This window comes from Taudactylus pleione, unplaced genomic scaffold (genome assembly GCF_031769625.1).
Source record: "Taudactylus pleione unplaced genomic scaffold, aTauple2 ptg000644l, whole genome shotgun sequence".
NCBI classification, from domain to species: domain Eukaryota; kingdom Metazoa; phylum Chordata; class Amphibia; order Anura; family Myobatrachidae; genus Taudactylus; species Taudactylus pleione.
This window is the reverse complement of record NW_028285046.1, coordinates 1,033,746-1,105,003: the sequence shown is the minus strand read 5'-3', so window position 1 is coordinate 1,105,003 and position 71,258 is coordinate 1,033,746. Positions and strand designations below refer to the sequence as shown.

At 43.8% G+C, this 71,258-nt stretch overlaps 7 protein-coding genes across 7 annotated transcripts in view; 3 read left to right on the top strand and 4 right to left on the bottom strand.

Annotated features, from left to right (window-relative positions):
- The window catches only part of LOC148478924 (uncharacterized), a 16,176-nt gene extending 735 nt beyond the window's left edge, over window positions 1-15,441 (bottom strand). Inside the window, exons 1-8 of the mRNA XM_088455144.1 lie at window positions 15,427-15,441; window positions 15,257-15,294; window positions 10,985-11,050; window positions 7,357-7,511; window positions 6,896-6,976; window positions 6,415-6,492; window positions 1,684-1,740; window positions 1-1,306 (exon numbers count right to left, since the gene is read on the bottom strand). The exon at window positions 1-1,306 is cut by the window's left edge and continues 735 nt beyond it. Coding sequence (XP_088311270.1) covers window positions 777-1,306; window positions 1,684-1,740; window positions 6,415-6,492; window positions 6,896-6,902 — 672 coding nt within the window. The 5' untranslated portion in view covers window positions 6,903-6,976; window positions 7,357-7,511; window positions 10,985-11,050; window positions 15,257-15,294; window positions 15,427-15,441 and the 3' untranslated portion in view covers window positions 1-776. The remainder of the gene's footprint in view (window positions 1,307-1,683; window positions 1,741-6,414; window positions 6,493-6,895; window positions 6,977-7,356; window positions 7,512-10,984; window positions 11,051-15,256; window positions 15,295-15,426) is intronic.
- Window positions 15,442-23,057: 7,616 nt separating this feature from the next.
- Window positions 23,058-23,468, top strand: LOC148478923 (histone H3-like). The gene has a single exon (XM_088455204.1). The coding sequence runs from the start codon at window positions 23,058-23,060 to the stop codon at window positions 23,466-23,468; it is 411 nt and encodes a 136-aa protein (XP_088311330.1).
- A 629-nt stretch (window positions 23,469-24,097) lies between these two features.
- Window positions 24,098-24,490, bottom strand: LOC148478922 (histone H2A type 1-like). The gene has a single exon (XM_088455202.1). The coding sequence runs from the start codon at window positions 24,488-24,490 to the stop codon at window positions 24,098-24,100; it is 393 nt and encodes a 130-aa protein (XP_088311328.1).
- Window positions 24,491-24,845: 355 nt separating this feature from the next.
- LOC148478921 (histone H2B 1.1-like) lies at window positions 24,846-25,226 on the top strand. The gene has a single exon (XM_088455217.1). The coding sequence runs from the start codon at window positions 24,846-24,848 to the stop codon at window positions 25,224-25,226; it is 381 nt and encodes a 126-aa protein (XP_088311343.1).
- A 1,314-nt stretch (window positions 25,227-26,540) lies between these two features.
- LOC148478920 (histone H1.2-like) lies at window positions 26,541-27,267 on the bottom strand. Its single transcript, XM_088455199.1, has one exon. The coding sequence runs from the start codon at window positions 27,254-27,256 to the stop codon at window positions 26,600-26,602; it is 657 nt and encodes a 218-aa protein (XP_088311325.1). The 5' UTR covers window positions 27,257-27,267; the 3' UTR covers window positions 26,541-26,599.
- Window positions 27,268-29,385: 2,118 nt separating this feature from the next.
- On the top strand, window positions 29,386-29,697 carry LOC148478919 (histone H4-like). Its single transcript, XM_088455201.1, has one exon. It carries the CDS (start codon window positions 29,386-29,388, stop codon window positions 29,695-29,697), a length of 312 nt encoding a protein of 103 aa, XP_088311327.1.
- Window positions 29,698-31,963: 2,266 nt separating this feature from the next.
- Window positions 31,964-46,316, bottom strand: LOC148478918 (lysozyme C-1-like). The gene is made up of 4 exons (XM_088455143.1): window positions 46,178-46,316; window positions 40,923-41,081; window positions 39,627-39,705; window positions 31,964-32,024 (listed from the first exon to the last, which is right to left on the bottom strand). The coding sequence occupies exons 1-4, from the start codon at window positions 46,314-46,316 to the stop codon at window positions 31,964-31,966; spliced, it is 438 nt and encodes a 145-aa protein (XP_088311269.1).
- Between the last annotated feature and the right edge of the window lie 24,942 nt (window positions 46,317-71,258).

The following is a 71,258-nucleotide window of genomic DNA, read 5'->3' as shown; positions in this document are numbered from 1 at the left end:
GCTATTTCACAGTGATGTAAATAGAAATCATTAGTCTTGGTTAGATGAGTAATGATTTGAATAGCTCCAAGATCGATCTTCCCACGCAAATTACCAAAGCATAGAGAAGAAACATGGCCAATGTAAGGATTTTTTAGGACCCATTTCAATTATTTTGCCTTAAAAGTATTTTCTAAATAAAATGAATGGAATTTGTCTACAGCTGATAAATTTGTCAATGTTAAGGGGTGTCAATAAACAGTACGCTGGCAGAGCTGCGTTAAGCATCAAATCCCTCCAAAAAAGTTCTAGAGGCACCCATCCTAAAAATTTGGTTTCCCTACTGTATCTGCTAAATTTTTACAAAATTCCATTAACACCTCACTGGAAATGCAAGTGGAAATGTAGCTCTTCCATCGGAATAAGCAGTACATGGAAAATAAATCTGAAAATATTACTTAGTTTTTTTAATGAAAGTATTCTTTTCCTTTATATTTTGGAAGTTTGTTACATAACGGCTTCAAGAACAGAAATTTGGTTTCAATTATTTAGAAATTTAAAGTTAGTAACCCTTTACAACACGGAGGAACACTAACAAAATAGAGTATGAAATTTCTACATATAATCTTTATTTTTGGTTTACTATTTATTTTTGTAAATTTAGATATTTCAACCTTAAATGCCTAAATGTTGGCTAAACGTCAAAATTAGTAAACATTTTCAAAATTTTAAATTAGCTCTTATTGTTAAGGACGACCTCCAAACACTCCCTTGTGTTGCTATTACAAATGTCTATGTTAATTTGAACTGTCATAAAGAGACTGATGGTTAGTAGTCGTCTTGCCTTGGTCAACATCACTTTTCACTTCACTACTTTTGGGAATCATTACATTATTCTGATGTACAGTTAAAGGATTAAAAGTATTTTGCTCATGGAAAGATATTCCACGATATCTATCTGTTTTAAATTCTGTGGAAATACATTCGAGACTTTTAGAGATGGATAATGTTGCTGCTGCATTTTGTTGCTGTATTTTACTAATATTATCCAAGGTCCTTGAAATGCTTAGTATATAAGTATTCATAGCATTTAACTGGGCAATTAGAGATTGGTTTATGCTGTCCTGCATTGTGGCACGCATAACTTTGTTATCATGCTCTTTTTCAAAAACATGAAACATTTTTTTAAGAATTTCCCCAATTATTGAAAAACTTTTCTCAATCTCTCGTCGGTGAAGTTCTTGTCTGTCATCAATTCTGCTTGCAAAAGTCGTAATATCGTCAAAAGGGTTAGCAGCATGAACCTGTTGGCATTGACTTGTGATCCCTAAATGATGATAATTCCCAATTAAATTTGGAAAAGATTCTCTTAAAAGTAAAAAATGAAAATGGCTCCCTAAAATCAAAATTTTGAAACATAAATTTTAAACTTGTTACAAAAGTCCTTACATTACTTTACAAATTAAGAATGCAAAATTTAAATAAGCATATTTCAACTTTTTAAAAATGTAAAACTGAATAAAAATTTTCTTTTTTAACAAAAAAATCTAAAACTTTACAAATTATAAAAAAAAAAAATTACATTATAAACATTATTAATTAAAAAAAATGGCAAAAAAGAATCCTAACCACTAGCAAATATAAAAATGTAGTTTAATGAGAAAAAAAAATGATTCCATCTGATTACAAAACATTAAAAATTACCTTGTGTTAAATCTATATTCACAAGATTCTCAATATTCCGTCCGTTTGCAGGGATTTCTAAGGATTGAGATTGCAATTAAAATAATTACAGTATTGATTTAATAAATGCATATTTTTTTTGAAAAAAAAAACAAAAAAACAAACAAACACTTATTACACTAGTATCACAAACTTTAAAACAAAGCCAAACTGTCGTCAAAAGTCACAGATTAAGGCGGGCCTTAATGCAAAAATAAAAATTTTTAGTACTACTAAAGGTGACCACTGTAGACTGGTTAGTAACACCCAGCAAAAACTGTATGGCCAATTTACATTTGACTTTCACACACCCACACAGGTCGCCATCCTTAAAGTTAATACTCTGTGACACAGTCAGATTAGGGGGTCCCTCTCCTGGGTAGGGGACTCCTTCCTTCCACACACAGCAGCCAGGAAACAGTACGCCAGACTGGATTCGAGTACAAGCTGGTCGGCGCCAGTCTTTATTGTGCAAAACAGAAACAACAAAAGAAACCATAAACATAAATCCTAGCCCTGGCCGGGCTCTAACTTTACAGGTGGTTCCCTCACTACCAGAACCTGGCAGGGCCTAATGCCCTCGCCAGCAACAAAGGCACAGCACAGCACTTACAAATAGGTTTTCAAGTGTCTCTGATCAAACTCCCTGCCTGCTCTCCCAGGTGAGACACTCAGCCCTACACACACTAGGCTATATTGGCCACTCTCAGGTGGAAACCCTAACAAGTCTGTAACCAGGCTGCGAGAACCAAAACCTGGAGTGGCCGTGGGTGGAGCCCTCCCTCTCCTCTCACCCACAACCCCCAGGTCCCAAACCGGCTTTTCAAAAAGCCGAGACTCAAGCCTGCTACACTGCAGACTTTCTCCTGGGGATTTAAAACACATAAGACAGGAATCTGGGATAAATGTCCCTGTCACAGACCACTTTACAAGTGATCCTATCACATATCCCCCCCCTTTGTTTCGACCTATGGGGCGGAACAACTGAAGCCCCCAAACAATGAACGCGTGACAACGCGTCTGCTTTAGACAACAGGCCCCCTGGCCTGTGTTCCACTTAAAATTTAAAAGTTTGTAACGCCAAGAACCATCTCGTAATTCTCGTATTACTGTCCTTATTTTCGGACATCCACTTCAAAGGGGCATGGTCAGTGATCAATTTGAACTTTCTTCCATCCAAGTAGTACCTGAGAGCCTCTAACGCCCACTTTATGGCCAACGCCTCCTTCTCCACTGTGGCATCGGGTAGGCATCGAATTTTGAAACACTGTTCAACTTTCGGAAGTCATTGCAGAAACGCACACTCCCGTCGGGCTTTGGAATCAACACAATGGGACTTGACCATTCACTATGTGATACTTCAATAACCCCTAACTCTAGCATATTTTTAATTTCTTTCGACACCGATTCTCTTGGTGCTTCTGGTAACCTATAGGGCTTTAGATTAACTTTAACCCCTGGGTCAGTGATGATGTCATGTTTAACGACCGAGGTTTTCCCAGGTACGTCAGAGAACAGCACCCTATTTCTGACCAGAAACTCCTTGACCTCTCGTTGTTGAATTGCCGACAGGGTTTTTGCCACTGTCACTTCGGGAACTAAGGGCCCTAGTTTTACTGGAGGGGCTCGGACGGCCGACAGTACCGGTCTATCTTTCCAGGGCTTTAACAGATTTATATGGTATATCTGTTCCGGCTTTCTTTTCCCCGGCTGGTAAACTTTGTAATTGACCTGTCCCACACTTTCTAAGATTTCAAAGGGCCCTTGCCATTTAGCCAAAAGTTTATTTTCCACAGTGGGAACCAACACTAACACTCTGTCCCCAGGAGCAAAGCTGCGTAACCGAGTATTGTGGTTGTATACCCTCTGCTGTGCCTGTTGAGCCTGTTCCACAACATCTTCCCCCTTCTTAGTCACCTGATATAACAAATCCTGACACATTGCCATGTGGGGATAGGACAAAGGACTATCAGGGTCTACGGGTTTACCATCAACTACTTTTACATTCTCCCTGGCTTTTACCAAAGTAGGGTCATTCAACTGCTCCACGGCAAAGACCTCTCTCCTGACCTCTAAATCAGGCAGACGATCAACTAGCCCAACAACACTTCCCACCTCAATGGGAGGCACATCAGTTGGCGGGCCACCGTCACGCTCCGCATTCTCTAGTTCGCCAATCATAGTAGAAAAAGGGAGTACCTCTGACTCAGAAGAAACTCCCTCCTCCACTACATCGACAACCTTCTCAAATGGATCGGGGTTGTTCACTTCTGGAACAAAACGGCTTTCCCACAACTTCCAGAAGTGAGCAAAGTCTTTCCCCAATATTGCATCGTACATCAGACAATGCACCAAACCCACAGAAACTATAGCCGAACCACATGGTGTCCCGATGTTCACCTCGGCAGTAACATAATATCGAGTATCCCCATGTATGCAGGTCACACCAACAGTTTTCCCCTTATGCCTCAAGGGGTTCACCAGCTCAGCTTTCATCAGTGTCACCAAGCTACAGAGTCTAACAGTGCCTCTACTCGGTTGCCATCTACAGTGAGTACACACATGTGCTTATCAGTCTCAGCCTGCCGGTCAGCCGTACTGGCTGTCTGTGCAAAGAAAGACGCCCTGCGGTAGACATGAGCAGTATCACATTGCATAGGTTCAGTTGTAAGTGAACAATTAGCGGCAATATGGCCGAAGTCACCACACCGGAAACACTGAATCATATTAATGTCTAGTCGTTTACGGGGCAAGAACCTTCCTTGCCTGGCAGGCCTGTCTCCAGGTTCTACACCCTCAGTCTTAAGTACATTCCACCGCCCAGCACCCTTCTCCCCTGGAACAGTCTTACCAGTGTCTGTGGGAGTTCGCTGGTGCGCCATCGGGGCTCGGTGGGGCATACTCATCAGCTCCTCAGCCGCCACGTACCTCTCCACCAGCTCGACCAACTGGTCCGTGGACTTAGGGTCTGCATGGCTCACCCACTTGCGCAGAGTCACAGGTAATGATCGCAGGTACCGATCCATCACAACCCTTTCCACGATCTGTGGTCCCGTCAGCGTCTCGGGCTGTAGCCATTTTGAGGACAGATGGACGAGGTCATGCATCTGTGAACGTGGAGGCTTGTCCATATGGAACTCCCAGTGGTGGACCCGTTGGGCACGAACAAAGGTGGTGACTCCCAAGCGAGTTAGGATCTCCTGTTTTAGTTTTTTATAGTCCTTGGCATCAGCCAGGCATAAGTCGAAATAGGCCTTTTGTGGCTCCCCAGACAAAAAAGGTGCCACCAGACTTGCCCACTGCTCCTTGGGCCAACTCTCCCTTTCGGCCGTTCTTTCAAATGCGGTGAGATAGGCCTCCACATCATCGCCTGAAGTAATCTTTTGGAGGAAGTGACTGGCTCGTACGGAGTGAGTGGTGGTGGGAGGACCAGTATTAACATCTCTGGGCCGGGCGACCAGCTGCTGTACCACCTCTTTTATGGCCTGGCTGTTTTCCGCTAAGGCCTGGCGGGTTTCCTCGATGGCGACCTGTTGTTGCCTCTGGGCTGTCTCCAAGGCCAACAGTTGCACCCTGGTGGATTCCTGCTGAGCCCTGGTAGATTCCTGCTGAAGTTGGTTAGTCTCCTGCTGAAGTTTGTTCGTCTCCTGCTGAGCTCCTGTAGCTTGGAGCAAGGCCTTAATAATTTCCTCCATTTTGTCCTGGGGTGTAGGTTGGAAGCTGAACCTTGCCTCTCTGAGCATTGGCTGACGCCTCCTCTATGGGACTCCAAGGACACAGTGTTATTTCCACACTCACAAATTGGGTGTCTGTCCCTTTAATTTTTAAATGGAAAGTTTTCCTCTTGCTGCAACTTCAGTGTGTGTGGGTGCCCGCATTCTCCACCATATTGTGACACAGTCAGATTAGGGGGTCCCTCTCCTGGGTAGGGGACTCCTTCCTTCCACACACAGCAGCCAGGAAACAGTACGCCAGACTGGATTCGAGTACAAGCTGGTTGGCGCCAGTCTTTATTGTGCAAAACAGAAACAACAAAAGAAACCATAAACATAAATCCTAGCCCTGGCCGGGCTCTAACTTTACAGGTGGTTCCCTCACTACCAGAACCTGGCAGGGCCTAATGCCCTCGCCAGCAACAAAGGCACAGCACAGCACTTACAAATAGGTTTTCAAGTGTCTCTGAGCAAACTCCCTGCCTGCTCTCCCAGGTGAGACACTCAGCCCTACACACACTAGGCTAATATTGGCCACTCTCAGGTGGAAACCCTAACAAGCCTGTAACCAGGCTGCGAGAACCAAAACCTGGAGTGCCGTGGGTGGAGCCCTCCCTCTCCTCTCACCCACAACCCCCAGGTCCCAAACCGGCTTTTCAAAAAGCCGAGACTCAAGCCTGCTACACTGCAGACTTTCTCCTGGGGATTTAAAACACATAAGACAGGAATCTGGGATAAATGTCCCTGTCACAGACAACTTTACCAGTGATCCTATCACAACTCGCACATGTCTGCTGCTGCCATTTCCAAAATAATGAAGAGATATGTTATTCACCAACTGAAACAAGAATTGAATTGCTTTGTTCATATACCTTTTGGAAATTGATACATTTGCAAAACCCACTTAACAATTGTAAAAAACAAAGCTAAATTCAATTTCTGATTATGGATAAAATAAAAAAAAATAAAATAAAAAAAAATAAAAAAATAAAAAACTTACCTTCTTCCGTTTCGTGATCTGTATTTTGCAACTCTCCTGCTGCAGGACCTACTTCATGAATCTTGGTTTGAGGCATTTCTGTGAAATTATGTTATTTTTATGAAAAAAATTTTTTTTTTAAATTTAACTATGAAAATTTAAAAAAAAAACCTTAAAATCAAACTATTACAATATATATGTTTTAGATTATTTTTTCAATGACGATGCTCCCAAAACCCCATATCATTTGTTTAAACCAAATGATGTATTCCGTGTTTACTTTTACATATATTTACTCAGTTAACAGGATTTTTGTTAACAATTTTTACTTCAAAGAAATGTCAAGGGAATAAATAACCATCTAAAATTGTCATCAATGCTATTATGACACTTTTTATTGCTAATTACTTTTTCATGCCAGGGGAACACAGTGCCCTGAGTTGCCTCAGTTCACAGTCTGCTTAAGTAGATCTTTTTTTTTAGTTAGAAATTAAAAACTTACCTGTCATGGAAATATTTGTCAAAACAATATATTCTGAATCATTTAAAGTTGGCTCTTCAAATAAATCTGGAAAATTTAAATCTAAAAAAAAATGTAAAAAAATTTTTTTCCTAAAGTCAGTTTTCTGTTATACATTTACTTAAAAAAAGCTGATTTGATTAAAAAAAAATGAAAATAACAGACCAATGATGTTTTTAATAAGCTATAATAAATTTAAAAAAATATAAAGTGACAACATGTAAAAGATAAATTAGTACAGGCCAAAAAAAATAAATAAATAAATAAAAAATTTTGATTTTCAGAAGACAATATTTTGAAAAAAAAAGGCAAAAACAAAGGACTTCATTTGATTCAATTAAGCATTTGACAACTTGTGCATGCATAACATTAAAATGATTTTAGTTTGCGGTAAACGATCACAGTATTTAAGAAAAAAAAATTACTAGGTGTTTGCCATTTACCTGTAATGTTATGTGCTATATTTGTTTCAGCTTCTGTAGACAGTAGATGGTTAACAGCCTCTTTATCTAATATATTGGTATCCCTTGGACATCGATTTCCAATTGGTATGAAATGTGCATTTTGAATGGGTGATCTTTGTTGGACATTATTTCACCTAAAATGATGAAATTACCCAAAAAAATATTAAAATTTATGTAAAATAAACAACGTCAAAAGAGTGCACAAATATTCACAATAAACATTTTTTTTTTTAGTTTTAAAACTATTAGAAATAAGAATATTCTCCAGCAGCATCATTAATTACATTTTGAAGAGACGAAAATCCTTTAATGAAAAAAATGTGAAACATTTTTTTTAAGAGTGAAACATTTTTCACGCAAACAAAAAAACCCCAATATTTTAAAACCATTCAAAATTAAAAACACCTTTTCACAACAATTTAATACTTCGGACAAAAATAACAAATATTAAAGAACTACCCATACTTCTCACTGTGCCCTCTGATCAATTTGACTACAAACTAAACCAGCAAAATTTAAAAAAAGGACCCAGGAAAATGCTCAACCAAACTATACAATTATGTGGGGTGTTTATTCAAAGAGGTCCTTCTTCAATAAAAAAAAAAAAAAAAAATAGTGTAAGGCGCATAAACAGCCTTTGCCAGACCTAACTTCATTGTGCAAATTTTTTTGGACTATATCCAAAATCTGAAAAACGCTGTTGTGTATTGGCACCTCAAATTTTGCAAATTACATGGTGTAACGATCAAATAACAGTACATTTGCCTATTTGTGATGTATGGGTGCCAATAAGAAACTAACCTAAATGCAGTTCACAATTTAAAAAAAAAAAAAACCCAAACAACTTCAAACTCACTTAAATTAGGACTCCAACTAATACCTACAGCGCTATGAGGACTAGTGGTGCCATTGGTAAATGCTACCCCTATAAAAATAAGGTATACAAATGGAAAATTAATTGTGGATATAGTCTCTGGGACTCTCTGGGTAGCATTTACCAATGGCTCATATGTTATGTATGACATTTTTTACAATTATTAAATAATGAATTTTATTAATTTTTTTGATTGCACTTCACTTGGTTAATTAACCACTAGTCCTCATAGCGCTGTATTTATTTATCTTTTGCATTTCATATTGAGTGTGACTATACTCATTTATTACAGCTGCTGTTGAAAAAACTGCCTAATTAAGTGCCTGTTGTGAAGTTTATCTTCACACGTTTCTTTGATCTACTCCAACTAATACCGTTTGAAAAGATTTATAACCAATTCATTGATTTAATTAAAAATTAAAAAAAAATACCTGAATTTACATCAGCAACAAGTCGTGGTGTTTTGGTTGTCAAAGACAAAGATGTTACTGCATGTCTTAGATTTGTTTTCTTATTCAGTTTACAAGATATTTCTCCATTTTTCATTACAGTATTTTGGCCCTTGGTCATTATTTGTTGAGATATTGTTTTTTTGGGGGGCGAATACATTTTTAATAAAAAAAAATTAAAAAAAATTACAAACAAATTACCTTATACATAAAAATAATAAAAAAAAACCTATATAAAATAGAAACAAAAAAAGGATAAGAAAAAGGACAAAATACAAAATTAAAAACAAAAACAAAAAGAGCCCGCCAGAGTTATTCAAATCTGTCTCCTATCGTGCACCAACAGCTGTAAGCGCAACAATTCAAATTTGTTGCCCAAAGGGGTTTGAGAGCAGGAGTGTGCTAAAAATTAACTGTTTGGCCGCCCAAACATCACTTTTAACATTCTCAATCCAGCACTATGATTGGGATCACAGCAGCTTAACCACTTAACTGACAAATTCTTTTTCCAAAAACCGCTCCAAAATTGTTGGTTTCTTTTATGATTGAATTAGGTCACGAACATAATTTTAAAGCTTATCCATCACTATTTTATTTGAAAAAAATATTTTTTTAAAAACACAGTATACCATAAAATTAGCAATTTTTATATTAAACTGTAGTGATGGCCATTGACGGCTGTACCATGAGATGGTTCAACCATCGTTAGAAGCCATCAATTGTTTTGCGATTGGTCGAGGAGATTTGTGTACACGACAACTGCAGATGTTTCCTAAACATCGATTGAGGGTTGCCATCGATGGTGCAACATTGATGGCCACCAGCAATGGCAAACCACTTGTTTTCAGTCAGACCATCGATGGTTTGCAAACCATCGATGGTCAGTCGCCATCCCTAATCAGAGGCTCTGCGATATCCATCAATTGATATATATATATATATATCGAACATTATATATATATATATATATATATACACACACACATATACATATATATACATATATATTTACACATACATATATATATATATAGATATATACATACGTATATATACATGTCAATATCATTGTTCTATTATTTATTGCCCGATCACTGTGGCCAGCAGTGATCGGGCACATGGAGACGGGGAGGCGGAGCTGAGGCCGGGGAAAATAGCAGCCGCGGCTACCAGAGCCACCGCTGCTGCTGCTCCTACATGTAGAGCCGGAGCCGCAGCGGGAGCGTCTCCCGCTGGCGGCCCGGATACAGAGCAGCGGCGGCGGCTACCAGAGCCGCCGCCACTGCTCCTTCACAGTGATCACTATGTGATCACTGTAGTTCCGGCGCAGCAGCGGGAGGGTCTCCCGCTGGCGGCCCGGATAGATAGCAGCAGCGGCGGCTACCAGAGCTGCCACTACTGCTGTTCACTGAAGGGGGTGGAGATGACTGCCAGATCACTGCTGGCCGCAGTGATCGGGTGACAGCAGCAGCACTGCTGCTTCTATGGGAGGGGGGCTGCCGACGGTGCCCGATCACTGTGGCCACAGTGATCGGGACACACTGGAGAGGTGGCCGCGCTTGCAGAGGGACCAGAAGGTCCCTCTGATGTAGGCGGCTGCGGGAAGATTAGCTTCCCACAGCCGCCTAGTGGGCATTTCTGACTGGTCGTATCAGATCCGACAATGTCAGGGAAAGCCCAGCCTGGTGCGGTCATATCTGATACGACCGTGCCAGGCAAGTGGTTAAAACGCCTAAACCACACCTCTAAAGGAGTGATCAGTGCAATTACAGCCAAAAATTTAATAGCGGCCCGTCTTCTCCTGTCACTTTAGACAGGAGATGCGGCCCACTAAAACAATTCAATTGCCCCGTATACTTTGAAAATATAACAAACAAAACAATATTGGAACAGAAAATAATTGCCTAAAAAATCATCTTCCACAAAGCTCTCTCAGAAATATAACATATTTAAAAAAAATAAATAAATACACACACAACACACAAATAAACACACAATTAATAAAAAAAATTACCTGGAATTAAAAATCCACAACTACCAAGTTTCATAACACTTGTTCCTTCTCCAGCTCCATTGTCCAATGTATTCAGTACATTTTTATTATAAAAACAAAAAATTATAAAAAAAAAAAAAAACAATAACTAAATACTATTCATACTAAAAAAAAAAAAACAACAGTAACTATGTCAATTCTTCTGTGTCAACACATACAACTATGACAACATAGCAAAGTTTTAACACAATCACTACAAATTTTTTAAATTATTTTTTAAAGAAAAATCACCATGTTGATTGACACTTTTCTTCATTATTTTTGTCTTGGGCGGAATTGACATGTTCTTGTCTGTTTCTTTAAATAAAATAAAAATATAAAAAGTTAACAAAACAAAAAAAAAACAATAATTTTCACAAATTTGCATTACACACATACATTTTTTTTTTTGTATTACATTTACTAATAAGGTCATATATGGGCGGAATACAATTGATTAAAGTCCCAAACGCGCCCAACGGAGCTATTGAAATTTTGCCCCTGTCGGGCACAATCAGCTGCAAGCGCAACATTTCACCTCCCAGGCCCAATGGTGGTAGAGAGCCAAATTGCTGGAAAAAAGAGACATGTTTGGGGGGAGGCAATCGGGAAGCCGACTGCCTAAATACCAGCAGCCGGCTTCCCGACTGTCTTATCCCAGCAAGGGTGAAATGCCGGGCATCTAGATGTAGACGCCCGCATTTCCCCGACGCCGGGAGACCGGCGCCCGGCATCCCGATCGCAGTGATGCCGGGCGCTGCAAGCGGACAGCCGCGGGGGGGAGGGTTAGGTTTAGGGCTCCCAGTGGGGTTAGGCTAGGGGGAGGGAGGGTTAGGGTTAGGCCCCCCCAGGGGGGACTTAGGGTTAGGCACCCCCCCGGGGGACTTAGGTTTAGGCAGCGGGGAAGGGGGTGATTAGGGTTAGGCACTTAGAGAGGGGATTAGGGTTAGACATTTAGAGGGGGGAAGTTAGGGTTAGGCACCCCTAAGGAGGGTTAGGGTTAGGGGGGTTAGGTTAGTAAATACTCAACAATCCACGATCGGGATTTCCAGCGCTGTCGGACTTGCGCTGCTTCAAACTCCTGCCACTGACGGGAATCACCGTGCGGCCGGCGGTATTTCATACCAATTCCTGTTTGGGTGCCCAAACATCAATTTTTACAATGATGGCCAGCACTTTGGTCGAGGAAAGCTAATTTACGCGACTAAAACAGACCACTTGGAGGGCGATCAACAAGAAAATCTGGGACAATTGCGTAGCGGCCCGCGATCTCCTGTCACTTTACAGAGATCTTGCGGGATGCAAAAATCAATTGAATACCGCCAAACTTAAAATTAGGGATGTGCAGGCTCGGATAGGTTCGAGTTTGCACGTGGAGTTCGGATTTTTCCCTCCAAAAAAAACGGAACTCAGAACGAGGCAAAACGTCATCTTACATGGACGAACATCATCATTCCTGGACAAAAGACCAGGAATGATGATGTTCGTCCATGTAAGATGACGTTTTGCCTCGTTCTGAGTTCCGTTTTTTTGGAGGGAAAAATCCGAACTCCACGTGCAAACTCGAACCTATCCGAGCCTGCACATCCCTACTTAAAATCAGAATAATATTTGTTAAAAAACATAAAAGAATTAACAATACTTCGATTGCATAAAGTATCGTCCAAAGTGTCTACACCACCTGCAAGACCCTCAACGAGTGTTGGGTTTATAAATTGTCTCAAAATCTCTTCCCAGGCATTAAATTTGATCATCAAAGGAGAACCACCGCCAGTTCCTTTCTGATGTCTGGCTAGTTTGGCCATTTTTTTCTTCGTAAAACGCTTGCAATCGCAAAATCTTTTTTTGCAGTTATCAATGGAGCGAGGTTGAGGTGCCACCGAATTGATTGCATCGACAATAGTCTTCCAAGTAGCGGTTTTTCTTTTAAGAGGAATTTGATGGCTTAGACGCCCAATTAAGTAATCATAATTTGCAATATTTTTTCAACAAGAATTTCATTTTCCTCAGTAGTAAAACGTATAGCTCTCGCACTACCGCTTGCATCTTCATCGGAATCAATCTCATCCATTTGAGTACAATTAGGTTGATTTTTTTTTACGCTTACTGGGTGGAGCAGTTACAGACTGATCTCCATTATCATCATCACTTTCCATAATATTGAAAAATCTACAAATGTCAAAAAAAAAAAACATCAAACACAAATTTGCACTTAAACGCCTGTGTACATTGCAGTAATTGCTCCTTCTAATGGCATAGATGTATGTTCGTGGTTTTTACAATGGCACAAAAACACTTACTGTTTTGCCTCTAAAACTATCCGAAAGCAGGAAACAATACCAATGACATGTACAAACATCTCTAACAGAGACAGGGGTAGTGTTTATTCCACCCTACAGCGCTACCCACTATAGACCACAACGCATCAGTCCTGAACTGATACGCTGTATGACAGTCCAGCCAAAGGAGAAACTTAGCATTCGTGGTATTTCAGAAGTAAGGCAGAAATCACGCAACCAGCCCTAGATCCAACAAGCAAATGCAGAAAAGACAGCAATGTCCCTGATGTGGGGATAGGGCAAAGCCTTGCTGTACTGCTCAAAAACAACAGATACAGTGCCCAAAGGGACTGGTGAGTTAAGCCTTCAGACATGGCCCCGCCTAACGCCTCTAAAAGCTTGTACATTTCTGCGCTAAAAAACAACCAGGGGTGCATATCACCTCTAAGATTAAACACCAAAAACCTACTGAAAAAAAAAACCCGCTGTAAATGCTTCTAACCTACTAAAAATTACACAAAATTTCACAAATTAAGAAGTATCAACAAAAAAAGGGGTAAAAAGTCCAACAGACAACTTTATACCATTTTTCAAAAAAATGAGAAATTTTAAAAAATTACTTATGCAGACCAACATCATACATCAATTAAAACAAATCCCTAAGTAATTGTTATAGTCTCAACTAAAAAAAAAAAATATTAAAAAAAAAAAAAACAAATGCTAAAAAAAACCATGGAGAATAAAAAAAAAAAAAAAAAAAAAAATTGCAGTACAAAGGCCCATAACTACCCATTGCCCTGGATGCCACTCGCCTTCGCCACTACTCAAAGGGGACCACCTTCCAGCAGCCAAGGGATAAATTAGGACTAGCAACTACACACCCATTGCCTTAAACCTGCAGACACCGCTTGTCCCATGGGCCCCACAAGTGTACGGCAGACCTCAGTGAGAGACAGCAGCCATAAATACATTACAAACATACAGGCGCCAGATTTTTGGTAGAGATTGGGAAAAAAAAAAAGTGAGACATCGCATCGGGGATGAAAGACAACCAGATTTATTGGCTAAGGAATCAACCACATAAGGTAGCAGACTCTGGAGCTCACTCTGGAGATCTGTTTTTCCCAGATTACGTCTCTCCCAACCCTTGTTGTGCAGAGCAAGAGTGGCCCTGGAGCAATGGCCAGCAGGATCACAGATCAGGCAAGATTTTAATTATGTGTGACTGAAAACCATGGCAGGGGAGAGGGTGCACAGAATACATGGTGGCACGCTACTGGGTACACTTTTTTTATGGGGTGGGGCGCTACAGGGGATACTGTAGAGGGGGGACTACTCCTGCGGGCACTGTATAGGAGGGCCTCTTCTGGGGCCACTTTGTGGGGGTATATGGCCTATACTGGGTACACTACTGCTGGGGGAACTGCAGCATAGGGGAGAATAATACTAGGAGTACTGATTAGTAAATGGGGCCAAATACTGGGGACACTGCATAGGAGGGCCTACTACTAGGGACATTGTATAGTGTGGAATAATACTGGGGGCACTACTAATGGAGACTCAGCATTCGGGTGAAAAAAAAAATGGGGACAATGCCTGAAATTATAAGGGGAGTGTGGGTGCCACTACATATACTTCCACAGCAAATAAGATAGACCTATATACACCCCTGACAGTAAGCAACCTTGCACTCACAAAAACACATGCCTCTTATCTATAAACCTTTCTTCCCGTTACTCGACACCTTTTTCGACTGACTTTAAATTCAAATTAAAATATTATGCCACGTTGTAATGAGCATTTCCCTGCACAACATTTGCCCAGTAAAAAGATTGGTTTGCTGCAAATTAGGGGTGAGCGGGTTCGGTTTTACTCGGTTCTTATCGCCACTTTACCGCAAATTCAGCTCGATTTTATTCGCTATCCAAAACACATGTTCGGCGATAGCCAATAAAAAGATCCGAGTAAAACCGAACCCACTCACCCCTACTGCAAATGCGTAAATTGTAATCGAATGATTCTTTTTAAAAAAAAAAAAAAACAACTCCATACTATTCCATGAATATACACAATCGTTTGAAAAAAATAAATGCTGCAAATCATACAATCCAAAATAATTGAATTATCATTCCAAAATCCACCCCCCCTCCCCACCCCCAGATCATAAAACCTTTAATCCCCCTCAGAATATTCGTTTTCCCATACAATCCAAAGCCACAAGAAACTAAAATAACATGATTCTTACCCTCAGATTCTGTTTCCTAACACCCACAGCTCCTCTGCCTAAAAAACAAAAAAAAAATGTAAACACGCTTTTCATTATAGCGTTTTCAAACAGCCCAAAGGAACTATTCACTCGTCCAGGCTCAACATCCACTCAAAAAGGCCGCATTCCATTAAAAAAAAAAAACTCACCGCTGTAGCTGGACGTCCAGGGAAAGAACCCTGCATACCAGGCTCCGATGCAGGCCACTCGGTTAATGGCGCAGAATGAAATTGGTGCAAAACCACGCTCTCTATCTTCGCGAACGCCCCCTCTGGACGCGCCTATCAAGGTTAAGCGCTAAATTAATTGCATAGGTCTACAAATAAGGCACTCTAAGCGCAAAACTTTTGCCAGCCGTAAGTATAACGACCAATAACAGACAATTGAATTCCGCCCTCTGAGTTATAACGATGAACGAAAATCGTTCATGCGCGTTCCCGTTTGTAGTTTGTAGTTCAGCGTCCATTCTGACTGACCAACTTAACAATTTTCATTAAGGGAAGTTACAAAAATCGTTTGTAGTTAAAAAAAAAAAATTAGTAAATGAACGATTTTCGTTCATTTTTCCCTTTAAAAAGTGAACGAAAATCGTTCATTTACAAAATCGATACGTCTGTATGCAGCTTTAGTAGTAAGTGAGCAACTGAGATGTGTATGTTTGTGAATTGCTGGTAGATGTGCGTGTGATCATCTCTGGCCATGCACAGTTGTTTAACAATCGATAAACCCTTACTGTACCTGTGCAATTCTCAGTTAGGCCTGATGTGTTTATATTCTATAATCACACTAATCATAACACTTGTCCTTGATATAGATCTTATGAGGTGGAAACAGCTCAGAAAATAAATGTACACAAATTAGTGTATTTCCCAAACACTATCTATAAGTAAATGTTTTAGAGTAGACCTCAGTATACTGAGTATAGCTGTGACCCCCTTCATTATGTTCTCAGAGCCTGATTCATTATGGATTTACTATTGCGATTGCACCTGAGATGATGCACGCTGCGGAAATATGCTAATAACTGCAATCGCAAAGCTATTATAGAGACGCCAAAAACCAGCATAGAGACGCCCACCAACGCTTTCGCACATCCGTAATACATTGCAATCCCGCGTATACATCAGGAACATCGAGTAACAACGGCCCCTCGCGCACAGTTACAACAGGTCTGACCTTTCTTAGAAATTGTTAACCTCGTTGCATGCAGTGAGTACTCAAGTTGCATATGCCGTCACAGTGGTTAATGTATACTGGCCCAAGTAACAGCGTTCAAACGGACAGGCACCCCTGCGTTTCTCCTACCACTCCCCCGTCACCACCCCCAAACGCTGATCTCCCGTCCCTACATCTGCAATAGCTTTGTAGCTGCGTAGGTGAACGCAGAGTGATCGCAATGCTAACTCACGCACACGCACTGCAATGCATACACAGTACGCAACAATCGGCCTTCTGCGTACGCTATCGCAATAGCGATCCATACTGAATCAAGCCCTCAGTTCATAATAGGTAAAAGGGAAATCTCATTCTACAAGGCCACAAACAGAGGCCCTGATTCAGACCCGCTCGCTGCCGAAGGCAGCTTGCAGGTCTGAAGGGTTTTTTTGTCTGGCCTTCTGGCCGCTCGCTAAGCTGTGGGTGATCACCCACAACTTTTGTGAATGGGCAGGTGATGGTCGCGACCATCTGTCTTGCGACGAGACCCTTGTGGTAGGGTCTCATCTGCTGCAAGCCCCAGTGAGCTTCCGGCTCTAATAGAGCAGGAAGCTCACTACTGACATCACTGGTGATGTCAGTATTGCCGCCCCCAAACATCAGGCGATCCTTCGGGAACGCCTCCGTTTGACAAGCCACCCCCCCCGACCCACCTAAAAAACAGGGTGAGCTGTCGATCAACATCGGCAGCTGCCCCGTTTGTAGCGAGCCCTGGAGCGAGAGAATTTCTCACTCGTTCCAGGGCTTGCGCGTGCGCACTGCCCGGCCATCAACCCGCTCGCGAGCGGGTCTGAATCAGGCCCAAAGTATAGACACTAATAAGCTAATTTGACATATAGTAAATATATATATATATATATTACTTATCTGTTGCCCAGAAATGAATTCCATACTCTTCATAAAGGAGATATTACAGACAAATACTTTCTTATTAATTTTTTAATATTTGTTTAAAAAGTCACTTTATATTGTACACTTACCTAAAATTATACAGTAAATTTTTACATATAATTATTCCATACAATTTATTGAACATGATGCAATGACTCTGTGATTTATAGTTAAGCCCAGGGGTATAACTAAAAATGTAAATTTTTATTCTTTTTAGCAGAGCTTCCTACCACCAAAACCAGGCTTCACTGCTCAAACCATACACTGCAGTCATCTAATTAAATAATATTTCTAAGACAATCATGGATAAATGACTTTCACTCTCACCTACCGATGAACTACAAATGCCAGCAATATTTATCATGTTTGGAGAACCAAAAGTTGCGTAAACCTACATTACCCAATTTTTTTTCTGTCTTAACCCTGATCCAGATATGGATCTATCCAAATAAATCATGCTTATGATCTTGTAGTCACCATATAATCTTATTAGTTGGTGTGCTCCTACTGTTGCATATATTTCTCTATGTGCGTAAAATGAAGAGACAGCCAGGTAAGAGGCGTAACCTAAGAAAAAAATCTAAATACATAAAATAAGACCTTTTTTTCACTTTCATTTTCTTAAAATGTTCATTGTTTTCCCCAAATGCCCATTTATTCATAAACTAGATCTCTGCATATTAATAGATGGTGGATCTACCACATTTATTGCTCTATTAAAATATCATACACATACGTCAGCAAACGAATGGCCAAAGATGTAATAGTACTGGCCTTATACACGCCATATTTACAGCCCGTTCAACCCAACCAAATAAGGCAACAGGAAAATGATTGTTGATAGAAGCAGACCACAACACCATAAACAATATCCTCTCATCAAAGGAACACTGTATGTAGTAATCACATTCCTCTAGAGCAGTGATTCCCAACCACGGTCCTCAAGGCACACTAACATCCTGGTTTTAGTGTTAGCCATGCTAAAGCACAGATGGTTAAATCAAAATAACTGAGGTACTAATTAAGTATGGCTATCCTTAAATTCTGGACTGTTAGTGTGCCTTGAGGACCGTGGTTGGGAAGCCCTGCTCTAGAGAACTGATCACATTTGGATTTAGTAGTTGTTGCTTAATTCATCTTCCTTCTCAATTCCATGGTCAGCCCCAGTTGTAAAGAATATTAACTGAAATAGAAAAAGTACAGTTAAGGGGAAATTCAATAACACATTTTCACTTGTACCCCATGCAGGCACACAAACAAATATCAAATAAATATGAAGAATCCGCACTTATCTAAAAATATGTATAATATGATATAGATATATAGAAAAACCAAAATTATGGTCAATCATACAATATTTATTTATTAGATGACCCTCTATTGGTGGTGCACCCAAAGAATTTATGTGATACACATACAAAAAATTGTTGCGGAGGGCAACAAAAGACAAAAACTATCCTTTTGGGACACTCTTGAAAAAATTGTTATCTGAAAAATAGATTAATAAAATTTTACTTTTATTTCATTCCCTCTAAAAAGAGTAATACTAAATACACTCCAATTGATTAACATTGCTTAACATTTAATAAAACCACACAGATCATACTGAGATATCATATATGAATGAAAGTGGAAGTTGAAAATTTCTCTCTAATAAATCGCTATAATAGACCCTGAGGCAAAAAGATATATATATATATATATGTGAGTATAAAGATATATGAATATACTCTAGCCCTCAGGGATAGGAACCACTCCAAATAAACTAATAATGCAACATCTGAAAATAAAAAAAATAATATATAAATAATAATCACAGTGCTGTGTACTAATACAGAATATTCTCTCTCTGCTTTACATAGAACAATAAATGGCTTTTCTCAGTCAAATTTATGCACTGCAATTGCCACAAATATATTCTTTATACCAATTAATCAGATGTCCCTGATTAGTAATAGAGATTCAATCTTAGCGCAAGTACAGTATGTGTAGATGAATAAATACAGGCAGGATCAAGTTGCTACAGGTTAACGAGAAACTGGATCGTAGTAACCTGTCAAAACCCAATTGGGTGTTGGTCAGTAACCCCATCCTTGGAATAAACAGGACTTGTCTAAGACACATACAGCATTGAACATAGAACAAAAAATCATTGAATCTAGAAACAAAATATATAAGTTGACATGAAAATAGCAGAAGATGCAGTGAAAATCACAAGGTTAACCTAATGAAAAAGAAATACATCATTGAATTACTCATCCCTCGTTGAAGCAGATCTATGATGTCATGCTGCTCAATAACACATGTTAATGATGTATAATTAAATCACTTGTCCCTGATGGAACAGATCTGTGCTGTAATGATAAACAACCATATCATATGATCACATAGGTAATACAATTTATACTGAATCATTTCAGAAAATATGGGAAATCCCAAATCACCTATGTCAATGAGTGAAAAAAGTAAGATCCAGGGTGACAAGAGGAGCGACTGTCCACTTCTACTTTCCCCTGTCTAGGCATCAAACAGGGGATGAGAGAGAGGAAAAGGCTGACCCTGGAGGAAACAACAGAAGCACTTCTGCTTTCTGGAAAATCCGCCGTGTCTAACTCCTGTTACCATGACGGCATTGCAGGAGAAGTCACCGGCTTCCTCCCAAATGGGAGAGCACTATGAGGGAGAGTGAAGGAAAGTACCTTGTGGAAGTACCTTGTGGACACAGGTCCGTGTATGAGAGGTTACTGGAGCGGTATGTATAGCAGCTGCTGCTCATGCAGCTGATGGCAGGAAGGATGCGGCGTTCCGTCTGAGGCTTGGTCACCTTATGTCTCTTGTTTGATTAACCTGGTGCGATAATTTCACTAATGCTGTTTACACACTGGCCAATATATTGGCCGATCAATTCATCAGCCAATATATCTGCTGGCCGTCATCCAGTGTGTACAGACGATATGTCTGTGAACGACATCGTTCACCGACATATCGCATTGGCTGTGCTACACAGCCGATGGACAGATATGTCTGCAGACACACATATCTGTCCATCAGCAAGTGTGTATGGGCGGCCTACAGAATACAGCCGCGGGGAAGGGGCAGGAGAAGCAGATGATGGCCGTTCAGTGTGTATGAAAGACCATCATCTGCAGATCACTCTGGGATAATAGAATTAGACAGGTGACAGGAATGAAGGAGGTAAAGAAGAGGGGTGAGAGGAATGGGGAGAAGAGGAGTCAGGTAAAGGAAAGGTACATGATATGTCACCCGATCCTGCTGATTGGACCGACATATCATCCACATCAGCTAGTGGGTAACAACTAAGCGTGACTCTGCGCACTCCTGCAGGTCGTCCATCGGGGTTGTTCCGTCGGCCTGCATGTAGGGCCGATGGAATGACCCAGATGTTGACGCTGGTATAGTGGATGGAGCCGGTGCCCAAAATATCGGGAGTTCGGTCACCACATCGTGCAGTATGTATCAACCATCCGATATATATTGTGTGGTCGGGTGTCGCATCGCTGGGTACACACATCGGCAAGTGTGTACCCAGCTGAAGACTGGCAAGGGAATGAGGTATGAAAAGAGGGAGGAGGTAAAAATTTGGAGGCTGGTGTAGAGGGAGAAGAGCAATGTAGACAGATAAAGCTGTGCACACACTAAAATATTTAGGTTAGAAAAGAGGGGGGGATAAAGGAAGTTAAGCAGGTAGAGAGTGAGGACAAAGAAACACCCCCATAAATGGGGCTTTTTTGGATAGGTTTGGGCTTATTTTTTACTTATAGGATGCTTGTTTTCCATTTCAGAGTTGGCAACACTGTATGTCAGTACCTTTAATAAGAACAAGGATTACCACCAGCTAACATTAAAAGCTGCATCTGTGTTATTTTGCCTTTAAAAACAGTGTAATTATTCGAATCTATCAGTTTAGAACTAGTCAGCCACCAACACTGATTGTGCCAATATTCCAAACAGACACTACAGCCTCTAACATGGGATAGTCACCTCTAAGAATGCTTGAACTTACTCAAGAACACAAGTTTATAATGTAACACTGACACCTTAGTGACCAGCGTTGGCATGTGTCTAGATATGAAATTTAACCTTGCTTTTTCCACTACACTTGTAACGACCAATCAAATAAATCAGCAAACACTTGCGGCGCACATAAAGAGAGAAAAGTGACATATTAGGAGCGAATATAGGACATTGTGTTAGTAGTACTAACAAATAATTCTAGCGCTCTCGCAGAAGAGATGGGCGGTCCTGAAAAGGACCTTTGTGTTAGTTGAGATTAGTTGCGCATCAGAGTTTAGCCACCGAATCCATAGAGAGTGCGGCCCTGGCGCTTCAGAGCGTACACCACATCCATAGCGGTGACCGTTTTTCTCTTGGCGTGCTCAGTGTAAGTGACAGCGTCCCGGATAACGTTCTCCAGGAAGACCTTCAACACCCCGCGGGTCTCCTCATAAATGAGACCGGAGATGCGCTTCACACCACCTCTCCAGCCAGGCGACGGATGGCGGGCTTGGTGATGCCCTGGATGTTATCCCGCAGAACCTTTCTGTGCCGCTTGGCGCCTCCTTTTCCAAGCCCCTTTCCACCTTTACCTCTGCCAGACATGCTATAGCTGTGGTGGTTAGAAACCCCCGCACTCACTCGAAACAAAGGGCCTTCAAAGATGCTATGCAATTGTTTCGGCTATGTCCTCCTCTTATACAGTGTGGGCGGACCTAGTAGGAAACCTCTGGGCTATAAGGGAGGAGTCCTCCTGTGCGTCACATCCTGCTCCTTGTGACATCGCTAATATATGGACAATGCCAGTTGCAGAACGACTTTTCTTGCATCCATTGCTATTTTAATCAATTCAATAACTTATCCTCCAAATGAACTGAGGCGGTGAATGTGTCTAATGATATATGTGTTCCTATTAGATGGTGAATATGACATCATTGTCCCTAAGCCCAGCGAGTTCCGTCTCCTTCCCCAAAAAGGTCTCTCCTCTCTCATTTTGAAATATCACTTTTCTGGATTTAATGCGGTCTTACCTGTGATCACCTGTTATGCAGTCTCTGCGGAGACTCTCTTCCCGGTGAACATCATTTCCGATGCACCTGGTTATAGCTGCCAACAACATGTCAACATTCGATAAGATAGAGAGCCTGTGAAAGTGAAAACCTGTACCTGATGGGGGAGGTGTTGGGAGAGTCACCCGGTCTTTGCCGAATTTCCCTTTCCGCTGTAAGCTTTGCCATCCCTCTGACCACAGCCACCACATAGAGCTGCGTTGTTGACAAACAAACAAAAGAAAGCTGTAAGATGCCGATACATTTTAAAACAGGGATAATAATAGTGTGTGGTAACAATAGCCTTGAATACATTTCGGAGTGATGTTAAGCAATTATCTGGTGTAAATGGCAACATTATGGTGGTCTTATGAATTTATGACTGATTTCAATCCCGCATCGGCCTGTTACACACTATTATAACAAAGGAGGAAAAATACATTCTTGGCGGTATTTTTTGAAAATTAGAAGGACTCCAACTCAGCCAATCAGGATGGGGGGCGTCCTCATATCATCAAATGCTAGCGCAGTACTGGCCATAAATAGAGCTGTTGCCTGCTGTGCTCTTCATTCATTCTAATTCTTCCTCTGATACTGTAGAGTATTCAATAATGGCCAGGACCAAGCAGACTGCCCGTAAATCTACTGGAGGGAAAGCTCCCCGCAAGCAGCTGGCAACTAAGGCCGCCCGCAAGAGCGCCCCAGCTACCGGCGGCGTAAAGAAGCCTCACCGCTACCGACCAGGGACTGTTGCCCTCCGAGAGATCCGCCGCTACCAGAAGTCCACCGAACTGCTTATCCGCAAGCTGCCCTTCCAGCGTCTGGTACGGGAGATCGCCCAGGACTTTAAGACCAACCTGCGCTTCCAGAGCTCTGCTGTCATGGCCCTACAAGAGGCCAGCGAGGCTTATCTGGTCGGGCTCTTCGAGGACACCAACCTGTGCGCCATCCACGCCAAGAGGGTGACCATCATGCCCAAAGACATCCAGCTGGCCCGCAGGATCCGAGGGGAAAGGGCATAAATATGATACTCGGCTCTCCTATACACGCAACACAAAGGCTCTTTTCAGAGCCACCACACCTTTCTAAACGAGCTAAAGCATAAACTACATCTCAATTGAAGTGGAAGGCCGTTGTTAAAATCTCAGTTCCGTTTCCCCTGTAGGTGGGGTCTACATGACCAGTCGCCTTAATAAGTAGCCACACATCACACAGCGTTTATTCTGTAGTTCCCCGCACATTCCTGCCGCTGCCTTCGACAACGGCAGAAGTTCCTCATCTAACCAGCGTCAAGTAATGGCAAAGGGAACAACCAGACTATAATAAGACACAAGTAGCCGTTTCAATGCAAGTTAAAGCCTTTACAGGGAAGCCTAACATTCTGATTCTATACGTTACAGTTCACGGAGCTGCTCTCCTGTCCAGAACCACCAACGCGTTCTATACATACTCAGCATTATATGGCTGCAGGTCTCTGCACTATTACAAGACCTACATAATGATATAAAGCGTATAATGGCTCTTCCACTAAATCGGCCTCGTTTACGCGCATCTGTATATTTTTTAAAGCCATGAATAAGCTCTTTAGGGACGTAGTGGGTGGCTCTGAAAAGAGCCTTTGTGTTGCGGGGACGAGTGTCTAGTAGTAAAATCACTTGCTCTTAGCTGCCTTGTGGCTCTCGGTCTTCTTGGGCAGCAGCACGGCCTGGATGTTGGGCAGGACGCCTCCCTGGGCGATAGTCACCCCACCAAGCAGCTTGTTTAATTCTTCGTCGTTGCGCACAGCCAACTGTAAGTGGCGGGGGATGATGCTAGTCTTTTTGTTGTCGCGGGCTGCGTTTCCGGCAAGTTCCAGGATCTCAGCCGTCAGATACTCAAGCACTGCAGCCAGGTATACCGGGGCCCCGGCTCCCACACGCTGAGCATAATTTCCTTTCCGCAGCAGACGGTGAACGCGACCAACAGGGAGTTGGAGACCGGCCCGAGATGAGCGAGTCTTTGCCTTAGCCCGGGTCTTGCCGCCTTGTTTCCCTCTTCCAGACATACTCTGCGCACAGAAAGAAAAGTACACTCAACCTGATTGAACTAGTAACGAAAATGAGTTTGCATTGAGAGCTTACCCTCCTTGTTATATATATACACACTCAGAACGGATCCACTGCTTGCTCTGTGATTGGTCTGCTTAAACAGCAATTAATGGAATACAAATTCATGCACTGACCAATCAGCAAATGAGGGTTGGCTGTTTGAGGCCGCCATTACAACACGTGACACGTCTACCCAATAGTGCATCTAGCATGGGTAAAGCCTTATTTGCATGAGCTGATTATAAATACAACATGTCTGGGTTACGTTAGTGATAGGTTTTCTCCTTTGTTCTACAAGGTGGTTCTTTGAAAATGCCTGAACCAGCCAAGTCTGCTCCTGCGCCCAAGAAAGGCTCCAAGAAAGTGATGACCAAAACCCAGAAGAAAGATGGGAAGAAGCGTAGGAAGACCAGGAAGGAAAGTTACGCCATTTACGTCTACAAGGTGCTGAAGCAGGTGCACCCTGATACCGGCATCTCTTCCAAGGCTATGGGCATCATGAACTCCTTTGTGAATGATATCTTTGAGCGCATTGCAGGGGAAGCTTCCCGCCTGGCTCATTACAACAAGCGCTCCACCATCACCTCCCGGGAGATTCAGACCGCTGTACGCCTGCTGCTGCCGGGTGAGCTGGCCAAGCACGCCGTGTCCGAGGGCACTAAGGCCGTTACCAAGTACACCAGCGCCAAGTAATTTGCACCCTTTCCGTCCCATACGAACACAAAGGCTCTTTTAAGAGCCACCCACCTCCTCTAATCGGGTTGTAACTATTACCTTTGCCTTTTATTGAGCTGTTTCATAGTAACCTAGGCTGTATTGTCTGACTCCTTTTTAGTTTTCTTTTTTTTGAATTTGTTGTAAGTGCACCTTGTTCCTAATACCCACAGTTATAAACTAGGCCCACTGTTCAGCACAAGCTATTCTCTATATAGTTCCCGAAGCCGGACAACTAAAGCGCAAAAAAACACTCTACTTGAACGAGGATAGAGGTGATTCTTAATCGATGATTGATTGGTTCCTCCAATGGCTCTGCAGTAGCCTAGGGTGACCCTTCTATATTCTCAGCACGGCCGTTACGTACCGGGGTCCGCAGCAATGTGGGTGATATCGTTAGGCCCCAGAATTAGGGGTATGGGAAAGAAGGCGCCACAGGAAGGTTTTGCGGGATATCAGCTATTGTATCACAAAGCCTGCCATCCGACGTTAGCCCGGAGAGGAGGCGTGACGCGCATTTCTAGCCTCATCTACGAGGAGACCCGCAGGGTGCTGAAAGTATATCTGGAGAATGTGATCCGGACGCCGTCACTGACACCGAGCACGCCAATCGAAAGACTGTGACTGCTATGGATGTGGTCTATGCTCTCAAGCGCCAGGGCCTCACTCTACGGTTATGGAGGTTCAATAGTTCCAACTGATCTCGTTTTCAAAAATCCTTTTAAGGGCCACCTACAATACTCCTGCAAGGAGCTTGATGAACCTGCTGCTTTTATTTTTTCCCCCTGTATGCATTGTCAACGCCGGATACATACTGAACAGAGTAATTTATATTGTAGCATATAAGAATACGGTTGCTGTTCAGCTCCCGTGCAGTTTGATCATCATTAACAGCAGCAATAATATATGGCGCCACATGTGTATAGCAGCACCTTTCAAAGTGAACAAATGATAGGTGCTCTTGAGGGTAGTAAAGAATTAGATAAAAGTACAAGGGAATGGAGCGCAGAAGGCGCTAGTCTAGGTCCTAGTACACAACAAGGCATTATTCAGCTATTGTGGGTGGCTAGAAATAGTAACCATGCATCCGGTATACCTTTCCCCAGCTGTCCTGCTGCATTAGCGCTATTCTATAACCCTGCGTTACAACACACAGGTCCCAAGATTAAGGCAGTGACTGCTGCTCTGTAAATCCTGGAGATTTCGTTAATATTTTACTGTAGCTAATAAATGAATTGTACAGAGCGCCCCTTATAGGCCATCACGTGCCTACAGCTCTGCCGAGAGAGGGTGGGTGGCTCTGAAAAGAGCCTTTGGTGTGAGAAAGAAGAAGGGCTGCAGCAGCTCCTCCGTTATTTTTTTGCCGAAGCTTTCTTAGGCTTAGCTGCCTTCTTAGCCGGACTCTTGGCAGCTTTGGGCCTCACTGCCTTCTTGGCTGGACTCTTGGCAGCTTTGGGCTTAGCTGCCTTCTTGGCCGGACTCTTGGCAGCCTTTTTAGGCTTCACGGCTTTAGGCTTCTTTGGGCTTTTGGCAGCAGCCGCCTTTGATGGTTTCTTGACCTTCTTCGGGCTCTTGGCTGCACTCGGCGCTTTCTTGGGCTTCTTCGGGGATTTGGCCACTTTCTTTGCCGCAGGTTTCTTGGGCTTCAGAGACTTCTGGGCGGCCTTCTTGCTTTCCAACTGCTTATTGAGTTTGAAGGAGCCGGAAGCGCCGGTGCCTTTCACCTGGGTGAGGATTCCTTTGGTGACCAAACCTTTTACACCCAGTTTGACGCGGCTGTTATTCTTCTCGACATCGTAGCCTCCGGCAGCCAGAGCCTTCTTCAGGGCGGCAAGCGAAACCCCACTGCGCTCTTTGGAGGCAGCCACGGCTTTTACGATCAACTCGGAGACGCTAGGACCAGACGATTTGGGGCTTTTCTTGGCTGCTCCTCCAGCTTTCTTCGTCTGTCTTTTCTTTTTGGTTGCATCCTCTGATGAAGGAGCAGCGGCGGGTGCAGTTTCTGCCATATTTGCAAAACCACAGAGTTTACCAACTAATAACACATTACACGCAGGACATGATGATGTCGCTTATATACAGTTCAGGCTCTGCTGTGATTGGCTGCTGAGCGCAGTGCGTTCTGAGCTCCCATTGGCGGAATATGTAGCCGTGTAAATACTTCCCTGTCTGTGTGTAAGAGACATTCTGCTTTCAACTTGTGTTTCCATAGCGCAGAAAAAGAGCCTTTTATACGGCATGAGAAGAGAAACGAGTTGGCTCCCGGCGCCACACGCGTGCTCCATGTTCTCCACTGACCCTTTATGGTGAATGCTTTCTTTGGCGCTGCGAAGGAAGCCAGGGATAGCCAGTGGAAGCTCACCCACACCAGGCTGCAACTGCTCGGTGTGCATCCCATCTCTCCTTTTTTGTGAGGCTAAAATGTGCTATTGTGGCTCTTTTCTGTCCTCCTGGCCCTGGAGATAATGAAGGTGCTCTGCGGCACAATCTGTGCAGAACAGGGGACATATTGAAAGACATAAAGGTGATGTGTGGGCTCTTTAAGATATGCATACATAGCACAGTCAGCTACAGGTTAATCCTGCCTGGGATTCTTCGGGGTAGTGGAGAATGTTGAGGGCATTTTCCCTAAAAGTTCCTATAGTGATCCTTCTTGTTAGTCATTTATGTGTATTTATTAAGATAAATGGATATGTAAAATAGAATGATGGTGACCTGATCTCATTACTTTATGATTTAAAAAGGGAAGTGATGGGAGCCATAGGGGAGACAAGAGGAATAGACTGGGGGTAGACTGGAAAAAATATGAGTTGAAAGATGGTAAAGTGTAGAAGAGGGAATTACAGCCCTGCGCACCAGCGAATGACGGGTTCAAATACTAGTGTTGTAATGAAACATTATCCGGCCTAACAGTATTGTATCAAGTGACCTGTATTAAAATTTGAACATATACACTTTCTCTGTGACCTCGAAGTCATTGGTGTACGATTCTAAGCCATCATTAAGAGCCAACCACATCTTCCCTAATCGGGCTGTAACTAGAATGGTTTGAACTTGGTCCTGACTTCAGCTTGGCTGAATCGCCATAGCCACCTAGTCTGAGCTCTTGATTATAGTGATAAATGTTTAACACCGAACACTGACGGGTTTTTGGTGATATCCAGAAAGAAAAACTAGTACCAGGGAGTGAGGGGCATACAAAACACTCTAAAACCTCCGGTTACATATATGGTAATTGCCTCTGCCGCAAGTAGAAATGTATGCACACAGATTAACAGTGCTTCCGCTTGTAATCTTACAGCACACTGTTTTAATTTGGATCCCAGCAACATTCGTACTCACAGGACACTGGTGGCATTGTGCCTGTGATACCATCTAGGAGATCTATACTGAGACACTGCATGACTGTCTGTTGGAAGTAAATAGAATTGAAACCATTAATTATATTGTAAGAGAAGAACTAATTGTTAAATTGAGTACATCAAGGTGTTTTTTTTTTTTAATGCACATACCCACCAAGTGTGCAGGTGCTGTAAAGATTAATGTAGGTCAGAGCTATCTACTGTATGTGTGAAAAAGAAAACTGCTAGTGCTATTTAATACAGCACAAATATGATCACTACCCTTGTTAAATGAAAATCTGGATAAAAGAATAGCAGCACATTATCCACAACTTTTACTGTATCCTAGGAAGAACTATATCTATATAGACTTACAATTTTAATCGGATCTTGAGTCCTGTTTTCACTGGAAACAGTCAGGTAGAGGAATTGTTAGGATCGGTGTAGTCCTGCCGCTGAATTTCAAAGACTGTAAAGTATCTATGTGTATCTTAGAAAGAGCTACATATTTCTGAATTTGCAACTATATCCATTACAGACGGTCTCAGGCAGCTAAATTGAAAGCATATCAAAGTTACCCTGCTGCTGATTTTTCAGAGCCTGCAGATTAATGGTAAATAGTAGCCTCATGTGGAAAATAATGTTGTGTCTTTAGGAAAGAAAGGGAGGGCTTCACATGACTCCTCCTCTCACAGATGTAAGTCACCCATCAGGTCCGCTCTTCCTCTTAATAAAGGGCAGCTGACTGACTTACCGCTTAGTCTTTCTCTTAGCAGCTCCTCACGAATCTGTAGGACATGTCTGGCAGAGGCAAAGGCGGTAAGGGGCTCGGAAAAGGAGGTGCTAAGCGGCACAGGAAGGTGCTGCGGGATAACATCCAGGGTATCACCAAGCCCGCCATCCATCGCCTGGCCCGGAGAGGGGGTGTAAAGCGTATCTCCGGCCTCATCTATGAGGAGACCCGCGGGGTGTTAAAAGTTTTCCTGGAGAATGTTATCCGAGACGCCGTCACCTACACCGAGCACGCCAAGAGGAAAACGGTCACCGCTATGGATGTGGTCTATGCTCTGAAACGCCAGGGCCGCACACTGTATGGCTTCGGGGGCTGAATGCTCATACCAATCTAATCCCATCTCCCACACAAAGGTCCTTTTAAGGGCCGCCCATCTCTTCTATGACAGGGCTAAAATAACGCACTGCTATGACTATAAAGCTTGGCGTGAAAGCCTCCCCCCATCCCCGACTCTACTGCACACCAAATCAGTGCACATGCAGGTGAAAGTGTTGCTCTCTGAAAAGATTATATTGCCCTACAGGTGCCTTCATGTTTGATGCTGGCTGTAACATTTGTTTCTAAAATGACACGCAACAGTGTTGGTGATGAACTAGTTCGAAACTGACGGATAATGTCATTCTTCTGATTACAGAGGAAAAACGGCAAAAAGTTTACTATAGGCATCCCCTTTTTCTCTATAAAGGCACTGAAACCCTTGGCCTGCCTGAGGAGGGTCTCTGCTCTGTTTTGTGGCAGAAGAATAACCGGTTTTATACAATTATCTCAGCATTAGGATTCATTCTCAGATTTGTCTCATAAAATATTTGTCAGACTGCAGAGAGCATTACACTGGGGCAAAACAGTGATCAGTTGTAGCTAATTGATACCTTCCAATCTTTGAAGTTCCAGGAATCAGGGCAGGTGGCATGGCCCCGTCTCCATGGGGCATGGCCATATGCCGCGGTGGCATGTCTCTTTCCAAGCTTTAGGCTGCTCCTTACCCTCCTTTCCTTCTGACACCTATTCATTACCACATGTACCAGTGGAAGGGGCACACACCACCCACACTGGTATACAGAGTTGCAGTGAACAGAGAACATCTACAACTTTTCCACCCACCAGACGAAAGTGTTTCAATTGGGAGGGCAAGAATAAGCCCTAAAATGAGGACTGTCTTGTTAAATTTGGGATGGTAAAGGGGGTACGCATATTTTTGTTATTATTATCTCATATACTGGCTGTAACCTTATCGCCTACCTCAGAAATTATAGTAGGTGACAAATAAAAGTGATTAAAGTAACCCCAATGTCTCTGCTCCTCTCTCAAACAAGCAGATATATACTTTTTACTCCTGGATTCTCCTCATTTAGTGGTTCTCAAACTCGGTCCTCAGGACCCCACACAGTTGACATTTTCTTGGTCACCCAGCAGGTGCACAGGTGTTTTCATTACTCACTGACACATTTTAAAAGATCCACAGGTGGAGCTAATTATTTCACTTGCGATTCTGTGAGGAGATATGGAAAACATGCATGTTTGTGGTCCTGAACCGAGTTTGAGAACCTGTGTCCTAATTGATGTTGGAACACATAAGGTTGTTAATTAATTGTGCAAAATAATCTGTCTTATTCTATGTATTCTTCATAGGTGTGATTGCTTTATTTAGGCTTTCTACTTTATTTTTATTATATTAATTTTGCACATATAGCTGCATTACTGTAAAGTATATAGACTGGCCAGGCATACCCAGCCAAGCCCCCTCCCCGCACCCTTTTATGTAAAGGCCCCCATACATCAGAGATTGATTGCAGCAATCGTGCAATTTGCAATTGATTGTGTATAAAAATATTTCCCTTTTTTCAATCGATTGTGGCAATTCTGCAATCGATTGAAAAAGGGAAAGATTTTTATACACAATCGATTGCAAATTGCACGATTGCTGCAATCAATCTCTGATGTATGGGGACCTTAAGATACACACTAATAATGCACTGATTTGTTAGTTGCATCATCTGTGATGCTTCTGCTTGACATCCTGGAACAAATTCAGTTAACTCCAAGACACCGTCAGGGGAAAGATCCTGTAATTATATCTATACTAATAGGGCAGCATGGAACCTTCACTGAAGAGGTCTGCCTGGCTAGCATGGAGTAAATTGCCCAAATCAGGAAGGAACGTATTGTCCACTCTTACAGCCTTAACAAGCTCCACTCAGAGGAAAGGTAAAAATGGAATACAGAAAACCAAAAAGGTGGTGGAAATCCATAGGGAAGCCATGCATGTCTTTAAAATACAATTTCATGGAGTGCTTGGACTCCTAGAAACTGACAAACTGTGAGGATGACACTTGATTGCATCATTTGTCACAACATTAAGTTCTAAGTCCAGTTGGAAGAAATTTATATTACTACTAAAAAAAAAAATCTCTAATTTGCATGAAGAAAGACCACACATGGTGCTATAACATGTTTATTTTTTATTCTTCATACAATGGTTGATTTTGAGTTGAATAGTTACTGTAGCCAAACTTCAATATTCCATACAATTTTTTAAAGGCCAATAAGGTGCATTGAGAAACAGCTACACTTCCCTGTATATTTTAGCATCCTGCTGTAAATTCATTCAAATTCCTCCCCTTGCAGTGATTCTTCCAGGCAACCCTGTCAGTTAGAAGAACATGCAATTATTAAACATTAATGTCACTATTGGCAGATAATATCTGGGTATTTCAGGCATAAGAGCTCAGGGCTTGATTCAGCAGTGCACATAAGTGTGCACTGATGAACGCAGATTCCTGAGTACCTGTGCATGTGCAGGACCCATTCTGTCGCTCATGATGTTTCCAATATCGCCCATCAGAGCAGGGGCGTCTTAAGAGAGGAGAGGGCCTGTGTGCACTCCCTGTGAGGGGCCTTCTCCTCTCTCCCCGGTGTCCGGTAGCCGACTGACGCGGCTAGCCAGCCACCGGAGCCTTAGTAGACTCCAAGCACTAGAGTGTGCTCGGAGTCTACTGCGCATGCGCAGAACGCCGGAAAATGGCCGTGGCGGCCATTTTCTGGTGTTTTCAGCAACGCAGACACCCGACGTGGAACCACGGACAGGTAAGTCTAAAATAATATGGATGCAGTGTGTGCGGTGCAGGGCCCCCCTGGACCCAGGGGGCCCGTGTGCCCCACACACACTGCACTCATTATAGATACGCCACTGCATCAGAGTAAGCTGAAGCTTACTCAGACTGGCTACCTCCTGTCCGCTTGGGAGGCCAGGAAATCTGCATACTCCGATGCAGAACCTGGCCTCAGCACTCCCAAGAAACAAGATTGACATGCCCCCATTTCCGGGAACGCGGGGCAGCGCCACCCTTCCCTGCTCCTTTGGGGCTTTGCATGCAATAATTTAGGACTCGTTCTGCACATGCTCAGAACGGGTCCTGCCCAGGTGCTCCGCCATCAGAAATGTACGTAAACCATTTGGTTTTACAGACGGACGCTAATGCATTTGCTAATACAACCTCTGTCTCAACAGTGGTTGCGGAAATATGCAAATGCTAACTGAAGCCTTACCCTTGTGCACCAGCATGCTGCAGAGATTACAAGCACTTAGATGTCCACTTTCAGGCTCAGTGGATTGTGCAACTGCTATGGTGATCATAAACACTGCACCATCGGAAGCACCATCGACGCTTGCTGGATTTCCTGCTAAGCAACAAAGGCACATGCCTAGGGCCAGGTGGCCGTGGCCAGGTATGTATGCAGGGCATTTCTGGAGGATCATGACCTCCACCGAAAATGTCAGAGAGTGTGCCATGCTTGCTGGCTGAAGACTCCAGCAGCTGTCTGATGGCTTTGCTGACAGCCTGCCAGGTGCCGGCTCCAGGGGCGCACTCTAGTCCCTTCTGCTCTGTTGTGTATATGATGTCATGATACACTAGCAGGGTCGGATTAAGGGACACATGTCCCTGGGGCTGAAAATGTTCAAGGGCCTATACTGACAAAGGAAGGAACTGTAACCAGTGCTGTGTGGGTGTGACCAGAGCTAAGTGAGTGTGTACACCCCGTACACTATTAGCCCACTGTCTAACTAAATACCAGTGACGTGCGGTGAGATCAGGGCGGTAGCTAGGGTAGTGCGGCCGGTGCCATCGCACAGGTCAGGGGACGCTGTTTGGACCTGTCAAATTTCTGTTTATTATCATTCTCACTTGTAGCTTCCTCTTATTTCATCCCCAGCATCTCCTGGCCTCTCCTATCTCTTCCCTGGCCCTTCTCCATGAAGCCATGGCCCTTTTTTGGGTGCATTATGTCCCTTTGAAAAATGAGGGGGGCGCCAATGCTTTTTCTGGCACAGGGCACCAAAAAGTCTAGTTACGGCTTTGGGTGAGATCAATGGCTGGGGAGGCACACATATATAAAAACACAGTTTTTATATCAAAGCTCTGGAGCATGACCGGGAGTAAGACAGGGGAGGGAGTATGAGAGAGCCTCCCCTGCCTATCCTGACTGCACGTACATAAAAAAAGAAAACGTACAATTTTGTGAGAAAAATAGAAACACTATTTTAATCCTTATTTATGGGTGACTGTGTGGCCAGCTAGGCAGCTGGTCATCATCATGCTGAGGATGGGCCTATATTTATGTGGAGGCCTGGAGCTGTAGCTCCATCCGCCCCACTGTTAATCTGGCCCTGTGCACAAGCATATGATGTCACATGCATGGAATGAGGAGCCAGGACCAGCCCAGAAGTGATAGGAGGACGAGCACTAAGGTGCTGGAGGCTTCTATTAAAAACTGTATAGGAGGTGGGGCTGCTACTATATAGCGGAGGGGGCAGCTGAATGGCGCTGAATACCTGGCTGCTAGTAAATACTGTATAGGAGATGGGGTTCTGCACCTATATGTGGTGGGGGGGCACCCATACTTTAATACTTGTTGTTACACCCATAGACTATGTTATTATTATTGACCGCAGCCTGCTACAATAAGTGAGACACACACACAAACCCACAGTGATATATAAAGTGATCACTACTGGCCCGGCAAGCCCTGGGCTCTTCTGTGTAGCTGAGATGCAGGCTGTGTGTGACCCAAAGGCAGTGGCGTAACGTAATGGGTCACACATGCTGTCCAGCCCATAAACACAGTGCAGATGCAGCCAGTGACTAATTACTGAGGCTGAAGGCAAGTGAGGGACCAGATGACTGGTTACTGATCCTATGCGTCACTACAGAGCTCCTCCTGCAACTTTTCTTGCAGCTCTATGAGGTGAGATCACTCAGTTTCCTGGGAAGGATGGAGGGGACAAAGAAGTAATGATTGTTTTGTTTTTTTTCCCTGTGGGGTCAATGAGTTAATGTATGTTTCATTTTTTTTTTCCTTTGGCGGACAATGTGTGCGTTTGAACGCCGGTACAGGGGCATGCATAAATTAGCCACTGCGATAACATACAAAGCTTGGACTTCCACTGTGTGCAACAAAGTTAGCAATTTCTGAGTAAGGTCAGGGCTGCTGTAATTCTGCGTGAGGGGCCGATGGTACTCAATGTTACCGATGTTTGTGAAGGATTACATGGTATTATGGGTGCGAGACAGCGGTAGTAGAAGGTAGTGGGCGTCTCTATGCTGGCAGTGTGACTGCATTGCAATAGCAATCATTAGCATATTCTCGCAGCAGACCTGCGTGCAATTACAAAGCTGCGATCGCAATAGAGATCCTTACTGAATCAGGCCCAATGTGTGTGTGTTTTCTTGTCTGCCTCAGGAAAAAAATATGTCTTGACTTCTCGTATTTATTTACTTGTCTTCTGTGGAATAATTTGTTAAATGAAAAAGTAGAGGGATATGGATATGGTGCAAACAGTATTGGTGGGACAGTAATATAATAAGTGAGTGAGGGGTACAGTATAATAATAGTAACTAGGGGGATGGAGGACTAGTACAATCAGTGAAGAGGGGACAGTATATATAATCCAGTCAGTGACTGAGGTTGTAGTAATGGGAATTAGAGGGTAGGGGACATGTTGCAATCAGTGAAGGGGAAAAGTCTGTGACTGAGGGGTTTAATAATGGGAAGGCGTGCAATCGAGCGCAGATGCTAAATTGTAAATGTAAGAGGGCTGTGAACCCTAACTAAGTAAATGATCAGTTCTCATGAAGCCTGGCTCTGATGAGCTATGAATCTAAGGGGTATAGTTCCTAAAGTGCAAGTTTTTCGATGGTGGAGATGTTGCCCATAGCAACCAATCAGATTGTAGCTATTATCTTCTAGAAGGTGCTAGATAAATGTTAAGTAGAATCTGATTGGCTGCTTATAGTCTAGCATGGCCTATATCTATGATAAATACAAATGTGAATCCTTGGTGTTTTTTATCACTACTATTTGGAAAAAGCAGACTGAATATGATAGCTGTAGGCCAGGGCTCTCTAAAAGTGGCTATTTTACATACAATGATTGCACACTCTATGATATTGGGCATTAAAAGTTGAAATAAATTATTTTGTATTATATTTACACTGATTATTATAGGCCTTTTTAATATTTGCAATGTCTGTAATGCTTAAAGCGTTAAAAGGTTGTTTATATGGAGGAAAAATAATAAATAATGTAAGGGGCATGAATCAGGAACAAAAATATAGTGCTATGGATTGTTTGAGGGAGGGGGGCCCCAAACCAGTATCTTGCCTAGGGCCCCATGAGGTCTAAATCCGGCTCTGCTTGCAGTAGCCTTGGGGTTACTCAAGCTATTAATTTCAAATACTGCCATGGCCTCTAAGGCTTTGCCTTGTAAATGATTGCAACTTAAAAATAATGATCGAGATCAGTCTGCATCCCGCACCTCCGGCAGACTCGATCTCTGTTACATCCCGCCCGTGGTCTCTAATCATAGCAAGGTTATAGGTAATTGTGTACGCCATTGCACACTTTAATTTCCTAGACTTTTGCTCATGTGCATTAGCAAAAAAATCACTCAATTGTGTAAACACCGACACTGTGTTTGTCTGTCAGTCAGGCCCTGAGGCTGCGTTTACATTACAGATGTGCGGTTCGGTTTCCTGACATATGAACACACCGGAACTTAGGTATACCAGTTTGGAATCACTTTGGGGTCCCGAGTATCAGCTATCAGTTCAGAACTTGTTTTATTTTGGATTGCACGTAAACAGGTCTAAATTACATGATTTTAGCTGTCTGATTGTATTGAATTTTAAGGAATCCAAAACCGAATCCGAACCAAACACTTGAGGTACCTTAGGTATTTGAAGGCCCCATATCAAAAGTTTGAACAACCCAATGGAGAAAAATGTATATAACACGTGTAACATTGACAAGGAAAATGGGCCCCCTAAGCTCTGGGCCCCATAACAGCTGCACTTCTATAAAATGTCAGAAGCTTATAGTATACTATTGCAATTTCTCCTCTTTATCTCTTTCCAAGGTTTGATATATGTCGCCCTTAGTTATTTTTTGTGTACCTGCAAAAAGCAGGAGGACACTGAGCCTGTGCTGATGGAGGCGGGAAATGGTTTGGGTCAGTGACAGAGCATTCCACAGTACAGAGATTATACACCCTTGGAGGTAGGATTGAATACTGTGGCAAGATCAAAGTGACAGGTTTTAAGAATAAAAATGTAGCCTGCCAAACACCCCGTTTTACCCATCCTTTGTATTATTATGTGTACTCTTACAGATGTACAGTATGTGTATGCTTTGTAACATTTTGTATAACCATGTGTGTATTCTTACATCTCCCCAGATGGATTTGCCCACACTACCATTATGACGTTCCTCTGTTCTTAAGGACATGATGTCTATTCACTCAGCGTGCCATCCTTCTTGATCACACCTCATCTGAACAGACACATGCAGGATGTAGGTCCCACACATGCCAACCATGATGTGGTAAAGACTGGTAGAGGCCCCCAAAAGATCCAGGGTGAGGCAAATCACAGTGAGATTAAAAAGGTGCTGTCACAGTGCAGGTGGGTGTGGTATGGATCTAACCTGTCTGTGTCAATGCTGTATATCGATTTTGATTGGACTGGAAACAGGGCAACAAGAATCAGCCACAAGGAAGACTCAGACTGATTGGCTGCAAGTGGTTCAGATTTTGCTACATTGTACACCCTCCAAAAACAGGAAGACATTGAGCCTAATCTCTATAGTACATTGCTAGCACTATAGAGAACACTTTAGCTTGTATTCAGCAACCTACAATGGGGTACAAAGGAATGTGTCATTAGTCTTTTTAGGAAATTGCTATTTACTGTTTAGTGTCAGTGCCACAGTGACAGCAACTGGAAATTCAGGTTACCATTAGGCATAAACAACTAAAAAACTAGAACTGCACTAGCATTATGTGCCAGTTTATTGGTTATTAGTCATTTATGATTACCTGTCATAATTAATAGTAGTAATAATAATTATTATTATTATTATAATTTATTTATATGGTGCCACAAGTGTTCCGCAGCGCCTTACAAAGTACATAAACAAATAGGTTGACCAGTGACTTACAGTACAATACAGGACATGGATAATATACATTGCTACATCCGCGACCATAACACCCAGATAAGCCAAAGAGCAAAGCAACCAAGGGTTAGGTGCCCTAGTGGGGAGTAAGAAGTAGATGAAAGTAGAGAACTGAGAAGCACGAGAGGGTAGTGGGCCCTGCTCGTAAGAGCTTACATTCTAAAGGGGAGGGGCAGACAAACAGGTGTGACACAGATGGGGTAGGCAGGGAGGAAGGAGTATGTAGCAGCAAGTTAAGATGAGAGCTGGAAGGCTTTGATTGATAGACCCCATTCAGTGATTCCTACGATGCACCCAGCCAGTAAGAAGCAGCTGTCATTCTTCATTGTCATCATCATATCACCAGGACATATTTTGCTCCAGGGGTCGAGCACCCACAAAATATATGCCTCTGTGTTCTGGTCTGGCTATTGCCTTTGCGTGAACACTCCCATAATGTAATCAGACTATGCATGCAGAACTGTACCCTGCCCCCCCATTCTGCCTAGCAAAGCTCAGAGACATTAGATGTGACAAAATTAAGGTTTTATGATAAAATATGTCTAATGCTGGCCATACACCTGTACGATTTCGGGCCGATTGCCAGATTTTCGACGCGCCGTGCGATCAATAGTGTAGAAATCGTGTATTTTTAAAGTAGGATATGACCTGATGCGCGCTCCCGCAGCTCCTAAAACGGATCGTATGATCAGATGTGCAGCCCATATTATCAATCGTATTCATATGCTGATCGTGTCGTGTTTTTCACCATGCGATGCATCGTGCGTCCGACCGCTGTCATTTAAGTGTCATTTTGAAGAATGATTATCAGTTTTGCAGCAGGCACACGATCAATCCTATGTACATCATGTGTCCACAGTGCATTCGGGACTGCCATGGAGCTGCCACGGGTGTTCAAGGGAAATCATAAGATGAATCTCATCTTATGCTGGTCGTACTAGTTAATAGCCAGCATAACTCTACGTCAGGGGTCAGGGAACTTTGTTACCTTTTACCCCAAAATATATTTAGATACACCAACGTTACCCCTTTGATTTGAAAGGAAGGAAATCTTATAGTATAGCCCCCATAGTTATGCCCCTGTAGCAGTGCCCCCATATAATGCCCCTGTAGTAGTGCACCCATATAATGCCCCTGTAGTGCCACTTGTACAAAAAAAAAAAATAAATAAACACTTACCTTAACCCCCGCTCCTGCATCCGCCGCCGTACTGTCCGCCCAGGTGCTCCTCGGAACTATGGGAGAGACATCATGACGTCTCTCCCATAGTGCGAATGGAGAGAGCCGGAAGCTGGAGTTCAGAAGAGAACTCCAGCTTCCGGCTAACGCGGCGCTGCAGGGAAGGAGCCGGACGCCCGCTGGTAATAACATCTCAGCGGGCGTCCGGCTTAGAGCGTCCCTGCGGTGCCGGGCTGAAGGTCACTGACGCCGGAAGCAGCGGGTGCACCGTTGCACCCGGCGCCAGTGACCTCCATTCTGGGGGTAATGGACGGACAGCCAGGCGTGCAATGATTCATATGCATGCCCGGCTGTCCGTCCATTACCCCCAGGAATTTCAGTTTTACCCCAAGTGGGGTAATTTACCCCTGTTCCCCGACCACTGTTCTACATTATCCAAATTATGCATATCTCAACTTACTATATACAACAGATATACAATTCTGCCCCTCCACCATTACTATTTACAACTCAATCAGTTTTAACAATAATGAAACAATAACAGCAGTCACTTACCAAGCTGAAATGCCATTGGGGTCCCTTACAACTCTTTTGGCACATTCAATATCATCATAGATGTTATCATTCAGAAGACCTAAATAATCAAATTAATATGTTGGGGTAAGTATATGTAGTATATGTTAGAGTAGAAAGAATTATGGCAAAAATAAAACATGTTTAATACTGTACAGGACAATATATTGTACTCTCTCACCATCTTAAATGACATAAGAATTATTGCTCACCACATGCTGCCATATTTATATGAAGGTCTATTTAAAATGACAAGTCACTAATTTCTATCAATAAACACACGGTCCTGTGAGTATTGTACATCGGAACAGATGTTTGGTTCAGTCATCTGTTCTTTTGTATATCACATTTTCTTGAAGCATTAGTTTAGAAGTGAGCATGCCCTTTCTTATGGAAAATACTTACCCATTAGTGTATGGAACACAGGGCCTGTGTCTTTTTACGCAGCACAACTGCACCTTTATGATAAAGGCTCAGCTGACGGGATTTGTACAGAGACGACCATCGGTTGCGGTGCTAATCCACCGCTATGCGTACAAAGATGCATCACTGGTTGCAGCCAGCTTGTGCACATGCGGGGATCATGATCCTACACATGCACACAAATTGACAAGCAGCCCACCTCTAGAAGCCTGGGTTTAGAGCTTAACATTTAAGGTGCATACACGCACAACGATTTTTTTAACAATTATCGTTAACCATATCGTTTATCGTTCAATTGTTGAAAAAATAGTTCACTTTCTAAGTTAAAACAATGAACGATTATCGTTCATGCACATTCACATTTGTAGTTTGTAGTTCAGTCAGACTGACCAACTCAATGATTTTCATTAAGGGAATATGCAAAAATCGTTTGTAGTTAAAAAAAAATTGTTCATTACATTTAATAAATGAACGATTTTAGTAAATGATTTTGGTTCATTTTTCCCTTGAAAAAATTTACGAAAATCGTTTACTAAAATCGTTCATTTACAAAATCGTTGTGTGTGTGTGTGCACCTTAACCCTGTAGAGGAGAACTCTGGAGATTACAGTAAATACTGTATAAACTTCTTTAGCTGCTGTACATTAGGCTCTTTGTGTGTTTAAACCCCTGTTACTTTTTTCTAAAAGAATTGTAATCCGGTGTGTATTTTTATAATAAAAGCACATTTTTGCATTGCCAAGTACTTTAGGGGTATTGGGTGTGCATAACCGGTACATAAGGGTTTCTACAGGCAAACCAGCCACCTGTTGCTGTACAAGAGCTTTAACATTAACCAAATATCTTAATACTCACTTTGGCAGCTTATCCCACAGGCATTTTCAGCTCTGGATGTTTTCCCGTCATTGCACCACCATTTGCTGTTGATCTGAAAAATCCCATAGTCTCGGCTTGGCCCGTTGTTGTTCACAGCTGCAGTGTTGTAGCGACTTTCATAGTAGGCAAGGCATATCCCTGTGCATAATGTCATTACAAAGTGAATATTTGAGCATTCTGGACCTTAAACATGTACTTATTGCCTGCCTCTTAGTGCTGGCAGCCATTTTATGGACTATACTAATATTCTTCTGCATATAGTCCATCAATGCACTGGGAAACATTGGAGCTGATGAAGAGTTGGCAGTAATTTGGGCCTATGTGGCTCCAGGGTAAAGTGCATGGTAAAATGTAATTTCGTTGCCATTATGCAGAACTGTACACATCTCACTGCGTGGGTAGTATTGCACATGGCTTACCACTAGTCATTATCTTTAGTTAGGAGCTGATTGGTTTGTACTTTATCTCTCCATTTTATCTCTATCCAAGGCTTAGTACATCTACCTCAATATGTCCAAATTTCATGCGGCTTTGCATTGCCTCACTTGCCTGCTCTCATTTTCTGAGACTGTGCAGTGCAAGTTAAGCTATAGACACAGTCATACATTCATTATACCAGAGCCGTAACTAGGCTTTTTGGTGCCCCTCTATTTTTTGAATAGAGAGATAACAGATCCAAAAAAGGCCATGGCCTCATGGGGAAGGGCCAGGGAAGATATAGGAGTACTCTTGGGGCAGCCAGGAGATGTTGGGGATAAAAGAAGAGGAAGCTATAAGTGAGAATGATAATAAACAGGAAAACTGACAGGCCCAAACAGCGCCCCCTGCTCTGCGGTGCTCAGGTCGCACTACTCTAGCTACGGCCCTGCATCATACTGTACCTCCCTGAGGCATTGTATGAGATTACTCCTATGATTGGGCTTTCCCACATTCACTTTACTCTCCCTAATAGGTTTGTGCTCAATACAGCAGTTCTGAACTATGGGCCTGATTCAGAGGCGACCCGACAGTTAGCATACATCTCCGATGATGAGTGGTCTGCGCATGCCGAGGACTCCTTGACCGCAGACCCTCCCAAGTGCAGCATGATCGGCATGCTGCAGAATTTGAGGTGCAGAGCGGGGGCGTTCCTGGACAGCGTTCCTGCTTTCCAGGTGGTATGAGGCCAGGGTCTGCGTCGGAGCACTGGCGATTGAAGCGATCGCCCCCCCTAGCATAGTTTGTCCGACCTTTATCATCTCTCTCCTCTGCATCATTCAGAGGAGAAAGATGATAAAGGCTGTGCTGTGATCGGAGCTCCCGTCTCGCAGTCAGGGTGATGTGTCAGTGATGGGCTGTCACCCGGGAGGAAGAGATCACAGACGGCTCCTCACACCCTGTGATCAGCTGTGTGGTCTAAACAGACCACACGCTGATCACTGTTAAAAAAAAACAAAAAAACAACTTACCTCTGCCCAGGGACCGAAGATCGGGGCTCCGGTGATGTCCTCCCTCCAGTCAGCTATTCTCCCGGCTCCTGCACTGTGACCCTTGTCAGCTGCTGCATTAAACAGCTGACCGGGTCACTGTGCAGGATGGGAGAGCAGCTGACCGAAGCCCGGAGGGAGAACAGTGTAGAAGGGCCGAGGGTACCGGTGCGGTTACTCACCCTGCAACTAGGCAACCTTACCTTACACGCCTGGAGGCTGGGGGTGCCTTGGGTCGGAGAGGGCCCCGGGCATCACGGCGTGGTGGGATCCGGAGGGATCCCAGCACTGCCCAAAGGTATGGCGGGGTGCAGCAGCAGGCCGGATGGCGGGCCGGGATCGGTCGTGATCCTGCCCCCATCCAGCGCAGCGGGCGTGGAGGTAGCGGTGGATTACCGCCGCTACTCCATGTGCGTGATGGCAAGTTTGAATCCTGGTGGATTCAGACTCAGCCAATCAGCATGCACCCCTTTGAATTTGGCGCCAACTGTGAACCAATCAGAGCTCACAGACCGGCAGCCAGAGGGGATGACCGCGGCAAGCCAATCACAGCTCGCTGCATCATCGCCCTGCCCTCTGTTGTCGGCTTGAATTAGCTGGCGCGAGGAGGGCACAGGAAGTTCGACGGTCGGGATGGAGCGAGGAAGAGCTCCTGAAGTGAGACGCACAAGGAAGACGCCGGAAGTCCCGCAGGGCAGCGGCCATTGAAAAAGAGCTCACACAAGCTGCCGGCCGCCGGGCAAAGAGCTGCAGACTGGCGCACACCAGGAGTGAGGATGGAGAAAGCATCGGAGGCCCTGGGTCAGCAGTGTGCGATGCAAAAGTGCTAGCCCCGGCCACTGCTGCCCAGGTGAAGACTGCAGGAAACCCGGAGGGGGCTGGAGGCGTTCCACCTCCGGTGAAGACCACGCGGATGTTCTGGCTGGGCCAGGCTCGGCTCAGTGGAAGGCCCCAGGACTGGTAAGTACCTGTATCCCTCCCTAGATCATCAGGTAATTCGGCGCTAGGCCATAGGCATTGTAATTCGGCACTAGGCCATGGTCACTGTAATTCGGCATTAGGCCGTGGTCATTGGAGTTTGGCACTAGGCCTTGGACGAGGGTAAGTCAGGTTAGGCCGTAGGAGTTGTTGCTGTCGGCGTTAGACCGTGATCTTTTTAGCTTGGTGCTAGGCCTTGGACGAGGGCAAGTCAGGCTAGGCCATAGGAGTTGTTGCTGTCAGCGTTAGGCCATGATCTTCGGAGTTTGGTGCTAGGCCTTGGACGAGGGTAAGTCAGGCTAGGCCGCAGGTACGTAAGGGCAGAAGGCCCTCGAAGCATCGTGGAATTTGGTTAGGCCCCCATCGAAGGTAGACCGGGCTGGGACCAGGACATTCTCCCCCGCAGTCAGGCCCCCATTAAAGGTAGGCTGTTGGTAAGTCATCTGTTATTGTATCGGGTCCTGTGCTGGGCTCTTGCTGTTGTGTTCATCTACAGGTGCTGAGATCAGGACTCATCCAGCAAAGGGACAAGATTATTTTCGGTGAGCGTAAACTGTGTATTGTGTGCTGTTTGTGTCGTGTGTTACCCATTTCCCTTTTCCCTGTCGGGCATTTTCGTTCGGGGTACACCCTTGTGCTTGGCATGTAGGTGTAGCCAGTCTGAGGCCTAAAGTGCCAATGATGACCATCCACTGATCCCAGTGGAAGTCACCTCGCCTCAGCACCTTGTTCTTTTCCAGGCCCAGGAGTAGAAACCCCATTTGCAACTGTCTGTGTCCGACCTGTGTTCCAGGACCGTCGACGGGAGCGGCCTGAAGGTGTTAGGCTGGAAGTCAGGAAGTAAGTGTCCGAGTACATCATTAAGCATTCCAACCCTGGGGTACACCCCCCCACACCTCTTACAACATCACCGGAGGTAAGTGAAAGTAAAAGAGGGGGGAGGGATCATGCGGGTGCCACGAGGGGGGTGTCGCGGGGGCTGCTGCGAGGGAGGGCTGCCGCGAGGGGGGGTCACAGTGGGGGTACTTAAACATATATTGATTGATTTTTACAATGTGGCCAGCAAAAAAAAAAATATGAGAAGGGGAGGAGCTGGGACCAAAAAGGGGAGGTGACAGTATAGGAAAGAGGAGGAGTTTGAGTTCATCATTAACTCGCCCCCCCTAATAGAACAGTCTAGATCCGCCCCTGCGTCAGAGGACACAGATTTCCTGGCTTCTAAAGTTGCCAGGACCCGGTCAAGCTGCGATAAGCTTCAGCTACCACAGCCTGGCCAAAGGGGCAACCATTGCGACCCATGATTGCGATGGTGATCCCAGGCTACGAATCGGTCGCAGCGCTGGGATCACAGATGCAGCAAGGAGGTGCGGCTCTGTAATTGTGTGCGGCTCTGCAATTCCGTCCACCTCTGAATCAGGCCCAGAGTCTGGAGATAACTTCTGAGTCTAAGGGCCATATTCAATTAGTTTTGCATCCGCAAAAAAGTTCCGCCTACCCGACTTTTACCTACATCGCGTGTTTTGATGCGAAAACTTATTGTGCGCGTTCCCACTTTTCTACGTATTCAATTACAAAACAGACAAAAACGGCAAGCGGCGAATGCAGAATAGGCGGAAAGTACTCTGTACCCCAAAAAAAGATGGGCTGACTTCGGAAATCATTATGGTAGTTTAGTATTAGCCCTAATTGAACTAGTTAGGGTAATTAAGTGGTGGTAATTGCTTGCTATTAGCGTCTTGGTAAAAGTGTAGAAGAATGGCATAAAGCAGTGTTTTTGGAGCAAATAAGTATTTCCATCAAATTTGGGGCATCTTTTAATGCCTCTAAAGTGAAGTTTTAGAAAAAGTGAAATTCCTCCGTCATACAAGCACCTGCAATCCCAAAAACACTTGGCCCCTTCTTAGAGCACCCCCAGAAGCTTATTTCGCTAGTTTTTTAAGTTGTCCCCCTACTTTTTTCATTTTTGCTCCAAATTTCTAAGGCATTTTTGGGGTGTTCCTGTTTTTTTTTTTTGGTTTCTTTTTTTGGGTGAGTTGTCCTTTGGGGGTGTCTACAAGGGTTCTGAGTGGTTTGCCAACATCTGCACCACAAAATATAGATTTTGCACTTTTTTTCTCCTGCTATTCTGTGGAAAAAAAGTAATGTGTATTTCAGTGCATTGACTTTTTGCATAGGCGAAAACGGAATGGAATTGAATACGGAGGAAAAAAAACAGGCGAAATTTTCGCCAAAAAAAAACCACACGAAAAACGGCTTTTTGCTCCAAATTGAATACGACCCTAAGTGGTAATTAAGTAAAAGTTGTAGGAATTAGGAATCAATAAAAGTACAGTAATAGCCTTCAGCTTCCACTTGTACCAGTCAGAATTGACTACTATTTCCACTTATGAGTTACATCTTTCAGCTATGGCATAGATTTACAACAGAGGTCCTCTGTCAGGGAGTCACGCAGCGTGGGGTCCCATTTGCCATAACGGCAACCAGCCCCAAACTGGTCAGCCAGGAGCTGGAATTCATTGAAAATTTAGGACCCCAAAAATAAAATGGGCGCCGTCATGAGCTCCCTGCCCTGTCATATTAAGTACTGGTACCATGCTGAAACGGACAAATTTAGAATCCTAGGAGCACAAGGGATGTATCAGTTTGGGGTGAACAGAATGTAAAACTCCCAAAAGACTAATTCAAATTGACTATTGTTAATGTTATATACACTACCTACTCCATTCATGTATACAGCTTATCATGTTACATTGAACTGTACATTATTAATTTAGATAATGTTATACATACAGTTAGCTGCACTATTGCCACGATATCCAGCCAGCCCTGTTTCTTTGAAGATCCTGTATAACTCGCATTTGGTGTAGAATTTCCCCTCTGATCCGAGGTGCAAGCACAGAAAGAAAACAAAGCATAAGATGACCTTCATGTTCTTTACAGGCTAGCCTAGGATCCAGGTGATTTCTGTTCAATAATAAAAAAAAAATCATAAGAGATCATTGTTGAAAAAGAATATGAGAAATATTTCTATTATTGATTTCTTATAAAAAAAAGTGAAATATAGTAAAGAAGCATGAAGACACTAATAAGTCCTAATAAACACACATTAAATATAATTTGAATATAAAATTCAGTATATTTATTCATCAATGTGATCCTTGTCAATGACATTTGTATAACATGAAAGGATAGAATGTGGCATGGGTTTAACAAGCTATTTTTGTTGCTTACAGGTGCCAAGCAGTGACATAGAGGAGTGTGACCAACAAGAAGTACAAAGAAAAGCACAGTGTTATTGCTACTTCACGCTACTAAGGGTTTGATTCCAATCAGTGCCCTATTTGTTTAGAACTTGATTGTGTTCCCTCTAGGTGTTCTAATTACTTGGGACCTTGAATTAAGGGGTCTCCATGCCAGCCCCTTGCTTATGAGAAGTGGCGGTTCTAGGGGTGGGCTAACAGGGCCATCGCCTGGGGCACCGGCCCCTAGAGGGCGCCACTGAGTCCCCAGAAGGTAAAAAAATAATAATCCCATAATAAAAAAAAACAAACCAGTGCCGGACCCCCCCGCGTTGCTGGGCGTCCGCTGATATTTGTTATCAGCGGGCACCCGGCTCCCTCCCTGCAGCCGAAGCTCACTCCAGAGCTCCGGCTCCCGCATAGAGCACTATGGGAGGGATGTCATGACGTCTCTCCCATAGATCCGTGGTGGAGCCGTGGTCGGACCGGACAGCAGCAGACGCAGGAGCGGGGCCTAAGGTAAGTATTCTGTTTGTATTTTTTATTTTTCAGAAGGGAGGCATGGGGGCATTACTACTGAGGGGCATGTCTATAAGGGGGCATTCCTACTGTGGGCACTAATATAGTGGGCATTATTACTGGGGCACTACTAATGTGGGCACTACTATAGGGGGCACTACTACTGTGAGCATTGTATTAGGGGCACTACTACTCTACTCAGTACTGTGGGCCTTGCGTATAAAGGGCACTAATTTGGGCATTGTGTAAAAGGGGCACCACTGTGTGTCATAACATGAATAAGGGACTAATGTGTGGCATAATTTGAATTGGGGATACTGTATTATAAAGGGAATTACTGTGTGTGGCACAATGTAATATACAGAGCATTACTGCGCATGGCATAATGTGTTATACAGGGCATTACTGCATGTGGCATAATGTGATATACAGGGCATTACTGTATGTGGCATAATGTGTTATACAGGGCATTACTGCATGTGGCATAATGTGTTATACAGGGCATTACTGCATGTGGCATAATGTGTTATAAAAGTCATTACTGCATGTAGCATAATGTGTTATAAAAACCATTACTGCATGTGGCATAATGTGTTATAAAGGGCATTACTGCATGTGGCAAAATGTGTTATAAAGGGCATTACTGCATGTGGCATAATGTGTTATAAAGGGCATTACTGTGTAAGGCGCATTACTGCACATGGCGATTATTCGCCAAGAGGGGAGAGCTTGGGCGAAGCCCAGCACCTTCATAAGTGCTGGGCACGCCCCACAGTGTGATGAATTGGGGGTGTTCCACAAGGACACGCCCCCTCCCGGAAGTGCGTGTGCTTTGAGCGCGCGCAGAGGAACGTCATCTACAAAAAGTTTTTTTTTTTTTGGGGGGGGGGGGGGGCGCAACTGTGAACTTTCGCCCTGAGCTCCACAATGTCTAGAACCGGCCCTGCTTATGAGTCCACATCATTTTTGCACTGGCAGGAAGTGTGGGTAGCCTGGTGCCTCGGTGTGAGGTCTCAGGCTTACATTGGTCTGTCAGGCATGTAGTGGGTTTACTCTGGCAAGCCAGGATGCTTGTTCACTTTGATGAGCTGTAAAGTGAACTAGTCTACCGGTGAAACAAACTTCTTTGACCCAGTTAAGGGCTCTTCTGCGTTGCACAAGGAGCTGCCCCCGCCACTGTCTTTCTGGTCACTTCCTTAAAGGAAACATACAGAATGTGATAACATCTGATTACTCCTGCCTCTCACAGCTCAGAGAGACGTTAGATGGGACTTTTTTGTGAGCATGCACAAAATAAAAATTTTATGATACAATGGGCCATATTCAAATAGGGAGCGAAAAGTCTGTGCTGGACTTTTCGCTCCACATCGGAGCTTTTCTGGGGAAAAAGTATCTGGCGCATGCCCGTTTTACCCCGTATTCAATTTAAAAGGAGCGAAATTGGATCTACGAAAATAAACAGGATTTTTTGGGAAATGTGCCTGGGCCCCCCTAAAGATGTCCAGACATGGGGGATCACTATGGGTACCCCCATTTTTGCCTGCTGACGGAAGACGTGGTTTGCAATAGCCGTGGCAGGTGCATATTTGCAGCTATGAAGAAGTGGTGAAGAATAGCACTTAGGAATAGTTTTTTTTTTTTTAAATCTATCAAATTTGGGGTACATGAAAATGGGGGTAAGCATATTTTTAAGTCCCTAGAGTGCCTTTTGAAAATTCTTCAAAAATGCACCTGCCACTACCACCCGCATTCTTTTAAACACCTGCCGCATATTTGGGAACCAAACCCTGAATTAATTTCATAATTTAAAAACGTGTTCCCCATAATTTTTATTTTTTTAATCCCAAAATTAAATTAAAATACATTTTTTTGGGGTGTCCCTTTTTTAAAACTTTTTTTGATAGTTCATTTTTAAGGGGTTTTCCCAGGGGTGCAGGCTATTTTTTTTTAAGCCTGCACCCCTAAACCCCAATTCTGCACTTGTTTTTCGCCATGTAAAACATGGTGAAAACTTATCCCTGGTTTTTTTTTCAAAGAATTTTCGCACCGGCGAAAATTCTTTGAAATTGAATACGGGGATAATTCAAACATGTGAAAATTACATAATCGGTGATAAATTATCGCCAATTCCGACTTTTCACAGCCAAATTGAATATGTGTTAATATGTCTAGCTCTACATTATCCAAAGTATGTATACCTTAACTTAATATATACAGTAGACACCCAATGCTGCCTCTCCACCATTACTATTTACAACTCAATCAGTTTTAACAATAATGAAACAATAACAGCAGTCACTTACCAAGCTGAAATGCCATTGGGGTCCCGTACAACTCATGTATTGTGTTTTACTCACAAATGGTTGCATAAAAGTGGGCATGAGAAACCTTATATGGAAATGCATGTAGCCATAGAGAAGTTGGGCCTTATAACCAATGCAGGGAAATGGCACTGATTATCCCAAGTATATAACAGCTACATAATGGGGGTAAGGTGCAATCAGGGAGATTGTTAGACTCTTCTGGGAGACAGGGAGATTGCTTCTATTTCAGGGAGTCTCCCTGACAATCAGGGAGAGTTGGCAAGTATGTATAGTACCATGGCATAAATGATCTCTTGGTTACCCTGCATTAAGGGCAAGGGGAGTATGGTGGAGGTGCATAAATTTAAATAGGGAGAGTGTGTCCTATGGGATGCAGTGAGGAATGCCGATCACCAGCTTAACAACTGTCAAATCCCGGCAAGGTACTAATGACCAGCGTCTAAATCTCGACGCCTGTCATTAGGGTATGCAGTCGGGAAACCGGCTGCCTTAATACCGACAGCCGGCTTCCCGGCTGCTTTATCCCGGCGTGGGATAAATGACCGGCGTCTATATCTAGACGCCTGTCATTTACCCGACGCCGGGAGACTGGCGCTCGGCATCCCAATCGAAGGGATGCCGGGCACCGCGAGCGGACAGCCGTGGGGGGGGGAGGGTTAGGTTTAGGGCACCCTGGGGGGACTTAGGGTTAGGCATCCCCCTGGGGGACTTAAGTTTAGGCAGCGGGGAAGGGGGGGTTAGGGTTAGGCACTTGGGGGGGAGGTTAGGGTTAGGCACCCCTAAGGAGGGTTAGGGTTAGGAGGTTAGGTTAGGTTAGTTTATACTTACCTTAGGGACGATCGGGATTTCCAGCGCTGTCGGGCTTCCACTGCCGGGCTCTGCTGATCTGTTGGGCTGCCGCTGCCGGGATCGAACTGCCGGCCATGCGGCAGCCGGGATTCCATACCAATTCCATCATTAGACCTACGCCAGAAGCTCGACGCCCAGCATACCGAACGAAGTTAAACCGGGCACCGGGCTCGGACAGCCGCTGGGGGGAGGGGGGAGGGTTCGGTTTGAGGGACTTAGGGATGGGGTTGGGGTTGCTGTTGTTGTTGTGTGTGTTGGAGGGTTGGGGTTGCTGTTGTTGTTGTGTGTGTTGGAGGGTTGGCGTTTTGTGTTTGTTTTTTCTTTCTGAAGTGAGTTTTCATTAAATAACACACTGACATTATTACAGCAAATAAATAAGAAACAAATCATTTTATTATTTATTACAAAATATCATATTTTCTACAGTCTATGTGTCCCTTGTTTAAGTGTTTGTGTATGTTTGTGTGGCTGTCTATGGATTAAATGTGTTTCTGTGCATCTGTCTGCTCCCGTGTGTGTGTATGCGTGCGTGCGTGGAGTGTGTCTGTGAGCAACTTGTTAGTGTGTGTCCGTGTGTAATGTGTGTCCGTGAGTCTCATGTGTCTTTGCATCTGTCTGTTAGTGTTGTGTGTGTGATTGTGTGTAAAACATGGGGCTGGTGTGGGACACAAAGGGGATAGAACTTAATATATCTTTGTATTTTCTAAATAGTGTTAAAAAGCATGTAAAGCATAAATTTAAACCTATTAAATTTCCTAAAACTTTGTGGGATAGACTGTCCCCAGCCATTCAGTTATGAATACCATGAACCACTTCTAAATTTCCTTTTTGATCACTGTACATATACGTATATATTTGCAATTATGTATTATATTGTAGGCAAATTAAAAACACAAGCAGTAGTGCTTTTTGAGCATATTATACTTTTTTTTTAGTTTAGAAATGTTCTAACTTGTTAAGAATAATGTAAGATTTGTACAGCAATTAACTTTTTTAAGATAAAAAGCAAAGACATTTAAACTTTTCTGCATGCAATGCTTCCTAATATCATTCTACAAATCATTAGAAATGCCGACATGAGATCTCAACATATTTGGGTCAATTTAATATCCATCTTGTTTACATACAAAGCCACTGCCGATTGTCGTTTTTGACCAATGGAATTCAAAGGTAATTAATGCTAGACAGACTGATTTCACATTAATTTCTATTGCCCTTTGAAATCCATCCTTTGTAAAGCAAACAGATAGTAAATCTGCCACCTTGAGTTTCTGTAATGAGCCATTAAAGTTTGAAAATATTCTGCAATGAAAAAAGATTGAAGAAAACAAACAATAACAATTTCATAAATTTCTAAGCAGATAAATTAGCACACAAGGATAAACCATTCCAATGTTTGTATCTGCTCATGATATTAAAATATTAATTATTCAAAATATTATGACAATTAAAAATACTAGAAAGGAGAATAACGTATTACTCACTTTTAAGAGTCTGTCAGAGTGTAAATTAGGAACATTGTGCTGCTCTTATTTATATACTGTAGATAGAACCACTAGTTTGCAGGGTGGAAATCAAAGTTCCCGGTATTATCAGAGAGACAAATATTGATTATAAAACAATTAAAGGATTTATGTTCTTTAAAAACATTATTCTGTGTAATATGATAAGACCTCTGCTTCCTGTTTAATGGTTTCTTCCAATGTTTGTCCTTGTTTTTTGTTCAGAAATACTGAGGTCTATGGTGGATGGATAAAGCAAATTAAATTATCATATTTCATGGAACTATATCTAAGTCATACAGTTAAAATAGATAAGACAACATATACAAAAAGAATGAACGGGCCTTTTTGTGTTTTTGATAAATGTACAAGTGAATATATTATCTATGTTAAGGAAATTGATATTGTCACCATTTATAGCAAATACAGCCACCCACTTATTTGGCTAAAATAATACCATGTGCTTGTATGATGAAATTTGCGATATATATGTCAAATGACTTTCGTCCCATTGATTATGAAGTGTTTTGAGTGACTAATCTTGGTACGCCTTAAGGGTGGCATCCCGTAATGATTTTGATTGTTATCAGTTTGCATGCAGATCTAATAGATCTACTGAGGATGCCGCTCTCATGGTTCTCCATAAGGTGTTATGTTACCTAGAGCATAGGGATTCATATGCTAGACTGTTGTTTGAGGACTACAGCTCTGCCTTTAATACTGTTGTACTGTCCTTACTTATTGCAAAGCTTCAGGCAATTGGTTTTGACATGTATTTGTAATTGGTTGCTGGATTTCTGCTCTGACCTTTCGCAGTCGGTTAGGTTAGGAGATCTGCTCTAGTCCCCAATTATTGTAAATATACTGTACGAGTTCCTCAAGGTTGTGTACTGAGTCGATTCCTTTACTCCTTGTTTATATCAGATTGTGTGTCTAGCTCGGAATCTAATTCTATTGTAAAATTTGCTGATGACACCACAATAGTGGGTTTGATCAGTGAAGGAGATGAGAAAAGTTAGAGAGTGGAGGTGGATCAACTCGTCAAGTGGGGCAAGGATAATAAGCTGCTGTTGAATAGTAAGAAAGCTAATACCCATTTTCAGCCAAAAACCCGTGTCTGACATGGGTTTTCAGACATGGGGCCCGATTCAGAGCCGCTCGCAAGCGCTGTGCACTCGCAAGCGGCCCGATGTTAATGAACTGCGCATGCGCGAACCCTGCTGAGCGAATGAAGTTCAGTTGCTATGGGGTATGGAGCTCGCAATAAGACGGGGCGGCTGTCGATGATGATTGACAGCTCGCCCCATTTTGTGGACGGGTAGGGGGGGTGGCTGCACAAACGCAGGCGTTCCTTTAGGAATGCCTGGCGTTTGTAGGGCGGAATAACTGACATCACTACTGATGTCAGTAGTGGACTTCCTGCTCTTTTAGAGCAGGAAGTCCACTCGGCCTTGTGGCAGCTAGACCCTACCTTGGGGTCTTGTCGCAAGGCCGATGGCCGCGATTATCGTGACGGTCTCCTGACCGCTCGCACAAGCTGTGGGTGGTCCCCCACAGCTTTTCAAGCGGCTGGAGGAAAAAAAAAAAAAACATGCAGCCGCCAGCAGCGGCCATGGTTCCAACCCAGATCAGACCCCGTTTACACTGCACCTTTGATCACTCATGAGCTCTACCTTCCGGCTCTCCCTACTGCGGGTGATGGGAGAGACGTCATGACGTCTCTCCCATAGTGCAGAGCGGGCCGGAAGGAGCGGACAGCGGCAGGAGTGGGGATTCAGGTACGTTTTTTTTTGTGTGTGTATATGTAAGGGGCACTGGCACTGCATAGGGGTGGTCGCTACTGGGGGGGACTGAATAGGGGGACTACTACTTGGGACACTATATAAGGGGCAATACTGGGGGAACTATATAAGGGGCATTGCATAGGAGGGACTACTACTGTGGGCACTGTATAAAGGGGACTGCATAGGGGGAACAATACTGGGAACACTATATAAGGGGCACTGCAAAGGGGGGACTACTACTGGGGGCACTATGTAAGGGGCACTGCCCAGGGGAGACTACTACTGTGGGCACTATATAAGGGGCACTGCATAGGAGGGACTAATACTGCGGGCACTGTATAAGGGGCACTGTAAAGTGGGGACTACTACTGGGGGCACTGCATAAGGGGGACCACTACTGGGGGGTGGGGGGGTCTTTAATAAATCATGCTGGCTGTATTTATTTGCATTCATGTTTTTTTAGTGATAGTGTGTGTGTGTGTGTGTACCCCGGCTGAGTGGTATATTTTAGTGTAGTGGTCTTAAATCCTGTGTAAGCTGTGTCTGTCTGTCTATTTATTTGTGGCTGGATGTTTTTTCATTGGTTCGGTAACCATGGATAGTGATTTAGAGTTCAATGAAAGTGCATTAGTATGTCATACTTTTCCTTATCAAGTAAAATATGATGTACTGCCTTGATGCATTACTTTCACTCATATCTAATACCTCTTATTTTACTGCACTTGCACAATGCCCCTAATCCACCTATTGAGAGGTGGATCAGAGGCATTGTGCAAGTGCAGTACAATAAGGGGTGTGCATTACTCAAGATGGGTGCAATTGTCAAGTTTATGATACGGTTTGCTGTATATTTCTCCTAGACCAATATAGCTCAAAATACACATGTAAAAAAATAAGTGTAGACACATTTTTATTAGGGGTGAGCGGGTTCGGATTTCTGAAATCCGAACCCCCCCGAGCCCCCCCGATCCGGGTCCGATCCGAGGCAGGCTCGACTTTTCCCGCCTGACTCGGATCTGAAATCGAGGCAAAACGTCATCATCCCGCCTTCCGAGTCTCGCGGGTTTTGGATCCTATATAAGGTACCCGCGTCGGCGCCATTTTCTCACTCGGCTGTGGACAGTGAAGAGGGAGGGTGGGACTTAGGGCTGGCTGGGCTGTGTAGTGTAGTGTAGTGTAGTGCTGCTGTTGTCAACTACTTCAAAGTCCATAGGGGCTGGCTGTGTTGTGCTGTGCTGCTGTTGTTAATAGGGGCTGTGTCCACTACTTCAAAGTCCATAGGGGCTGGCTGGACTGTGTTGTGCAGTCAGTTCTCCATAGGGGCTGTGTCCACTCCAAAGTCCTGTGCAGTGTCCCAGTCCTAAAGGGGTGCTGTAGTGTTGTCCAGGGGGTGCTCTGTCCATCAGGGGTGCTCCCCCCAAGTGCTAAAAAAATAATATATTTTCTTCTGTGTTTGTGAATTGTGTGCGCAGTAGCCGCACGTGCATCAACAAAGTAGTGCCAAGCGTGCGCCTGTGTCATAAGTAAAGGCCGGCTGGCTTGACCGTTAAAGGGTGCTGTAACCCCCAAAGTACACTCCAGTCCAAACCAAAAAAAAAATTATTTTCTGTGTTTGTGAATTGTGTGCGCAGTAGCCGCACGTGCATCAGCAAAGTAGTGCCAAGCGTGCGCCTGTGTCATAAGTAAAGGGCCGGCTGGCTTGACCGTTAAAGGGTGCTGTAACCCCCAAAGTACACTCCAGTCCAAACCAAAAACAAAATTATTTTCTGTGTTTGTGAATTGTGTGCGCAGTAGCCGCACGTGCATCAACAAAGTAGTGCCAAGCGTGCGCCTGTGTCATAAGTAAAGGGCCGGCTGGCTTGACCGGTAAAGGGTGCTGTAACCCCCAAAGTACACTCCAAACCAAAAAAATATATATTTTCTGTGTTTGTGAATTGTGTGCGCAGTAGCCGCACGTGCATCAACAAAGTAGTGCCAAGCATGCGCCTGTGTCATAAGTATAGGGCCGGCTGGCTTGACCGTTAAAGGGTGCTGTAACCCCCAAAGTACACTCCAGTCCAAACCAAAAAAATATATATTTTCTGTGTTTGTGACTTGTGTGCACTGTGGCTGCACGTGCATCAACAAAGGAGCAGCGCGAAGCGTGCGCCTGTGTCCCATAAGTAAAGAGCCGGCTGGCTCATTTATTAAAGGGTGGTGTAACCCACAAAGTGCACTACTCTCCAGCAAAAATAAAAAAATATTTTCTGTGTTTGTGTGCGCTTTAGCCGCACGTATATATCAATATAACATAAATGGAGGACCAAACTTTCTCCGATAAAAATAAAATAGAGAAAGATCAAGAACCACTTCCTCCTAGTGCTGTTGCTGCTGCTGGGAGTTGTTCATCATCCCAGAGAGGAAATAGGAACATCACTACTTTTACTAAACAATTGACCCTCCAACAGTCCCTAGCGATGAGGATGAAGTACGACAGCAGTCATCCTGAAGCAAAACGTATAACTGAGGCCTTGACTGCTATGTTGGTGTTAGACGTGTGTCCGGTATCCGCCATTAGTGCAGTGGGATTTAGACAATTGATGGAGGTAGTGTGTCCCCAGTTCCAAATCCCATCTAGATTCCTCCTGCATCCTCAAAGCAGCAGCGACAAGCGTGCGTCTGTCTGTTAAAGGGTGGTGACACCCTCAAAGTGTGCTACACAAACAATTAAAATATTGTTCTTTTTTTTTCGGTCTTTGTGAAATGTGTGGGCTGTAGCCGCACCTGCATCCTTAAAGCAGCAGCGACAAGCGTGCATCTGTCTGTTAAAGGGTGGTGACACCCTCAAAGTGTGCTACACAAACAATAAAAATATTGTTCTTTTTTTTTCTCTTTGTGAATTGTGTGGGCTGTAGCCGCACTTGCATCCTCAAAGCAGCAGCGACAAGCGTGCGTCTGTCTGTTAAAGGGTGGTGACACCCTCAAAGTGTGCTACACAAACAATAAAAATATTCTTCTTTTTTCTGTCTTTGTGAATTGTGTGGGCTGTAGCCGCACTTGCATCCTCAAAGCAGCAGCGACAAGCGTGCGTCTGTCTGTTAAAGGGTGGTGACACCCTCAAAGTGTGCTACACAAACAATAAAAATATTCTTCTTTTTTCTGTCTTTGTGAATTGTGTGGGCTGTAGCCGCACTTGCATCCTCAAAGCAGCAGCGACAAGCGTGCGTCTGTCTGTTAAAGGGTGGTGTAACCCTCAAAGTGCTCCAAAAAATAAAAAACTATTTTTTTAATGTGTTTGTGACTTGTGTGCGATGTAGCCGCACGTGCATCAACATAGTAGCAGCGCCAAGCGTGCGCCTGTGTCATAAGTCAAGGGCTGGTTTGGACATCTGGTCCGGACTGAAGGACGTGCCAACAATTTCTGACAAGTCTACTGTCACTGCATATGATACTGTCCTCAAAGCAGCAGCGACAAGCGTGCGTCTGTCTGTTAAAGGGTGGTGTAACCCTCAAAGTGCGCTCCACAAACAATAAAAATATTCTTCTTTTTTTTTCTGTCTTTGTGAATTGTGTGGGCTGTAGCCGCACTTGCATCCTCAAAGCAGCAGCGACAAGCGTGCATCTGTCTGTTAAAGGATTACATCGGTGACAGCATCCAAGTAGGCATGTCAGACAGTCCGTACCTGTACTGGCAGAAAAAAGAAGCAATTTGGAGGTCCCTGTACAAACTGGCTCTATTTTACCTGAGTTGCCCCCCCTCCAGTGTGTACTCCGAAAGAGTGTTTAGTGCAGCCGGGAACCTTGTCAGCGAAAGGCGTAGGAGGTTGCTTCCACAAAATGTGGAGAAGATGATGTTCATAAAATGAATTATCAACTCTTCCAGGGAGACCAGCCTCCAGAACGTACAGAGGGATCTGTGGTTGTGGATTCCAGCGGGGACGAATTAATACTCTGTGAGGATGAGGATGTACACACTGAAGAGGGTGAGGAATCGGTGGATGAGGAGGATGAGGATGACATCTTGCCTCCGTAGAGCCAGTTTGTGCAGGGACAGATTAATTGCCAGCTTGTTTTGTGGGGGCCCAAACGAACCAATAATTTCAGCCACAGTTGTGTGGCAGACCCTGGTGCTGAAATGATTGGTTTGTTAAAGTGTGCATGTCCTGTTTATACAACATAAGGGTGGGTGGGAGGGCCCAAGGACAATTCCATCTTGCACCTCTTTTTTTTCTTTGCATTATGTACAGTTTGGGGCCTAGTTTTTCAAACTGCCATCCTGTCTGCCACTGCAGTTTCACGCCTAGATGGGTCACGTGTTTGTGCCGCCCACTCGTGTCGCTTAGCATAGTCATCCAGCTACCTCGGTGCAACCTTTTGGACATAAAAACACTATTGTGAGGTGTGAGGTGTTCAGAATAGACTGGAAATGAGTGGAAATTAAGGTTATTGAGGTTAATAATAGCATAGGAGCAGAAAAACCTACAAATTCTGTGATTTTAGCTGTTTTTATGCTTTTTTTCAAAAAAATACAGATCCAAAACACAAAACCCAGAACCCAAAACACGGAAGGGTGGTTTTGGCAAAACCAATCCAGATCCAAAACACGAAGAAAGATCCAGATCCAAAACCAAAACACAAAACACGAAAAGTGGCCGGTGCACACCCCTAATTTTTATACATATGCAAAATAGACAACATTAATGTTTAACTCAATCCAAGAGTTGTGGCTTCTTCTATACATCTTTCATAAACACAGCCTCTAAAGTGACAGTTAGGAGCTGAATGGTTGGTACCTTATCTCCATCCACTTTATCTCTCTCCAAGGCTTAGTACATAGACCCCTAAGTAAGATACGTAGTGCATTATCCTTTATGTGGGCCAGGGATTATAATGTGAAAGTTATTGCCCTGTGTGTCATGGCACTACTGCTCCCTGCAACATAAAAAAATGTAACCTATAGCCATCCTGTGGTTAAGAACTGTGCTGGTGGTGTGGAAAAGCAATTTATTTAAAAGCAATGTAATATTTGCTAAAGTATTGTGCTGGAGCAGAAATGTTAAAGTGTGATTGAACCTGTTACGATTTATGCAGGATGAGAATGATGTGGAGGAATAGATAAATTATGTTATGCAACAATCAAGATCTATGTGCTGGAGGAAGAATTGTGCAATATTTCCATATGCATTGCACTGCACCACATGCCAACACCATTGTTCTTTTCAAGAATATGTGCTAAGCACCTTCGTATTTGGGAGCTCTCTGGTCCAGTGGCAATGCCAACTTTTGACATGAGGCGGCGTTAAGACGGTAAAAAGTCATAAGTGCTAGTTGCAAAATGTCCTAACATGTCCCCAAGGGCCCCTTATACTGCCCAGCACTCCCTACGCACATGCCATCAGATCTGTTTGACTTTATAGTTATGTGTTCTGATGTTAGATGGATTTGATTGTATGAGGTGCGTTACTGCAGAAGTATCTTGGAGGAAAGGTGCTTAATTTGTTGTACAGTCTGCCGCCCCCACATTATCCTATCATGGTTTGATGGAGAGTGATGTGCATGCTGCTTCTGGCTCCTTGCTAGAGGTGTCACTGAGTTGGATGGTCATCTGCTAGCATATAATGTTGCAGTGCAAGAGGGAGTCAGACTATGATTATAGCGATTACAAACAAAAATGGACATATCCAAATGTAGGTGAAGTCTTGATTCCCCTACCACAAGGTTTTTCCTATTCAACTGCCGAGTAGAAAATTAGTTGCAGTCACTTCTATAGGAATTACCGCGGGTATTTTCTAGCAGCCCCAGAGCAGGTCTAAAAAAAAATGAAAAATCCCTATTATATGCTTAAAATTTCAGAGAACCCTCCATAACCCTTTGGACACCAACTAAAGACTAATTAATTATGCAATTGGAAATTTACAATTCTCCTTAATGGTCCAATAATTTTATGTCACTAGCTGGGATACCCGGCGTTGCCCGGGCTGAAGACAGTACACCTGCAGCCTTTATTTGTTTACATTGTCCTCGCCTGTAGCCCCATTCCATTGATCCTGAAAAGGACCCCACTGTTTGCTAACATGCATGCAAACAGTGGCATAACTACCATGGGTGCAAGGGGTGCGGCTGCTATGGTGCCCGAGCTACCTCTGTGGCCCGCCTGCACCCAGGCACACACACAAGGTGTGCCGGTCCAGTCATAGCTGCCGAGGGGGGCCCAGGTGGCAGCGGTGTTGATTTGGTGCAGGCCAGCCAGCTGATTACAGCTGGAGCACCGGCAGGCAGGCATGGAGAGACAGCGCCACCCTTTGCGAGGCAATCAGAGCTGGCAGACTAGCAGCCAGTCAGCAGTGGCAGCTTCTGATTGGCTGCCGGCCCACAAGCTCCGATTGGCTCGCAACTGGCGCCAGATTCAAAATGTGCCATACTTGCCACTGCCTGCTGGTGCACCAGCTGTAATTAGCTAGCAGCCTAGCCCCAAGTCCACACCTGCTGGATGCTAATGGCACACAGGGGGAGGTGAGAGGCTGCTGGAGGGAGACGGGAAGGTGAGTTGCTGAGGAGGGCATAATGTGTAAGGGGCATTACTGTGTGGCATAATGTTATAAGGGGCAATATTGTGTGGAATAATTTGTGAAATAGGGCACTATTACTGTAGGGTATAATCTCTAAACGGCATTACTGTGTGGAATAATTTATAAGGGACACTACTACTGCGTGGCATAATATGTATTAGGGGGTACTACTCTGTGGCACAACCTGAATGGATCTGTGTGGGGACAAAAGTATGTGGTTTTTTCTACCTCTGAGGGGGCCCTTTTAAGATCTTGCTATGTTGCCCCCAAAGTTCTAGTTACGCCCTTGCATGCAAACACAGAGGGTTGACTAATATATATGGTCACTTTAAAGAGGACTAAAGTTGGGTACACACTTTACAGATATATCTGCAGATGACGGTAGTTCATACTAGGGGTGTGCACCGGCCACTTTTTGTGTTTTGGATCTGGATTTTTCTTCGTGTTTTGGATCTGGATTGGTTTTGCCAAAACCACCCTTCCGTGTTTTGGGTTCTGGGTTTTGTGTTTTGGATCTGTATTTTTTTTTTTTAAAAGCATAAAAACAGCTAAAATCACAGAATTTGTTGGTTTTTCTGCTCCTATGCTATTATTAACCTCAATAACCTTAATTTCCACTCATTTGCAGTCTATTCTGAACACACCACACCTCACAATAGTGTTTTTATGTCCAAAAGGTTGCACCGAGGTAGCTGGATGACTATGCTAAGCGAAACGAGTGGGCAGCACAAACACATGGTCCATCTAGGAGTGACACTGCAGTGGCAGACAGGATGGCAGTTTGAAAAACTAGGCCCCAAACAGTACATAATGCAAAGAAAAAAAAGAGGTGCAAGATGGAATTGTCCTTGGGCCCTCCCACCCACCCTTATGTTGTATAAACAGGACATGCACACTTTAACAAACCAATCATTTCAGCGCCAGGGTCTGCCACAAGACTGTGGCTGAAATGATTGGTTTGTTTGGGCCTCCACAAAACAAGCTGGCAATTAATCTGTCCCTGCACAAACTGGCTCTACGGAGGCAAGATGTCATCCTCATCCTCCTCATCCACCGATTCCTCACCCTCTTCAGATTTGGAACCGGGGACACACTACCTCCATCAATTGTCTAAATCCCACTGCACTAATGGCGGATACCGGACGCACGTCTAACACCAACATAGCAGCCAAGGCCTCAGTCATACGTTTTGCTTCAGGATGACTGCTGTCGTACTTCATCCTCCTCGCTAAGGACTGTTGGAGGGTCAATTGTTTAGTAAAAGTAGTGGTGTTCCTACTTCCTCTCTGGGATGATGAACAACTCCCAGCAGCAGCAACAGCACTAGGAGGAAGTGGTTCTTGATCTTTCCCTATTTTATTTTTATCGGAGAAAGTTTGGTCCTCCATTTATGTTATATTGATATATACGTGCGGCTAAAGCGCACACAAACACTTGGAGACTAGTGCACTTTGTGGGTTACACCACCCTTTAAGAAATGAGCCAGCCGGCCCTTTACTTATGGGACACAGGCGCACGCTTGGCGCTGCTCCTTTGTTGATGCACGTGCAACCACAGTGCACACAATTCACAAACACAGAAAAAATTTTTTTATTTTGTTTGGAGTGTACTTTGGGGGTTACAGCACCCTTTAGAGGTCAATCCAGCCGGCCCTTTATTTATGGGACACAGGCGCATGCTTGGCACTACTTTGTTGATGCACGTGCGGCTACTGCGCACACAATTCACAAACACAGAAAATATATTTTTATTTTGTTTGGAGTGTACTTTGGGGGTTACATCACCCTTTAACGGTCAAGCCAGCCGGCCCTTTACTTATGACACAGGCGCACGCTTGCCACTACTTTGTTGATGCACGTGCGGCTACTGCGCACACAATTCACAAACAGAAAATATTTTTATTTTTTTTTGCACTTGGGGGGAGCACCTCTGATGGATAGAGCACCCCCTGGACAACACTACAGCACCCCTTTAGGACTGGGACTCTGCACAGGACTTTGGAGTGGACACAGCCCCTATGGACAACTGACTGCACAACACAGTCCAGCCAGCCCCTATGGACTTTGGAGGAGTGGACACAGCCCCTATGGACAACAGCAGCACAGCACAACACAGCCAGCCCCTATGGACTTTGAAGGAGTGGACACAGCCCCTATGGACAACAGCAGCACAGCACAACACTACACTGCACTACACTACACTACACTACACAGCCCAGCCAGCCCTAACTCCCACCCTCCCTCTTCACTGTTCACAGCCGAGTGAGAAAATGGCGCCGACGCGGTTACCTTATATAGTATCCAAAACCCGCGAGACCCGGAAGGCGGGATGATGACGTTTTGCCTCGATTTCAGATCCGAGTCAGGCGGGAAAAGTCGAGCCTGACTCGGATCGGCCTCGGCTTGGGGGGGTTCGGATTTCAGAAATCCGAACCCGCTCACCCCTATTTCATACACACTGAACAACCATCATCTGTCTTCTGGCCGTGGGTCCCGCTGGCCGTGGGTGTCGCACCGCCCTCCCCACGGCCTCTGCTGCAAGAGTATGGGCGGTTGGTTAATTGCCCGTACACACGGCGCAATGCCCCAATAAATCTGCAGATATATTGGGCATCGGTGCAGCAGCACAGCCGACGCGATATGTCTGTGAACTACATAGTTCACTTCACACACATATTACTGGTACACATTGGCCGATGCACACAAGATATATTTGCGGATCAATTGATCGCCCAATATATTTACCAGTGTGTACCCAGTATAATTCTGGATTTAATATGAACTTGCATGAGTCATAAAGTTTAACACTTGCCTAGACTATAAGGTTAAAATGACACTTTTGTAGCTTTCACACAAGGCTTTTGGCAGACAGCCAATTTCCACTTGAGCCAGCCACGGAACCTGTGTAATTTAAGAGTGTCCCCATTTTCAGGGTTTGTGTGACAGTGTGTGGCCCTAACGAAGTTTAAAACTAAGCATAAACCTAATCCTGGTCAGACTACACCACCCTACCAAATTTGGTGGAGCTAGGTACAAAACTCTGGGCGTGCATAAAGGACAGACAGAAACGCTTTCTCGCTTATTATATAGATGATTGGCTGTTCAAACCAATAATGACCTCAAATTATGCCAAAATCATTTTTTTTTTCATTAATTTTTGCACCTTAAATTTAGTTAAAGCAATTAAACAAATAATTGTTTTTTATTTTTTTTTACTTTTTTGACAATGACCTAAAATTACCCAAAATCACGTTTTTTTTCTACTTTTTCTTTTTTTTTGCATTTTTCTTTTGTAGAAAAATCAAACAAGTTAGTGCATCATTAATGTGTGGTCAGGTGAGGCAGGTTAGCAGAGCTTTTCCTGTTATACTTAGGTATACTCCAAAGTTTTGACTATAAAAATGTAAAGAAAATATTATAAATATCTTCTTTGTATTATTCAAATCATTATTATAGTCAAAACTTTGGAGTAAATAGTGTATGGCAGGTGAGGCACTGCCTCCCCTGTCTACCTTTTCCGCACATTCCTGATCAAAACACCAAATTTCCAGCATATACTGCCTCACCTTTGCCCATCGGTTCATATATGTTTCTGTAAATCTGGCTCTGATACTAGCCAGTGCCTCCCCAGCCATTTATCTCACCACACGTCACTGTAGTGTATGGGCATCGGCAATAGTGGAGGGTGCAGTGCGGAGTGGGCACCGTGGGCAACACACAGCAGCAGTCAGTGTTTGTCACTGAAAAGTTATCCGCCTCGCACCGCTGTGATCTGGGATAGGCGGCGTCAGAGTTTGACTTTTCAGTGAAGCAACACACATTGCCAGCAGCAGCAGGGTGGGGCCATAACTAGTGCAGTGCAGCTGGGGTGATTGCTCAGGATGCAAAGCTCTTCGTGGGCTCCACCACGGCCACCCACCATTGCCCAGTGGCATATACAAAATGTTTAATTAATAAAAGTTATCACAGTATAAGATAGGGGTATTCCTGGCAAAATTATAGCAGCCCTATTTTTCTCTTCCTGGAGAAGTAATAAAAGAACTTTCACTTTAATTTCACGTATCTTGAAATTTCTGAACACCGATGGTGAACTATATTGATTGAACATAATACAGTATATGTTTGGTTGTTTGGGGCTTTTTTTCTTCACATATCACAGAGATTATTAAGAAATCTCAAAATATTTTTTGGATAATTTTGAAAACAAAATAGTTTGAAAATACAAAACCTATATAATTCATATTATTGGTATTTAGAGCCTGATTCAGAGATGCACACAATGTTGAACATAGTGGAGCGGTTTTGCGTCTGCACATTCATCAAAGCTGTGTCGTCCATGTGCGTTGGAAGATTAACAATAGCAGTCGCAGCGAGGATTTATTTGAAAAGTGAGTGATATGTAGCCAGCGTTTGGAGAAGATAAAAAGGGGTGGTTAGAAAAATGCAGGTGTGTTGGGATCTTTTTCAGGGTATGCTCTAGTGATCCTCTGCAACTAAATAGGCCCAGATGTCTTAGGAGAGCTGTTCTGTCTGCGACAGCATGGGCTTACTCAGAACTTCAATGAGCGACTGATGTTTCCGCTTTGAACTTAAGCGGCAGATTAGAGACACCAGAGGTGGGCATCTCAGTGCACAAGACATCAGATAAGTCACTAACATATTTTGGCAAGTCAGCTGCATAAAGAATCACAGTCGCCATGGGATTTGTGTCCATCTCTGAATCGGGCCTAAAGTTATTTTATGTTGTAAATAAATACATTTTGATAAAATAATAGGGTGAAGTGCCATAGTCTAAATCAGTGGTTCCCAAACTGTGCGCCGCGGCACCTTGGGGTGCCTCGGGACACTTGCAGGGGTGCCTCAGGTTGTTGGTCCTGCACCAAATCAAATTCTTTATGGTCAATGTAATGTAAATACTGTATGTGGACAAACAGAAGTGCAAACCTGTCTCCCACCACATAACTGAGCCTAAGGATGACAGGTCAGGACAATTTACTTCACTTTACTACTTCACTACATTTTTTTCTGATTTTTTCAATAACAAACTTTTGGATTAGGGGTGCCATGAAAACAATGCTGATACACTAGGGCGCCGTCATTCAAAAAAGTTTGGGAACCACTGGTCTAAACACTCTCATGTATGTTTATTAGGAGCAAGATTGTACCCTTTTTTCAAATGATTATATATGCACCCATGAGACTTAGTATAACACATGTATTTTGATATTCTATAAAATATGTTCACAAATTTAAATTAGTATGAAAATAAAAGATAATCAACCATGAAATAAGATATAAAAAAATTTAAAAGTAAGATTATCATTATATTTTCAGCATTTTTTCCCATATTATACTTATCTTTTGAACAGTCCTGAAAAAGAACAAAAGAAATGACAGATAGCCCAAATAAATATTTTATTTAGATTGAAATTAAAATTTAACAGATAAAAAAACTGCTCCTGTGAACTCATGCCAAGGTATATCACTCATAATGTACTCAAAGATTATCTTTTCTATCCTACAATGCAGACTAGAAGTCTGGGAGGTAGACAAATATAAAATGAATACAGCCAAAATCTCCTACCGCAAACCAGCAAAGTAGTATTTTAGAAATTAAAAAGATGATATAAAAATAATTTGTAAGTGCAATATATGCTTTATATTAGACATGTGTGCAGGCCCCTCAAGTGTTTTGGCACGGTTTTGGTTCTGGATTTCTTTAAAAATGTATAAAAATAGTTAATATTATGTGACTTGGACACGGGGCCAGATCCAGAATAAAACGACAAGGGGGGCACCAGGATAGGGGAAGGTGTGTGGGGTGGGGGGGTGTTTTGCACGTGCTGAAGCCGTTCAAGCTCCTGGAAAAGTGGGTGTGGCCTCATTGCAAGGGACGTGGCCTCACAGAGAATGCCATACCCACAAGCCATGTCCTCATTTTCATCACGCTGAGGGTATGGAGTACATACAATAGCCAAGGCCATGACAGTTTATGTTCTACCTGCCAGCTGGTGTTCTAAGATTCATTGTTAGTCTAAAACTTGGACAGTTTCAGACCTGTCTGGAAAAGAGATAGGGAATAAATACCTGCATTTAAGAGTGTCAAAGACTTTAAATCCCTCCCCCTGAATCTGCAACTGCCAACCAACATTAGAATGCATGGATCTCTCTCATTGTTCTCTCCCTGCCCATATCTATATTCCTTAGACAAAAACCTTATGGTTTCACATGTCCCATTAAGGCTTCATTAGACATGATCTGAAATGTCACAAAACCTACTGAATTTCTGCCACTCAAATTCAAAAAAGCAATGAAATTCTGATTATTAAGGCTGATGTCTTAATGGACGTGTTCCTACCGCAATACAGTTATGGTATGCCATCATACCCTGTGGTTAACTGCAGATTCAGCACAGAGTGAGATTGCTGTCACTCACAAAATGGTGGAGCTGCTAATTCACAGAATTGTGTGCTCATTGGAATACACACAAGCAGTCTATGCAACTGTCCTACTCACAGGAAATGCTGTGAATCGCAGGTCAATCACAAGGGGACGGGGTTGATATGACTTTATTTTCATAGAAACACGTCATATTGACCCCGCCCCCTCCATGTTTACCCGTGCTTTGCAGTATTATTCTCCCCATCTCCTCCTAGTGAAGTAGGCAGGATGTGGAAGGACTGTCTACATTTTTGTGGGTCTGGGGGAAGGCCTGCAAATTCGAGAGTCTCCTGCACCATCCGGAAGTGTAGCTAAGTATGCAAGGCTGTCATGTTATGTATGGGACTAACCTCTCTGCTACAGCCTGTGGTGAATAAAGCTTGTTGAGTCATTGCCAATGGAAAAGGAAGATCTGCTGGAGCTGCAATCTCAGCTGGAAGGTACCATCTACACATAACTTATCTGTGTCCACTGCAACACCCAGGGAACCACATGTGTTGTGTAGTATCAACTGGAAGAGTCATTTAACCTGTTAGTAGCTGATAACTAGTGATGTTGACAGTCAGTATTATTATTGTGTATTATTGCATCAGCCCTCCAATGACTGCAATGGATATGCTTCCTGCCAGGTATTTCCTGTGTATGCCAGTGGTGCCCGCAGGGTGGCCTCTGTGTCCCTAGAAATTCCCACTGCCAGACCAAGTTTGTTTGTTTTTTTAAAAGGGGACAGCTCTGTCTCCTTCTCTACACTGATTGCCATGGTCACGATCAATTGCCCATAATTCCTTGCACCAAAATGCTTTGCTCCAAGACTTTCCACTTAATTTTTGACTGCAGACACCTTCTCATCAATTAACTACTTCAACACAGTTGACTGCGGGCCTGATTCAGAGTTGTGCGCTACTTGTGCAGCTGCTGTGTATGTGTACCCAGATGTGATGTGATAATATGCAAATGTTGCAGCTGCCGGGAGATGCATTGAGATGCCCTCCTGCGGCATTGCAGATCCGAGCACCTGCATAAAATGTTGCAGTCCTGTGCGAGTCTATGGTTCTACAGAATGGCAGTGGGAAATGAGACGCCGGAACCATATTCCTTGCGTATGGGATCGCAGTGATAGGGTAAGACACGCCCCCAACATGCCTGCGTTCCTTGCTGCCCCTCCCCGTTACCCTCCAAAACACTCCCTGACTGTCAATCACACTGTGCCCACTTTCAGTGCCCGGCATGCTGCAACAGTGCCAGTAGTTCTGAACACTCCACCAGCAGTGGACCATCGCATGCACCATTGGCACATTTACCATTCCTATGGCAGGTGCAGTGTCTCTATCTGAATATGACCTCTGTGGCTGTGGTTCTGCATATGAGAAGGCAGCCGCTTTCACTGATGCCTGTGACACTCCCATAACATGCCCAGAAGTCTTTTCTTTGCATTCACTTCAGGCCACCACCCAGGAACGCCCATGGTTTTGCCTCGCCATTTCTACTGCTAGAGTTCTCGTACATAACTGTGCATCGCAGTGTAACATTTGCGCCGTAGGGGTTTTCAGAATATTTTGAGCATTCTCAGTCACAAATAATCGCTGAACTGTGTGAACATCAGCATTGCATGCACCTCTGCATCAGGCGGTTGACCTACACTTTTCTGCCCCTTCACTATTCTCTCCTGTGTAAAAGATGTAAGAATAATGCTGGGTACACACTGCTCACTATATCGAGCGTTCAATTGAAAGGCCAATATATCGTGGGCGCATCGGCAGGTGTGTACCAGCGATATATCTGTGAACGCACAGCCGATGGCCGATATAGCTGCAGACTGCTCATACACTTGCTGCAGAGGCGCCGGCGAATGACATCACAACTGGGCGGGCACATATAAATGCCCGCCCACAGTGTCATTAGGCACGACACATCGGGCCGACGATTGGTAAGTGTGTATGCACTTACCAATCATCAGCTAGGACAGTGGATCTGTCATCCTAGTGTGTGCCCAGCTTAAGATGTGTCAGAATCAACATATGAACCTGTGCATGTTTTTTGTTTAGTTTTTTTAATAAGAAAGTGCATATTTTATTCAAATGAACTCTACTTACACCAATGTGCATGAGAATTTTGGCACACATTGACCTTCATAAATTTATGAGGAAGTTGGGGCTGAATTTTTTTTTGTCATGAAAACACCCACACACCTCACAAATCTATTTCCAACTACACACATATCAATCTAAAAAAACAAATACATTGCTATCCAAGTTTGATAAAAAATCTGATAATATAAAAGCTAGTAGAGTTTGACTTGACGACATTGCTCAAGAGACAGACTCAACTTTGACCCTACGAAAATCAAAAGACCATTGAAGCTTCGAAGTACAATGCAGCAATTGAGAATACGTGGCAAAACAGGGATTTTCCTTGACCCAATGCTGATATGCCTTGTTTTTCATAGAAACGCTTTTTGTCCCCAAGAATGCACTAAATAATAAGAGATGACCAATGGTCTCTGACATCCAGGGGTAAATGTAATAGAGTTCGAGTTTTTGTGTGCCTATGGACTTGAATCATATGCGAGTTTGTTTTTAAAGTCGCACTATGTAATAGCTTGCGAATTGTAGTGTACGAGTGTCAAAGAAATGTAAGTCCATGTCAGTATTTGTGGGGGAAAACTTGCAACGTAATGCGAGTTTCATTACAAGGTGCAAGTTTAGCAGAAGCCTTCACAGATCACTGAGATCTGTGCAGGCTTCTGTGTGTTAAAACTGTATGAAACTGTAACAAAATAGAAATACAATTATTTGGGGTCCCCTCCCATGAGCACAACCAGCTCAGGGTTTTTGAGCTTGTCCTGGTTTAGGAAATACTGGGGAAAAACAGCATGTGGGCCCCCGTATTTCAATAAACCAGTTCTAGGCTCCTAAGCTAGTCGTGGTTGAGGAAATACTGGGGAAAAAAATTAGTAGGGTTTCCCCATATTTCCATTACCCAGCACTGGGCTCTTTTAGTGGGGGTGTAATGCCGCAGCCAATAAACTCTTCCCCTATAGGTTTCAATGGTGAGAATGAACATGAATATATCAACCCGCGGTTCCTACCATTGAAGTCTATGGGGGAAACGTGTATTGGCTGAGAGAGTCGGGGGCTCGCCTCTCTCAGCCAATGAATGGTCAGCCCATACAATTCTGTGGGAAATTCCACTGCTGAACTGTCTTTCTGTAAGTACTGTCCTTAGAGGACAGTACTGTGTCTGTGGGCTCAGCAAATTATTTTTACCAAGACCCTGAATGAACAATGTCGTTCATAGACATATCACTGGTACACACCTGCCAATGCGCTCACAATATATCTGGGCTTCTGCCCCCGGACTGAGGTACCCTGGAGAGGGGGGACCAGTGTGGAGTGATGAATGCTTTGGCCGGGGGACCCCATGAAGCATGTCCCCTGGCTATGGCATTACACACTCACTAGTAAGATGATGAATATACGGTGGACCCCTACAACTTTTCTCCCCTGTATTTTTGCAACCAGGCCTGGCTCACACAGCCTGATGTCGGTTGTGCATTTTTTTTGGTTGGGGGGGAGGGGGGATCCACATATTTTTTTTTCTATACTTTCATACACTTTCAACACACAGAAACCTGCAGGGATCTCACTGAAGCTTAGGTAGCTTGAGATTGTTAATGGAGCACTCGAGGTATGGGGATTTTGGCTTGAGTGGTTTTTTTTATTCAATTAACTGCTAATGGGAAAGATGTACTAAGCTCTGAAAGTCATAAACTTCCAACCAATCAGCTCCTAACTGTCATTTTTTAAACACAACCTGTAAGATGACGTTTAGGAGCTGAGTGGCTAGTAGTTTATCACTTTCCAATTATCACTTACTAGAGCTTAGAACATCTCCCCCTATGTCACACATCAGGGTCTGAGTTCCCATAACTGCGTCTGACAGTGTCATCTTACTGCTATCTGTGTCGCTGCTGACCCCCTGTGAGACCTGTGAACACTCATCTGTAAACCATACATGCCTACCCTCCCGGTTTTCACGGGAGGCACACGATTTTTCGGGTAACCCCCCGCACCCCCGGAAGGGTAGGCACTTCTCCTGCATGGGGAGGATTTCCGCAGCGATCATGGGACCCCATGTAGGAGGTGGGGCTTAATGATGTGGTTCTCAGTGAATTGCATAATTTAGCCCCACCCCCTATTTAAATTTAAGCCAATCGTGGCAATTTGCCATGAAGAGGACCGGGCTTAATGACACTATCCATCAGGCCCCGCCCCCATTACCACCCACCTGCTTTTCCTACCAAGGCTTCTCCCGGGGGGGAGAAGCCAAAGGTAGGCAACTAAGCTGTAAACATGGCTGGCATCCCACTCGCTGCAGTTTCTGCTGTTCTGCATCATGGGTGCAGCCATCTTCGACAGTATCACGTGCAGGGGCGGATTGGGCCACTGGGACTGCGGGAAAGTTTCTGCCGGGCCGGTCCCCTCCCCCCCCTGCTGGGCCGCTTTACACACACTGACTGGCCGGCGGCTCTAACTGCCGCTACCGCGATCGGAGCTCACCTCTGAAAGCGCAGCGGTCATGAATGAGCTCCTCCCGTGGGGCATTGTGGAGCATGTGAGTGGGTATACAATCGGGAAAACCGGCTGCCTTAATCAGGGGCGCCGAG

What these genes read in the sequence shown, in the direction of transcription:
- LOC148478921 (XM_088455217.1), top strand. Translation starts at nt 24,846, where the DNA reads ATGCCTGAACCAGCCAAGTCTGCTCCTGCGCCCAAGAAAGGCTCCAAG.
- LOC148478918 (XM_088455143.1), bottom strand. Translation starts at nt 46,316, where the DNA reads ATGAAGGTCATCTTATGCTTTGTTTTCTTTCTGTGCTTGCACCTCGGA. An exon ending in TGGCAATAGTGCAGCTAACT is followed by an intron (nt 41,082 to 46,177) that starts GTATGTATAACA and finishes CATTATGCACAG; the next exon opens with GGATATGCCTTGCCTACTAT. An exon ending in CTGTGGGATAAGCTGCCAAA is followed by an intron (nt 39,706 to 40,922) that starts GTGAGTATTAAG and finishes TTGATTATTTAG; the next exon opens with GTCTTCTGAATGATAACATC.
- LOC148478922 (XM_088455202.1), bottom strand. Translation starts at nt 24,490, where the DNA reads ATGTCTGGAAGAGGGAAACAAGGCGGCAAGACCCGGGCTAAGGCAAAG.
- LOC148478919 (XM_088455201.1), top strand. Translation starts at nt 29,386, where the DNA reads ATGTCTGGCAGAGGCAAAGGCGGTAAGGGGCTCGGAAAAGGAGGTGCT.
- LOC148478923 (XM_088455204.1), top strand. Translation starts at nt 23,058, where the DNA reads ATGGCCAGGACCAAGCAGACTGCCCGTAAATCTACTGGAGGGAAAGCT.
- LOC148478920 (XM_088455199.1), bottom strand. Translation starts at nt 27,256, where the DNA reads ATGGCAGAAACTGCACCCGCCGCTGCTCCTTCATCAGAGGATGCAACC.